Genomic DNA, 72,089 nt, shown 5'->3' with positions numbered 1-72,089 from the left:
ACAAAAAGAAATAAAATGGTATACTGAAAAGACACAATTATTAGATCAGATAGAAAGTGAAGTAAAATCATTATCTGTCAGCTGCCAGGAGCAGCTTGCTCAGTTTTCAAAAAGAGTGGATAACAAACAAACTGATTTGGTTATGTCTAAATTCAGTGGGACATCCACACCTAATGTATGTACCAATAGGAATAAATCCATGGAAGGTAGGAGTTCTTTCAAAATTGCCCCTATATCTTGTAAAGTAACAAAAAAAAAAGCTTCTAATCAAGTTGGAGCCTTTCCAGTTGTAGCCATCGAACATTCTCAGTCATCTAAAACAAAGCATTATGTACAGAGATGCTGTACAACTTTAGATAAGATAAAATGTTATGCATGTGGACTATTTGGCCACAGAGCTCGATTCTGTCTTTCAAGTCCCATTGAAAAAGTAGTGAAACAAATCCATATAGGACGAGACGTGATTTTGAAGTGTACTCCACACACTTTGCAACGTGGCCTAGATGTAACAGCCTAGTACGAACAGCCTAGATCATGGGTCCCATTACAAAATCCTAAACTAAAGAATGCGTCCATACAGGCTGAGAATGAGGAAATAGTAGTGATATAATAGTAATGGTAGTATTAATTAATTATTACTATAATGCAAGTTATTCTTGCAACAACCCAGTTCTCCCAGAGAGATGCATTTATTGAGACTTCACACAGACAACAGAGGTACATACAAGACGGATGACAGGACATTTCTTTCACCTTCAGAGAACCCAGCTTCTCCTGCCATAACTTAGCCAAAAACAACCCAATTCGAATACACTTTTTTTTTCTCATTGGTGACCAGGATAAGCAATTTGATTGGCAAGTTTTATTAGGCCTTTGATCTACTTTTGACTTTCTGGGTGGTTAATGCCCCTTTTGGCTATGGACAACTGCAGTCATAAAACCCTTCAGGAAATGTCCTAATTTGCTTTCTTTGACTACTAATTAGGTTGGCTCTTAAATGCTGAGGTGGTCTTTTATTAAAATTAACATAGCACAGGGTCATTATCTGCCCCTTCGATATGTAAAGGTCAACCTGGCTTGGTCAGTCTCTGTTCTGGTCAACAAGTCCCCTTTGAAATGCCCAATTAGATAAATATCTATTCCCAAATGCCAATGTGGCCTTACCTTACTTACTTTTTGATGTGTTAAATAGACTTGTCACTGGCCTGTCCCATATGAACCCATCACACACTATATATATGCACATATAATATATACACACATGCACATATATATTTTATATATATATATACACACACACACACACACACACAACCCCCTGTTAAAGCGGAGTTCCGGCCACAAAATTTTTTTTTCAATAAAAATACATCCGGGCTAGTACATTCCACAATGGATAGCCTCTATACTGTCCAGAGTCACACTTACCTTTTAGAAGAAATACTTACCTTGAAAATTTCTTCTCCAGCGCTCCCATCTCGAATGTGGGCAGCTGAAGCCAGCGCGTCCTCTTCTCCCAGAATGCGCCTGCACCGGTCCCGCTCGTCACTTCCGATGCGGGCGCGTCATCCCTCCACAGCTTCTGGGCATGCCCAGAAGCTGTTTAGCAGGGAATGAGGCGCCGCACCGGAAGTGAAGTGCGGGGCTGGTGCAGGCGCATTGATTCCTGGGAGCGTTGACGTTCAGCTCCCAGGAATCAATGCAAAGAGGAAGTGACGGCACGGGCCGCGGAGGGAGGAAGTGGAAGAAAGGTGAGTATATTTTTCTTCAATAACAAGGTAAGTAAATAAAAAATCGTAACTATCCCTTTATTTTTCAGGTGACCAATAGCAAGCAGATGGCCCAAACTCGATTATGTCGATTTTGTGGCCGGAACTCCGCTTTAATTCAATTAGCCACACACCCAGCCACTCCTGTCTTTTCAAACTTCGCTCGTTGCCTCAGTGCGTTGGACTAAAGTGACTTTGTTCCTAACAATCTCTCTGTGTGTCCCCAAGTGTATTTCAAGCCTCATTTCCTGCCCAGTGACACTGTGCAACTATCTGCTCTTAAAGTTTCCTATCTGTCTGTTTTTACGTGGCTATTTGTTATTGGCCATCTGTGCCCAGTAGCAGAAGTTCCTTGAGCTAGAAACACACTATGCAATTTTTGTTGTTCAATTTCCTTTGGATTTTCCTTCAGATATGTAGTACAAGAGCCTGCCTGATTGCATACAATTTGAAGGTGTTTAGGTCTAACTTCGTATTATATGGTTTTGGTGAATCTGAAGAAGCATAGTACAGCAAATTTGTATATAAATTTTATGGTGTGTAGCCAGCTTTGGAATCTGTGACTTTGCCTTTCCAAGGGTCCTCACTTTCGTTATACGGGTGGGCCTGCTGTATTCTCCTCAGTTGATGCCTATAGGTGCCCTTCCTGTCCTAGACTCCTAGTGTACCTTTACTAGTATTCTGTGCCCTGCATGCCAGTAAGACCAGCACCCCAGTGCTGTACTATGCTCCTGCCATCCTTGTGAGGCTATTCGGATAGAATAGTGCAGGCAGTTGTATGTTGTATGGGTGAAGGATAACATTGTCTAATTACCGGATTGATAAATGGGTTATAAGGTGTGCAGCCTTTGTAAAGAATCAGGTGTACATGTTGAAAGGTTCATTTCAATCCGGGTATTCAGACTATTCCTATAGTTAGATTAACCACTTAAGCCCCGGAAGATTTGGCTGCTCAAAGACCAGGGCCTATTTTGCGATTCGGCACTGCGTAAATTTAACGGAAAATTGCACGGTCGTGCGAAGCTGTACCCAAACACAATTGACGTCCTTTTTTTCCCCACAAACAGAGCTTTCTTTTGGTGGTATTTGATCACCTGTGCGATTTTTATTTTTTGCGCTATAAACAAAAAAAAGAGCGACAATTTTGAAAAAAATAACAGTATTTTTCTAATTTTTTTATATGAAATTCTCAAAAAAATAAATAAATCGCAATACGCGTATTTTGATTGGTTTGCGCAAAAGTTATTGCATTTACTAACTACGGGAAAGATGTCATTTTTATTGTTTTTTTTTTTTTTACTAGTAATGGCGGCGATCTGCAATTTTTTTTTTGCGGGACTGCGACATTGCGGCGGACAGATCGGACCCCTGACTGACATTTTTGACACTTTGGGGAGTACCAGTGACATTACTACAGTAATCAGTGCTATAAATATGCATTGTTACTGTAAAAATGACACTGGCAGGGAAGGGGTTAACTTTATTGGTGAACAAGGGGTTAAGTGTGTCCCTAGGGGCGTGATTCTAACTGTGGGGGGCGTGGCTTGTGATGTAACCACAGAGACATACGATCCTACATAGCAGGATCGTATAGTCTCTGTACTTACATCAGGGAGAATGAGAGACGGCTGTGTTTACATTAGTCGTCTGCCTTTCTCCCTCTCCTACGGGAGATTGCGAGTGACCAGCGGACATCGGAGCCAACGGTTGCTCACGTGGGGGTGCCTGTGAACAAGCGGGGGTGGGAGTGCGCCTTCGGCGGCGCGCGCTCGCCCCCCCTACAGGCAGCTGAGCGAGTGACGCACCCCTACGTCACTTTGCCCAGCAGCGGCTGCCTGCCGCAGTATATCTGCGGTGGGCGCTCGTTATGTGGTTAGAGAGAGGTTTAATGGAGACTGCAGGCGCTGGGGGCATGGCACTGGGTGCTTTAAACACTATCGACCTGAAGGTACTCAGGAACACACTGGAAAGTCTTGCGATGCATGTTGGTGAAGGGGTTAGGAAATCCCACTTACTCTGTCCAGCGGCCAGGTACAGAGAGGTGTTCCAGGACCCAGGAGAGGTGATTGCCTTGTTCTCAGTGGGCCAATTTCTACTTTGCAATGACAGGCAGATGGGGGTAGTATCCAAGTTTACTATGAGTCATATGGATTGGTGGAGGACTCAGTTCCATGGCTGTCAAAACCAGATTTGCACTGTTCTCATCCCTGATTGCAGGGACTGAACATCATGCGTATACCTTGGTCAATAAGTGTACTATCCTATCAGACTCTACAGTGTTATAATCCATAAGGACATAATGGACTCTGGGGTTGTGAGTCCGGACAACCTCAGATGATTGATGCTGATGGGTGCTGGAGAAAGGAAGGTGTTGTGCTATGTCAAAAGGGAACAGGACAGAATCATGAGTCAGCAATGCTGGCACAGTAGGGGTCATGTCTAATGGATGCCGAGGTATTGTCCCAATCTGTCCTAAGCAAAGTTAAAAAGACTTGAGACCAGGGCACTGGTGCTGCTATCAAATGTCTAGTGGTGCACTATGTTCAACATCAGGTTAAATTGTACTCAGCGCGGTGCACTACCTCAGATCTATTGTACATCTTCTCGTGCCCTTGGCATGGATATAGCAGGCACGGCAGGACGTACCCCTAGAACCCCAGAGAAAAGGCTTTACATCAAACCTGACAACCCCTTACACCTACAGAAACTTCCTCTGGGATTTGGGGCAGAGTTAAAAGTTTGGTGCTTAGACCTTGGGCAACAGGATTGGGATAGCGCCAACAGTTTCTGCCATGCGTTATTAGAATTGAATAGAGGACCCAAAAACAATATAAAGTTACAGGGAAAAACAAGTTACGTTTTTTAATTTTTCTTTTGTTTTTAGGGAGAAGCCTCTAAATTGGAGTGATAAAGTGCAGTGGGGTTTGACTAAATTCTAAAAGTTTTTTTGGTAACAGTGGTTTTATTCTCTTCTTTTTAATATTACATTTTTTTTTTTGTACCTGGACTTGCAAACTTATAGTAACAGTGATCCTGTTCACCTGTTAATCACTAGTGCTGGAGAGGAGTTGCCCTTTTTGTGCAGTAATTACTGCAGTGTTTTAGTTTTTTTCCCCTTTTTCAGTGCAGTCAACAATAGTTTTCAGGGCAACTATGCATTAGTGTTTTTCTTTTTTTTTTTTCTTTTAATACAGATTTAGTGCTCTAACTATTCAAAATTAAATGTGTTAAATAAAAATCTAGTTGGAGCAGCATTAGATCTGTAGTTTTTTAAAAAACACTTTTTTTTATATTTTTTTATTTGTATAAACATTCTTGTTCATTTTCATTACTTACCTATCTTTTTCTTACCTTTCCTAATTTAATATTATGCTCGCTAAGTTGTTCTTTTGATTTATCTCTTCTATTTTCTTAGATAATGTAATTAAGATAACTAAGACACCAGTCATATTTTTTTGTTGTGAATTATGATATTCTTCCCGACTCTGCTTCAAGAGTCAGGAGGGGACCCACAGAACAACCACCATTAAAACCAGGGTATCCCTGTAAATCCAGGTCTTATGTTATTATATTTTACATCCCTCAGTCGGCCTACTGCTTTAACTTGAACTTTACCTGTCAAATATTATAACTCTTATAAGTAATAATTCTTACTGACCACACAACTGCATCAATCTTGACCCCAATAACTACTGTGACTTTCTCCCTTTTCTTTTTGTATTCATGCACGACGGTCCGGAGACCTTCCCTTCCACCACCTGAAGAAGCAACAATGACCACCATGCCATAGCTTTAGCCAAAGGTGCAAGACTGGACTTTCCTTAACCATGTTGAAAAGTGCCATGTCACAGTCTGCTCCAATCTTTGCAAACTTCGCACAGCATTCCATTGTTACGGGGCTAAAAGATGCCAGGATCCCATCATCGATGTTGGCGTTCCACTCTTCCAAGGCAGAGGAGTGAGTAAACATCAATGCACATGCACTCATGGTCCAAATGCAAGTTCTCAGACACCAGGATTTCTATGGCTTCTCAGTCTCAAGTCTATGTTGAGTTTCGTCATGTTCAAGAAAAGTGGAGGGGGCAGTGGTGGTGGAAGGGGGGGCGGGGGGGGTTGGACCTTCTAGGCTGTTGTGGGTGGGTACCAAAATCATAAGTTCAAGAATGAACTTAAAGGGGAAATGTAATAGAAATATTGAAGTCTAATATTTTTTAGAACCTGAAATGAACATTATTCTGAACTTTTTTGTGACTTACAGTGAAATAACCGTACACAGCTGTGTACATTTCTCTTCTCTGAAAGACCATATGGTTGCACACTCTGTGGGGGGGGATGTGAGGTTGATTTAAATAGAAGTGTTAAAAGGAACCTAGGTGGTGGGGGGGGGGGGGTGAGGAACAGGAAGTACTTGACCATAAATGGTAGTGTGTCAGATGTGAGGTGGGGGGGGGGTTAAGGAACAGGAAGTACTGGAAAAATTGGATTTTTGACTTACCGTAAAATCCTTTTCTCTTAAGCTCATTGACAGACGCAGACTTCTTGATTAATATCAGTAGGGATATACTGCCCCCTACAGGAGTAGGACACTAGGCAGGAAAAAAGTTCTGGCCACACCTTATGGGCAGTCCCAGGGGGTATATCCTCTCTCCCTGCTACAGGATGTCAGTTATGTAACAAAGCAGTGTCAGAGAATTCAACTCAAACCAACTCAAAAATAGAGGGGCGGGTCCTGCGTCTGTCAATGAGCTTAAGAGAAAAGGATTTTACGGTAAGTCAAAAATCCAATTTTCTCTGTCGCTCATTGACAGATGCAGACTTCTTGATTAATATCAGTAGGGACGTCCCAAAGCAGTGCCACAAATGAGGGGTGGGATAACAGAAATAAAAATCCAATCCAGAAGGCCCAACCGGAGCCAACCAGAAGCATCAAGGACTCATCGAACAAAAGGATGAGACCCAACTGAAAAAAACAAAAGACCCCCCAGGTAGACCAAACGGTCCCCTCAAACAGCAGCCTGCAGAACCTTGCAGCCAAAAGGAGGCATCCGCCGATGCCAGCACATCAACTTTATAAAATTTTGTAAAGGTATGAACCGACTACCAGGTAGCCGCCTTGCAAACCTGAAGCACCGACACCTGATGGCGGAAGGCCCAGGAAGAGCCCGAGTAGAGTGTGCCTTAACAGGGAACGGAGGAACCCGACCCTTAATAGAATAAGCCTGGACCACCGTCTGTCTGATCCATCTGGAGATAGTCGCGGCAGACACAGGCAACCCCTTTCTAGGGCCATTCATGATCACAAAAAGTGAATCGGCCTTACGAAAAGAGTCAGTAGTAGCCAAGTACATCCTGATCGCCCGAACCACATCCAGGGAGTGTAATGCAAACTCCCGAGGATGACTGGGCTTAGGACACAGGGAAGGTAACACAATATCCTCATTCAAATGAAACTCTGAAACCACCTTAGGAAGGAAGGATGGATTCGGACAAAGAACCACCAGATATGGGGAACGACAGGACAATGCGGCCAATTCCGACACCCTGCGTGCAGAAGTGATAGCCACCAAAAAGGCTACCTTCTGGGATAAGGTAAGCAAGGGAATCTCCCTAATGTTTTCAAAAGGGAGGTTTCTGGAGAACCGACAACACCAAATTAAGATCCAAGGGCGCGCGCACCAGAGGAGCCAGGAGCCGCACCCCCTGGATGAAACTCAGCACCAAGGAATGAGTAGCCAGTGGCCTCTGGAAGAAGATTGCCAATGCTGAGACCTGACCCTTGATAGTGCTCAAGGCCAGTTTCTGCTCAACCCCCCGTTGCAGAAAAGCCAATATCTGAGCCACCGAGTAAGAATGTGGAGGAAACCCAAGGGATTCACACCACGTGATACAAGACTTCCATGTGCAATGATAGACCTTTCTGGAAGTCGCTTTCCTCGCTTTAATCAGAGTAAGGATAACTGAAGCAGACAAACCCCTGTCCTTCAGCACCTGGTTCTCAACAGCCAAGCCGTCAAAGCCAGCGATCGTAAAGCAGGATGGACGATCGGTCCCTGAGACGGCAGATCCTCCCTGAGAGGAAGTCGCCAAGGAGCATCTGCGACCAGCTTGACCACGTCGGCATATCAGGCCCGATGAGGCCAATCCGGAGTCACAAGGATGACTGGAATTCCCTCCGCCTCTATCCTGTGAAGAAGTTTCGGTGACAACTTGAGAGGAGGAAAGGCATACAGCAGCTGGTACTGCCCCCACAGAGTATTCAGTGCGTCTGCGGCGTCCACCAGAGGATCGCGGGCTACAACCCTCTGCACCTTTCTGTTGCGCCGAGATGCCAACAGATCCACGTCCGGGGTGCCCCAATGAAGGCACAACTGGTGAAACAACTCTGTCTGAGGAGGCCATTCCCCTTGATCCAGGGTCTGACAGCTGAGAATGTCCGCCTGTCAATTTTCCACACCCAGAACGTAAACTGCAGAAAGAGCCGTAACAAACTGTTCCGCCGAAAACCTGCCGGCCACTTCCACGGCCGCCAGAACACTCTTGGTGTCCCCTTGATTGACATAGGCCACGGCCGTGGCATTGTCCGACTGAAAGCCCTGAAAATGCTCGGTCCGGTGAACCAGGCAAAACCTGATCGCTTTCAGTTCCAACACATTTATCGATAACCTGGATACTTTCGGAAAAAAGGGCTTCCCCTGACTGAGCATCGGAGACCGAGGCCCCCAAACCAGAAACTACCTGGTCCGCTCGCTCAGCCGGATCCGATTGTCCAGGATATCGGATTTCCAGTTCCATTTGAGAAGAATCTCCTTTTGGAGAGTCCGCGTATGACACTGAGCCTGCGGAGACTCCACACAGAAGAGGAGGTCATCCAGGTAGCCCAGGACCGATATGCCCCGCTGCCGCAACAACGCCAGGACTGGGGCCCAAACTTTTGTGAAGACCCGGAAAGCAGAGGCGAGACCAAAGGGTAACGCCACAAACTGATAATGGTCCGCTCCCACCGCAAAGCGCAGATACCGCTGGTGTCCTGCGTAAATGGGAACGTGAAGATAGGCACCCTCTATGGGCGCCCTTTGCATCCAGTGCTGCACTGCCCCCAACAGAGCCATTAGGCGATTCGGGGACAGTCGCATATTGGAAGGGAAGAACCGCACCGGTAGAAGCGATCGCAACTCGATCTTGTGTTCCGACCGTATGACCTCGTGAACCCATTTGTCTTGAATACTGTAGAGCCACGGGTCCAGGAACCGGCGAAGACATCCCCCCCCCCCACCCTTGATCTGGGTGGGGGCGCACCTTCAGGCTGAAGCGGTCTTATCCTCAGGTCTGGAAGGACCGGATTTTTGCTTACCAGACCAGGGTCTCTTGAAACCCCCCGGGGGGGGGGGGGGGGCTTTGGAGGACTTTGCCTTATCGCCCGCCCCGGAGGAGCGAAAAAATTTCTTGTGAGCTGTAAAGGAAGGTCCCTGTCTGCGACGAGGTTCCTTACCTTTATTAGCCTGTGGTAGAAAGGTGCTCTTGCCCCCAGTGAGATCCTTAATAATCTCATCCAAAGTAGCACCAAACAAACAGGCGATCCCCCTGAAAGGGGAGATCAGTGAATGCTTTTTTGGAAGCCTGATCCTCCGACCAGCACTTTAACCATAGCATGCGCCGGAGGACCACCGCCGAGATCGACACACGGCCCAGCAATGGGGCAGCATCCAGTGCGGCATCACAAACAAACTGTAGCCCCTGCACTATTTGCTCCAGCAACTCTGGCACGGCAGGAGGGAGACTTCTCCCCTCCAGGTCATGGCGTAATACCTTGGCCCATTCCATCAATGGATGTGAAACCAGAGCAATGGTAAACACTGGCCTTAGGGCCGATCCTGCCAGGGAGAATATGGAACGGGACACAGATTCCGCCCTACGGTCAACTGGATCCCGAGAGGACGGGGAATCCTCCACCGGGATAACTGTGGCTTTAGTCTGGAAACCGGTGGATCCACCATAGGTGGCAGCGTCCATTTTTTAAGGAGGGACTCTTCAAACGGGTATCGCCTAGAAATCCGTTTAGGGATCCCAGGGGGTCGTTTTGGATGAGCCCACTCGTCTTTAATAATATCATCAAAGCATTTGGGAAAGGGAAAACTGAATTTTTGTAAAATCCTTTTCTCTGAGTCCTCCGACAGTCGCCGCCACTTCATATTCATCACTAATGGGGGTGATTGACCTTTGCTCCGCAGGAGTAGCTAGGCAACAAAATTTGTTAATATCAAAGCTTTTAGCATATCCCACCCCTAGGGGGTGGTCCCCTCAGTCAATACCTCCCTGCTTCCTGCATTCCCAACTCAGTTTCAGTAGCATAGCAGTAGAGTACATAAACCAACCCCAAAAGAGGGGCGGGGCGGCGACTGTCGGAGGACTCAGAGAAAGGAATTTTACAGGTAAGATTTTACAAAAATTCAGTTTTCTCTTACGTCCTCCGACAGTCGCCGCCACTTCATATTCATCACTAATGGGGACGTCCCATAGCAGTGCAGACATGAGGGGTGGGAAAAACGCAGCCGCACCTAAAGCAACGCAGTACCCACATCAGAGAAAAAGGAACCTTACCAAAGTAAGAAAACCAACTGGGCAACAGGAAAAAAATGTGCTCAACAGGAGCAACAACCCAGGAAAACAAGTAACCTAGGGATAAAGACATCCCAACAGCCGAGGACCCAAAACAAGGGACCCTAAGGCACTGCCGCACTAAGAACTTTGCAGCCAAAGGAAGCATCCGCCGATGCCTGAACATCCACCTTGTAGAATTTGGAGAAGGTGTGAACTGACGACCAAGTCGCCGCCTTACACACCTGGGCCACAAAGGACGGATGATGACAGGCCCAAGACGTACTCGGAGATCTGGTAGAGTGCGCCTTCACAGGTACGGGAGGAACCTTCCCCTTCAAAGCATAGGCCTGCTCAATGGTCTGCCTGATCCATTTGGCGATGGAAGAAGCCGACGCCGCCATGCCCTTCCGAGGTCCCTCAGGAAGGACGAATAGGGAATCCGACTTGCGAAAGGATTTAGTCGACAACAGGTAAACCCTGATCGCCCGAACAACATCCAAGGAATGTAAAGCCACCTCCTTCGGATGTTTTGGCCTCACGCAAAGCGAAGGAAAGACAATGTCCTCATTGAGGTGAAATTCCGAGATCCTCTTCGGAAGAAAAGACGGGTTAGGTCGCAAGACCACCTTATCCAAGTGAATCACCAAATATGGAGAGTTGCAGGACAAGGCTGCCAGCTCCGACACTCTGCGAGCTGAAGTGATCGCCACCAAAAACGCAACCTTCTTGGACAACAGAGGTAACGAGATCTCCCTGATCTTTTCAAAAGGAGCATGTTGCAACATGGACAGAACAAGGTTCAAGTCCCATGGAGGCAAAGGCTCCCTCCTAGGGAGGGACCAGGTGTCGCACCCCTTGAAGAAAAGGAGCTAACCAAAGAATTAGACGCCACAGGGCGTTGAAAGAGAACGGCCAGCAAAGAAATCTGACCCTTAATCGTGGCCAACGCCAAACGCTGGTCCACGCCCGTTTGAAGGAAAGCCAACACTCTCGATACCGAGTATGAGCGAGGAGAATACTCCCTGGACTCACACCAGGCAAAATACGCCTTCCAAGTACGATAGTAAAACCTTCCCCGAAGAGGCTTTCCTAGCCTTGATCAAAGTGGGAATGACCTCAGGGGAGAGACCCCTATCTGTCAACACCTGGTTTTCAACAGCCAGGCCGTCAAAGCCAGCGACTAAAGCAGGATGGAATATCGGCCCTTGAGACAGGAGATCTTCTCGAAGAGGTAGACGCCACAGAGCGTCGACCGCCAGATTCACGAGGTCTGCGTACCAAGACCGGCGAGGCAAGTCTGGCGCCACCAGAATCACAGTGTGCGGTTCCACGGCCAACCTGCGAAGAAACCTGGACAGCAGCTGAATCGGTGGAAAGGCATACATCAGACGATACTGATGCCAGGACGCCACTAACGCGTCTGCCCGAGGATCGCGCGTCCTTGCCACGTTGTTTAGACGAGCCGCGAACAGGTCCACATCTGGCGAACCCCACTTCGCACACAACACCTGGAAGACATCCGGGTGGAGGGACCATTCCCCCTGGTCCAAGGTCTGGCGACTCAGATAATCCGCCCGCCAGTTCTCCACCCCGGAATGTGAACTGCCGTTATCACCGGGATGTGTGCCTCGGCCCAAGACAGAATGTCAGCCACTTCCCGAGCCGCGCGGGCACTCCTGGTGCCCCCTTGGTGGTTGATGTAGGCCACCGCTGTGGCATTGTCCGTCTTCCCCCAAACCGGACGGCCCTGTAGCCTGTCCGTCCAACGCAGAAGGCAGAGAGCTATCGCTCGCAATTCCAGAATGTTGATGGGAAGGGAGGATTCCTCCTCCGACCAAGTTCCCTGGGCGGACAGAACGCCCAGAACACCACCCCAGCCCAACAGGCTGGCATCCGTGGTGATCACAGTCCACGAGAAAGGGCGAAAAGACTTGCCCCCGACACCGCCGGAGACCGGAGCCACCACAGAAGATCCCTTCTGGTATGATGACTCAATGAGATCCGTAGATCCAGAGATTGCGGTCGCTCGTCCCACTCGGCCAGAATCTCCGCCTGGAGACCACGCGTGTGAAACTGGGCAAAAGGGATCGCCTCGAAGGCCGAGACCATCAATCCCAGACACCTCATACACGTCCGGAGGGACGAGTACTGATTGTCCCTGAGGGACTTGACTGTGTCCTGAAGCGTCCGGAGCTTGTCTTCCGGCAGGAAGACCATCGCTTGAACAGAGTCCAGGATCATCCCCAGGTAGGGAAGATGAACCGACGGACACAGAGTTGACTTTGGAAAATTTATCGTCCACCCGAACTCCTGCAGAGTCTGCATCGTGATGGACAGGTCGTCCACCAGGCCCTGACTGGTCGCAGACCGAATCAGGATATCGTCCAGATACCCCAGGACAGAAATGCCCTGGGCTCTCAATAAAGCCAGAACCGGCGCAAGCACCTTGGTGAAAACCCGCGGAGCCGAAGCGAGACCAAAGGGTAACGCCACGAATTGGTAATGATCCTCCGCAATGGCGAATCGAAGGTACCTCTGGTGACCCTCGAAAATGGGAATGTGAAGATACGCATCCTTCAAATCGATGGAGGCCATGAATTCCCCCGGAACCAGGGCAGCCACCACTGAGCGCAGGGATTCCATGCGGAACTTGCGAACCCGCACAAAGTGGTTCAGAGCTTTCAAGTCCAGAATCGGACGTACCCTGCCCTCCTTTCTGGGCACAGTGAACAGATTGGAATAGAACCCCCGAAATCTGTCCCGATGAGGCACCGGAACCACCACTCCCTGGGCCCGCAGGTCCCGCACCGCCAGGTGCACATCCTGCAAGCGCTCTGGAGATAGCTGAAGGTTTGAGGGGAAAAATCTGCTCGCCGGCCGAGAGAGAAACTCGATCTTGTATCCAGATCGAACGATTTCCTGAACCCACCTGTCCCGAATGCGGTCCAGCCAGGGTTGAAGAGAACCGAGCAAACGTTCCCCCACCCCAGAACTGGGTGAGGGCGTCCCTTCAGGCCGTATTGTTATGGGCAGCGGACCCGGACTGGCCGGACTTCTGCTTACCTGTCCACGGCTTCTTCTGGGAGCCTTGGCCCTTGAAGGGCTTGCCCTTATAGTGCGATCGAAAGGCACGAAAGGACCCCTGAGAGGGCCTAAACGAGGTATTCTTCTTACCACGAACAAACTTATTCTTGTGAGTTTGGGGCAAGAGAGTGCTCTTACCCCCAGAAATTCCCTTTATCAGAGTATCCAAAGATTCGCCAAAAAGGCGAGATCCCGCGCAGGGCAAATTAGCTAAAGTCTTGCGAGAAGATTGGTCAACAGACCAACATTTCAGCCATATCAGGCGACGGTTCAATACCGCCACACTTGAAAGACGCGCAGCCAAAGGGACTAAATCTAAGTCCGCATCACACAAATACATGACACCCTGATGGATTTGATCCACCATAGCCAAAGTTGTCGGCGGGGCAGAGTCAGCCACCAGGGTGCGCCTGAGCACCTGCGTCCCAATCCGCAATAGCCTGGGCTGCCATAATGGAAGCAAAAATAGGCTTCAGCATAGAACCAGCAACCGTATAAGCATGACGGGCCAGAGACCGGGGTATCCTCAGCAGGGATCGCAGTGGATTTATTCAAAACCGCCACCGCGTGATCCACCTGAGGCAGCACACACAAACGCTTATCAGTGGTGGGTGTAAATGGATAACGCAGCTTGAACCTACTCGGCACAGCAAAAGGCTTCTTTAAATTGCGCCATTGCACATCAACCGCGCGCTGAAATTCCACAGAGCAAGGAAAAACCTGCGACGTTTTGCGTTTCCTTTACGTCCCATAAGAGGCCATCAAAGCAGGAGGACATGGTTCATCCTGCAAATGCAGCGTTTGCTTGATAGAAGCAACCAACTCATCCATGATTTCAAGCTCTTCAGACGAGCCAGGGGGAGAATTATCAACCCCTTCTACCTCAGCCTCCCCCTCAGACCCCACAAGGTCTAGAGATGAGTGAGACCCTGAGAAGGGCACTCCAGCCATAGCAGCCCCATCGCCCTCTGAATCAGAGGAAATAGACACTCTGGGCCGTTTGGTGGATCGATCAGCCACCAGCATCTGCACCTGAGCAGCCAAGTTCGCCACAATAGTAGCCAGATCAGCCACCTCGGGGGATGCAGCAGCCCCTTGGCCCCCCACCAAGGTGGGAGGAAACTTGCAATCCTGAGAATCCATGCCCCAGCAAAAGTAGAAAAAAAAGGAGTACCGCCCCTTTAAGACCACGGCGAGCGTAGCCCACCGCACCCTACTGAATACACCGACCCCCACAGGGATAAGAACACTGGGCAAGGAATACAGGAAAAGGAAAGGTAAAACCTGAAGAGATCACACAGGCTGCTGCCACCGATCGCTGTCCCAGAGCAAAAGGAAGTGATGCAATGACTGACCGCCCTATAAAGCCTATGTAAGGCTACACAAACATGGCCGCTCGGCTGAGGATTCCTTAGGCAAAGAGAAAATGGCGCCGACATGTGGCCTGATCGATCGCCGCCAAAATGCCGCGCCATACCACACAGGACCGGTCACCATAAATTTGCCGCAAAAAAATGGCGGGCCGCAGTAGCGATCGCCGCACAGACTGCTTCATGCATTCACACAGCAGAGCGGGAGAGCCCCCCCCCCCCTCGCAGCCCACAGACAGGCAGCTATTCCACACAGGAATCTGACAGGGAGCTCAGCATTTACACAGACATGCAGGGTCACACAGTACCAGACTGACACCCAAATAGACAGGTCCCCACATAGATTTACACTTACCAGTCCGGATGGCGTGGGGAGCCTTCTCCAGCGAACAAACCGCTGCACTGAGGACAGGGAGTGTCGCAGCCAGGACGCAGTGGAACTGCGGTGCGAAACCGCAATGGCGTCCAGTGAGGTAGCCACCTCACAGATAGCATCCCTGCAGCGAACAGGGATGGGTCGTTCAATATGCCAGGGAAACCTGCGCTGAACACTCGATGGCAGGCTGGGAAGCCCCTGGCCCTGAACCCTGGGATCCAGGGTGGCCAGTCCGAGACCCAGCTCCGCATGATCATCTTCATCCGAAGAAGCTAACTAATGCTGAAAAATAACAGCTAAGTAAAAGAAAGAGAAAAAGACTCAAAATAAAATCAAAAAGAGAATAGAATAGAGGCTGAGACAGAGCCCCAGCACAGGATCAGCCTGCTACTCCTAAGCTAGGCATTAGAAACTGAGTTGGGAATGCAGGAAGCAGGGAGGTATTGACTGAGGGGACCACCCCCTAGGGGTGGGATATGCTAAAAGCTTTGATATTAACAAATTGTTGCCTAGCTACTCCTGTGGAGCAAAGGTCAATAACCCCCATTAGTGATGAATATGAAGTGGTGGCGACTGTCGGAGGACGTAAGAGAAACACCTTTTCCATCTTAGAGGGCTTGCGAGTGCCAAAGGCAACTTCCGTCCGAACTGCCTCCACTGGTGCAACCTCCAGTTTTAGGGTCTCCCGGACTGACATAATCAGTGCGTCCACCAGTGCTTTGTCCTGCGCTATGGCAGAGGCAGGAAGATCATCCTCACTGTCAGAGGGACGCGGGACATCAACCCTAAAGGAGGAACCCGCGGCAGCAGCAGCGACCAGCTCAGGATCAGAGTCTGAGGTATCGGACGAGACAGGGGTGGGCGGGGGTCGTTTTTTAGCCCCCCGTCCCTGACAGGCCACCTCCACCCGGGACACAAATGCCTCCAGGACCGCTGAAAGCGAATCAATGGTGAGTGGAGAATCGGAGGGCCCTGCGGCCACCTTGAGGGGGATCAGATGGGGACTCATGTGCAGCAGGGTCCATGGCAATGCCAGGGAAAACCTGTCAGCAAAAAATGACAAAATGAAAAAAAAAAAAAAACACTTTTTCTTGAAAAGAATCCCCCAGCGCTAAAGCGCCCCCAGTGGTCACGTGCTCGAGACCCCCGCAGAGAGAGAGAGAAGAGAGACCCCCCAAAAGGCTCACCACTTGATGCACCAGAGTTCAAACCAGGGCTGCTTTCAGCGCTGTCTGACAGGAAGTCTTTTGTGGAGTGATTTTCCCAGGTCTAGGGAGGGGCCACGCCCTTGGTGATTACTACAGCTGCTCAGCTCTCAAGCAGGACGAGCTGGGTGTACCAAGATGGCCGCCACCATGCAGGCTACAACAAAATGGCGGCCCGTGGGAAAATGGCGGCCTTGTGCGGTCCGCAGTGTCAACAGGGGACCCCCGTGAGCCTACCCTACGGATCGATCATAGATGAGCCTGAAAGCACAGGTATTAACCCCCCCTGATCGTTTTTAGGGTAACACCGGCGGCGCCCCCCCACCGCCTCCATATGTGGCCTGTACCCACTAGTGAGGGGGGCAGATAGGTGGGGGTGCGTAATAGGACAGAGGGGAACCCGGAATCATGAGGGTCCGACCATCCCGGGGAAAGGCCCACGTCCACCCCAAAACCCGTCAGGGGGAGAGGGGGAACATTCTACTCACTATACCGGAACAGGCGGGCACCAACTCCTGACAGAACCCCTCTCCACCGAGGTGGGGGGGGGGGCTGTCGGCCAATACGGACGCCGCGACTCAGATTCCAACTGTTCGTAGGCGACCTGGCGAGACGTTTAACTCGCGGGGCCAGTCCCCGTCCAGTGGGACTATGTCGCGGCTGACCCAGCGCGGAGCTAGGGCCTGCACGCGCTCGTAGGTCGGCTGGGGTGACCACCGGATCTCAACATCCAGCCCGTCGCCCAGATCCAGCATAATTGCTTGAAGATCTCACAAGAACAAACTGGAGAAAAAAAGCTAACTAAAAAAGATTTATCTAAAAAAAGCTTGCCAGGACCAGAGATCCCAGCAAGGAACTTAGGTCCTTACTCCTGACTAGGCAGAAAAAAAAACTGACATCCTGTAGCAGGGAGAGAGAGGATATACCCCCTGGGACTGCCCATAAGGTGTGGCCAGAACTTTTTTCCTGCCTAGTGTCCTACTCCTGTAGGGGGCAGTATATCCCTACTGATATTAAGAAGTCTGCGTCTGTCAATGAGCGACAGAGAAAGGAACTTTCTATGGAAACCCCCCCACCACCACTTGTTGATATACTTGTTGAAAAGGGAGTGTCCCCTACCTGAGTGGGTGGATGTGATACAATAAAAAGGCTAGCCAGACTCTCATACTCCCACTTTGACTCTCTGGCTGGACACACTATGGTAACGTAGAACATTTCTGTGTGAGGGAACGCTTTGTCTTATGTATCCCTATTGCTTTGCGAGACCCTTTGTCCATTTGCAACACTGTATTTGTAAAGATCACTGTTTTTCAGATTTTATCATCTACGTTATATTTGATTATTGATGATTAAAAGTTTATTTTCTGTAAAATTAGATTTTTATTTTAACAGTTATTCATTATTGATTCTATTAGTAATAGCCTCAACAGCATTGGCTAGATTATTTTATAGACAAAAGGCTGTAATCACTTAGTAATAGCTGTAATCACTTAGTAATAAATCTAATAAGTGAAGTGGTAGAAAAACTGCCACAACACAAGTGGCTGAGGAATTGGTGTAAGGAAAGAGGGTCACTGGAGAACTGGACTGACTTCTAGAAGGGACTGCACCTTACTGGAAATGATGCAGCTCTGTGGGGGTGATAAAGCTGGAGAAGCTTTTAAACGTGGTTGGGGGGGGTAAAATCAGAGAAAGCAATAGCCAGCAGTGCCGCACGGCTGTCTTAGCCAATCAAGAGGAAGGGTCTCAGGCAGCCCAGACACTCCTGCAACAATCGCAGGATAGAGATGGGGCTCCGGGGATTAGGGGGGACTGCTGCACACAGATGGCTTTTTATCTTATTGCATAGGATAAAATTAACCCCATAGCGCCAAGAGAACACAAAATACGCGGCCTTGGCTTAGTAATGCCTGTAGGTAGAGGCATCACCCCGACTGCTTTCTTGCAATGACAACCGTTGCGGCTCAGCAGCCACTCAGCTAGCATTACAAAGAGTGGTTCTCCCGTCACCACGTCTGCCGGCTGGCCGAAGACCTAAATTTGGCTCAGATCAGGTCTCTGGTGTAAAAACCAGGAAGTGATGTCATGACATCACATTCGGGTACTGGCGCCTTAACCACAACCACTTTAGCCCCGGAGGATTTGGCTGCTCAATGAGCAGGCCCTATTTTGCGATTCGGCACTGTGTGACTTTAAACGGACAATTGCGCGGTCGTGCGAAGCTGTACCCAAATGAAATTAACATCCTTTTTTCCCCACAAACAGAGCCTTCTTTTGGTGGTATTTGATCACCTGTGCGATTATTTTTTGCGCTATAAACAAGAGCGACAATTTTGGAAAAACAACCTTTTATTTCAAATTTTTTTTATATGAAATTCTCAAAAAAAAAAAAAAAAAAAAAAAAAAATCAAAATTTAACATTTTAGGCCAATTTGTTTTCTGCTACATATTTTTGGTAAAAAAAAAAAAAAAAAATATCACAATAAGTGTATTTTGATTGGTTTGCACAAAAGTTATTGCGTTTACTAACTACGGGAAAGATTTGTCATTTTTATTTTTTTTACTAGTAATGGCTGCAATCTGCGATTTTTTTTGCGGGACTGCGACACTGCGGCGGACAGATCGGACCCCTGACAATTGACACTTTTGGGGGTACCAGTGACATTACTACAGTAATCAGTGCTATAAATATGCAGTTACTGTAAAAATGACACTGGCAGGGAAGGGGTTAACTTAACTGGTGAGCAAGGGGTTAAGTGTTCCTAGGGGCATGGCTTGTGAGATCATCACAGAGACATGCGATCCTATATAGCAGGATCGCATAGCCTCTGTGATAATCTAAGGGAGAATGAGAGAAGACTGTTTACATCAGCCGTCTGTCTTTCTCCCTCTGCTGAGGGAGATAGTGAGTGACCGGCGGCCATCGGAGCTGCCGGTCACATGCGCTGGTTCCCCAGGGAACGAGCGGGGGTGGGAGCGTGCCGCTGGCAGCGCACACTCGCCCCCCACAGACGCCTGAGCGAGTGACGTAGGGCTACATCGCTTTGCCCAGCAGCGGCAGAGTGATGCAGTAAATGTACGGTGGGCGGGGCTGAAGTGGTTAAAGGTGCCAGATAGATATAGATAGATATATATATATATATAAAAAATAAAAAAAAGGCAGCATTCAAAAAACAGCCAAACTTGTGCAGAGGGATTTCTCCATAAAGGGTACCTGTCACTGCCTATTACGGTCACAAGGGATGTTTACAATCCTTGTGACAGCAATAAAAAAAAGTGATCAAATTTTTTTTAATGAATAGTGAAAAAATAAAAAAAAAATTAAGTGCCGCACACCTCCGTGCTCGCGCAGGAGGGAACGCATACGCAAGTCCCGCCTGAATATGAAAACAGTGTTCAAACCACAAGTGAGGTATCGCCGCGACCGTTAGAGCGAGAGAAATAATTCTAGCAAAGACCTCCTCTAAATCAAAAATCTCCATAGGCAACGCTTTAAAAAATGTTAGTTACCTGTTTAAAGTACCCGGGTTTGTCGCCATTTCACGCGTGCAAAATTTGAAAGCATGACATGTTGGGTATCAATTTACTTGGCGTAACATCTTTTACATTATACAAAAAAAAAATTTGGCTAACTTTACGTTTTTTTTTTTTAATTCATGAAAGTGTATTTATTCCCAAAAAATTGCAATTGAAAGACTGCTGCGCAAATACCATGTGACAAAATATTGCAATGATCGCCCTTCTCTACCACACACCTCATATATATATATATATATATATATACACATACACAAAGAAATATGTTTGGGGGTTCTAGGTAATTTTCTAGCAAAAAATACTGGATTTTTGTAAGCAGCATATGTCAAAAGAAGGCTTAGGCTCCAAGGGGTTAAGAAAAAAAAAAAACACCTTCTGACTTTACAACCACTAACTCTGGTGTACAAGAATTAGACTGTATAAACACTGCAAAAATCAAAGCGAAATGCCACGATTTGTTCTAATAATTGGATTTGAATAACCAACATGATCTACAATGGTGGCAACCGTACAAGTTAAAATTTATTCAGCTGTTTGTAGACTCAAGGTTATATCTTAGTTACACATTTTCATGAAAGTAAGCACATTTGGGAAATTTGTACAAATGTTTTAATATTTATGCATGAAAAAAAAAAAAAAACATGGTGCAAGTAGCACCACAACACAGTAAATATCACCAAAAAAAAAAAAAAAAAAAAAATGTATATACTACACACTCACTATTGTTTTTCATTAAACATTTTATATACATTGAACATTAACTCTGCCTATGCGGCAGAATACAGATGACAATCGCCTGCTCCCTATTTACATTTTTTGAAAATTCCAGTACAAATATTTCCATGCAGTAGTTTGTAAATTGAGGAACAACTGCATCTTGACTCCACATGTGGCGGCCAATGTGTTAAAATGCTCAATATACTGCATTTGTCCTAAGCTGAAGTGTAACGTACACAAATATTGTTGACTCCCCAATCAACATGCAAATGCAATCAAAATTTTTCAAAGGATTTGGTTTTCAAGAAGTACCTCTTTTAGGACTCTGAAGTCATCACTGAATCTGTATGCTGGTCTTTGTTTAGAGTTTGGTGGGAGGGGCTGGCAGGCTTGTCTAAATTTTTCCACGTTCCAAGTCAGCGTTCTATGAAAGAACACATGCCCCTTAAAAAGAATATGCGCTTTCCTGCTGGCCACTTAAAGATGCAGACTTTACATAGAACTTTAAATTTGCAATTCCTTAATTTCCTGTCCTGGACTTGATCCTATTGATTTCTAATCAAACAACTGATCAGCAGATTGCACAGCTAAAGTCTGCATGTATAAAGATAGCCAGAGAGGTTTTCTTTCAAATAATGATTAGGAACAAAAGGTCTGATGTCAGAGTAATTAAGAGTAACCTGTTTTAGCACAGGAAAGGACTAGTTACAACAGTGGGGGAAAAAAAAAAGGCAAGACTGAAACTTCAACTTTAAAAATCTTGTAACCCATTTTACAAGGACATATTTGAGATCTGTATGAAGAGGTCGCATCATCTAGTCTATGAAATCTACCTAGTAGCACCGTTTTGTGCCCTCTATTCAAAATAAAGGTTCACAATTCTGAGGACTCAGACTACAACTTGCAAGTAATCTGCTGATCAAATATCTCCATTGTAAGGAAGTGGACCTCTTAAGAGTTAGTCAACAGCTTATCAAAACATTTATATTTTTGTAAATTTTATGTATCATGGTAAGATGCAACACATACATCCTAATGACATTTCCAGAATGATCTAATCAATAATCGCAAAATATTTAAAGACACTACTGTGATATTTCGTAGAATCTCAAACCATCACTAATCGTACCATTTGCATTAAAGCAAACTAAGCAATAAGATTGTGAAAATTGTCTCCTCCATGACAACTAGAAAACTCATTGTCCATGTCCTTTAACATATTAGCAAAATCAGTTATGCCAATTAGAAAACAACTTTTTAAAGGACATACAAAAAATTCTACCAAGTTTGCGTGAATTGTATTTAAAGAAACTGTTTTTTAAAAAAAAAAAAAAAAAAAAAAAAAAAAAAAAAAAAAACACAAACAAAAACCACATAAAAGTGGCAAAAGATACCGCACGTCAAACCTTGTCTGTTTCCTCTTCATTCCTACTAGCTCAGTACTCTGAAGGACTGCTTTCTTTGTCAATACAAATCTGTGCAAGTCCAGAGGAAGCAGGCAAGCTCCGTCACTACCAGAAGTGCCACAGTTTTACCTGCTCAGAATGGCCCAACATTCTGCCACAGAAGGCGGCAATGACCGCTTTTTTTTTTATTTTTCCCTAAAGTGACAGTCACTGCAAAAAAAAAAACTTAATTTGCGCCATTACTATAGAATGAAAAAAGGGAATGTTTATCTTCACACACAAAAAAAAAAAAAAAAAAAAAAGCTTTAATAAATATTTAAATTGTGTCTGCATGAAAATCAAGATTTTTCACACCAAAAGTCAACATGTGAGGGCACAAATATGGAAACCGCCATACCAGATTTACTGACCTCGTGGCTGTAAGCTTGTTCTAGGTATTGAGAAAAGATCTGGGGACAACAGCCCTGGAGCTTTCACTTTTATAACAATGGTGGTTACCATATTTCAATACTCACAGGTTAATTTCAGTAAAAGGTGGCAAGCCTTAAAGTAGAAATTTTCCCATATTTGTTTTGCCATGAACGCTTATCAGAACAAGTCTGCTGAAAGGACCTAGAAGAAATAGGCAACGAAGGCTGCCTTACAAATGTTTTGCATGCAGTACTGTTTGAACCACAGAAGAATGCAAAAGCAGGTTGAAAAAAAAATAGGTCCCAGGTCTTATTGCAATATTTAAGCAATGCAGTTTTATACATCTTCTGCAACTTGTCCTCTGGAATCGTCATCCTCCTCTTCATCATCTAGATCTTTTTCCAAGGGGGGACCCACATCTTTCGAAATTTCATCTACATGAGCCAGCATATCTGCCATAAGAGCCTCTTCCAGCTTTTTTCTCACTTGCTGCACAAGTTCTTCTTGTTTCCTAAAAATAAAAAACAAGCCATTAACAGAGCTTTTCAAAAGTTTAGTGCTCGCACTTGATTGACATATGGTACACCACCAAAAGTACAAGAGCTAGCATCTTTCTAGAAGTACCCAAACTTGCTTAATAGGCACTTGTGCAGTCCCACTTGGCTCAACCTCGAGATAAAAAATCTGACATTTACCAGAACAGAAAATGAAAGCCATTAGGTGTAGTTGTTGGGCCACTTTACAAGACATGAAACATTCAATCCGGACTTTATGAAAACTAGAATACACAATTTCACTGCAAATCCTGTAACAAGTATTCCTACTTAACCCTTCTGCCCTTTTAAGGGGAACTTTATGCCAGTAGGCAAGCCCCCAATTATGTGATCACTGATTGGCTGTAAGGACCATGTAATTTTAAGCACGCCCCACAGGGGTCTCCAATACAACCGCTCGATCGCAATGCAGGGGGCACCAAGTGAGCACGCTCCTAGGACAAAACAGGGGCACTGGCTGTACGCATCTATGTGGCAGTCCAACACTAAAGCTCACCACTGTGCTGCCACAAGTATGCATATGGCTGGCAGGAAGGTGTTTAGACAGAAAAACTGCAAGGAAAAAAAAAAAAAAAAAAAAAAAAAAAAGTCTTGCATTGGTAATTTCACCTTCACTCTCGAACACAGCCTTATTACTCTTATTTTCTGGCCATTTTAGCATTGTACCTTATGTCTTCATCTGTCACCATGAAAGCTTTACAGAGAGGCTGTGAAGTATTGAGCCAGACTCCAGGATTCTTCTCCACTGCAGCAGACAGTTGTCCAGTTATTGGCATAGTACTTGTATGTAGAGCACTAGCAATGGCAGACAAGAGCGTTTCATCGGTGCATCCAGGACCAACACCTAAGAACAAAACCAACAAAGTTGCATTACTGGAGGGGATTAGGTAGCAAGTGTTGAAGTCACAAACTAAATATGGACTTCTACAGACGTGAACCAAACTATCCAGTCTAATAGGTTTCCAACTTGGCAGCAGAATAATGGGCTAGTAAAAAAAAAAAAAAAAAAAGTTTTTAAGGTATTTTCTGTTTACTTTGAACAGTCTTCCTCACTGAGGGAATATATGTCACAAAAGTGCAGGTAGTGTATGTAAATCTTAAAAAAAAAAAAAATGACCCGTTTTCACAGTGAACATTTATTGGAAGCTATAAAAAAAAAAAAAAGACAATGAGGTGAAAAATGTTGCATACTCACAAGCTAGAAAGAACTGCCCAGTGCTTAGATATTCATATTCCTTGGATCTAAGCGAATACCAGATGTAGGTTTTCTGCAATTATTCCCATACAGTGCTTTAAGCTGACAAATGAACATTCAGCTTTAAAAATTGTATTCCTTATCAGGACAGTATCTTCCTCTAACACATTTTTGGGATACACTGTATTTGAAGGCATCATTAAGTCAGTTTTCTTTCAGTATTCCAAACGAGTTGACAATTACACTTCAGATTTGACCCCCTATTGTTGGAATGCACTTGGGACTTAATCCATGTGGGGAAAAAAAACCCCCACAACATTCTGGATTTAACCAGAGACTCTGAACCAGGAAAGAATTTAGTACAGACAGCCAAGTTTAACCACTCCATACCGGGCGAACTTCGACATTCCTCTCCTACATGTAAAAATTGATTTTTTTTGATAGAAAATTACTCAGAACCCCAAAAACATTATATATATTTTTTTAAATGGAGACCCTTGGGGATGAAATGGCGGGCAACGCTATTTTTTATTTCACATGGTATTTGTGCAGCAATTTTCAAATGCCTTTTTTTTTTTTTTTTTTAAACAAAACCGTGAAGTTAGCCCTTTTTTTTTTTGTAGTATGTGAAAGATGATGTTATGGTGACTAAATAGATACCCAACATGTCATGCTTTAAAACTGCGCACACTCATGGAATGGCACCAAACATAGGTAATTGTTTTTACAGGTTACCAGTTTAGAGTTAGAGGATGGCTTGCACTTAAATTATTGCTCTCGCTCCAACGTTCGCTGCGATACCTCACATGTGTGGTTTGAACGTTGTTTACATATGTGGACGCGACCTACGTATGTATTCACTTCTGCGCGCGAGCACAAAGGGAAGGGGCACTTTAATTTTTTTTTTTATTATTTAAAATTTTTACACTTTTCCCTTTAAATTTTTTTGATCACTTTTATTCATATAAATACACACAACACAATCTCAGGCTATGATTGTTTTTATGGTGCAATGGCTGGCGGAAAAATAAATGGATATCTGAATATGTCTGTAGCTACACTCCTTCAGATATTCGCACTGAAAGCCCAGGACGTCATATGACATTCAGCAGTATGGAAGTGGTTAATTGGATTGTTGGAGTGGTTATCACTTCAGTATTATATTTTATCATAAGAATTTTTGGTCACGGATGTGTTATATGGTTTATGAACTTCAGTAACCATTTCATCTGGTTTGCTTTTTTTTCTCTTCAGTCTCATCATACACAATTATTTTATGTACACTAGCTGTGTTTAATGCACTTTAGGCTTTCCCATTTCTTACTTTTTTTATGTGGTTAGCACTGCACATCACATATGGTAACGGACACTTACCCTGCAGTCCCTTTGGCAACTCCATAGTTTTCACCAGCTCTTCTGCTATGTCGAAAGCATTTAAACCAGCGAGTTTTTTTTCCCAAAAAAGCTGCAGTTGTAAAAAGAGAAATGTAATTACTGAACGCATTGGAGTGGGGAAAGTGCAAAGTGTGAAATACTAAGTACTACTGCCTGTTTACTGAACTTAAACAACCCCCTTATACTATGCCTCATTTATAAATCTTTCAACACTTGATCTCCAAAATGACCACTATAGAATTTGGAAAGCAACAATGCACAATGTTTTTCTTCAAAATACAACTTATAAAGAGTACTAGAATACTATGGCTACACTGATATTTTTAACCACACAATGAAATCTATATTCAGCATCCCCTGAAGTTGTAGGGAAACTGGAGGAAGTTAAGTATGTGCTGCTGGTAAACTAGTTTGCTTTGCCCTGCAAGTGTAAAGAAATAGCACACCTTTAAAAACCAGTGCCTCAAAAAATACCCCACCCCTGACAAAATTTAGAAAAAGAAAAAAAAAAAAAGCAGTTGTAATATTTAAGGATAGTATGGAGATTTATCTTAGTAAGAACTACACATCTGGTGAAGAGGAAATACTGCATATGAACAGTTTGTATTTTAATATCCAGCCATTAAGATGTACAGTGTACAGTAGTTCTTTGCAGCTTTTGGCATGTTTTACAAGCATCTGCTTTGGTGAACAATGCCATTTATTCTCAGTAAGCCAAGTTAAACACTTCATCATAAATATCAGTCAGACAAACAAAACCACTTCTGCTGTGATCTCTTATTAGAAAACATAGTGATGTGTGTGATTTAACTGGCACGTTTGCCAGGCTATCTGAAAACCTAAAGTAATATTTTCCCCAAAGCATTACAGTTTTTTACTTTACTATAACAGAGGAGTGTCAATGATCCTGAATACCCCTATAATAGACTATATGGCCCTTCCAAATAAAAAAAACAAACAAATAGTCAACGATGTACACAAAATCTCTTTACAGCACAGAATATTGATCTACCATTTTATGAAATACCATTTCTGAATGTTAAGACATTTCATTTTTTCTTTTTAACAAGCCCTCACCTGACGTGGCTGGTCAACTGCTTTTTGTGGGTCACTTTTCACTTTGTTGGTAGGATGGTTTGTCACTTTAGTGACTGGTTGCTTGAAGATGGACGCAGTCTGCCGGACTGGGAGTGCAGTGTTCAAATCAGGTTTGCCCTGAAAACAGAAATAGGTATACTATTCAACTCTGTTTAAAGCCCATTTAATGTATTGCAGTTTACAAGTCCTTAGGAGGTTATCGCTGGAATATTTGGGACAGGGTTCTCTAGTCCTATTACCAGTAACAAAGGGGTATGGTACTGCATGCTGCAGATAATGTGAATAGTCAGCACAGAAAAGTTTCACCTCACTGTTGAAAAGCTTGTTGTAAGGGTTTACATATAGTTAAGGTTCTTTGCATACCACACCGGGCTCGTCTAGCTGCTGTGCATCCCTCCTGGCGTTTAAATGTGCCTGGGAGAAAAACAGACACAGTGTCCAGTCCCACTGCCTGAAGCCTGTCACTATCAGCCTTCAGCTTGGTTGAGCACTGCAACGAGTGGTGCAAGAACATGTAGGACCCTAAAACCGGTTGCCACGAAGTACAGCATTCAGCCCTGCTGTAGCCTGCAAGGCTGGATGCTGCACTTGTCCCTCTCCTGGGCCCACTAAACCGCCAGAAAAGATGAACTGCTAGATAAACCATGACCTGCTATGGTATGGGTATTAGGAGGAGTTCAGTAACCCTTTTTTTTTTAGCCATCCTGACACAGAAAGGTGAGGAAGGTTTGACATCCTGGGACTTTTAGGGATACAAACTGTAGGCATCCAGGGGTGCACATCTGTCCCTTTATGCATGTGAACACTCAGGTGTGTGGTGACCAACATACAGCTACAGACTATCAGATTTGTACAGGCGGTTTGTGTACACCTGACACTTCTGTGCAAGAAATGCACTGGTTTCAATGTGCCCACATCCTTAAAAGGAGTTGTAAAGTCAGGTTTTTTATCTTTATGCATTTTTTGCATGAAGATAAAAAACCTGAGTGTAGCAGCCCCCTAATACTTACCGGAGGTCCTTCTCTGTCCACGAATCCCTCGGCCATCCGGGACTTTCCCTCCTAATTGGCTGACTGACACCCAAGGGAGCCAAATCAGGAGAGAGAGAGGGGACGGGACCGAACGGCATCTCCGTGTATGAATGTACACACGGAACTGCAGCTCTGCTTCCTGTGGGGGCACTCGATTGGAGGGGCTAGGGGCAGCAACGAGGAACCCGAGAAGAGGAGGATCCAGGTTGCCCTGTGCAAAATCAACTGCACAGAGGAAGTATAATATTTTTCTTTTTAAAAAAAACAAGATTTTACAATCACTTAACCACTTCCATACCACTGGACGTTCGACATTCTGGGCTTTGAGTGGAGGATATCTAACATGATGCTTGCAGCTGCAGCCATCATTCAGATATAATTTTTTAGCCGGGGAAGAGTTATTCAGCCTCTTGATTGTGCTTACAGGCGGCAGGAGGGAGATGTACCCCCCCCCCCCGCCACTTCTACCAGCGAGCCGGAGAAGTACACCATAGAGAATACCAAAGACCAGAGGGTCCTGGACAGTCTGAGGCCCGGGAGCGACGTTATGATATGCCCGGCCTGGCAATTGTAAAATACTGCTGTGACCTCGGCTGGATAGCCAATTTTTTTTCCCTTGATTTTAGGCTTTCCAGCCTGCAGGACCAAAGATCTCTCCATAAAAGAAAAAACAGTCATGCACTATTCCTATTACAAAGGATGCTTACATTCCTAGTAATAGGAATAAAAGTGATAAAAAAAAAAAAAATTAAAAAAGTATAAAACTGCCCCCGCACGCAGAAGTGAACGAATACTTACGTCACTTCCACATACGTAAATGCCGTCCAATCCACACGTGAGGTATTGCCACGAACGTTAGAACGAGAGCAACAATTCTAGCCCAAGACTTCCTCTAACTCTAAACCTGTAAAGAATTTTAAAGCGTTGCCTATGGAGATTTTTTAAAGTAGAGAAGTTTGGTGCCATTCCACGAGTGTGCGCAATTTCAAAGCATGACATGTTCGGTATCTATTTACTCGGCGTAACATCTTTCACATTTATAGAAAATTTGTGAAAAATTGTGCTAACTTTAGTGGGTTTTTTTTTTTCCACAAAAAATTTTGTGAAAAATAGGATTTTTACATGTAGGAGCAGAGTGCCAGAATTGGCCAGGTATGGAAGTGGTTAAAGGTTGACTCAACAAAATTTGTGCGAGACTGAGCACCAACAGCAACTTTTTCACTCAATGGCAAGATTTCATGAATCAAAATTAGTGGTGAATCTCCAGCTCTATGACATAGTTACATAGTAGGTAAGGTTGAATAGAGACAATAGACCATCCAGCTCAACCTGTGTAGGTGTGTGTGTCAGTAAATATTTCCCATATCTCTAAATTGTGTTCTTTAAAATGCGTGTCCAATACTCCTCGCTGCCACCACCAATTGTGGAAGAGTGAGCTACACATCCTTCTCTTCCTGACAGTGAAAACCTCACTGTGCAGTTTAAAGTTAAACTACTCCTTTAATCTCATTGTGTGGCCTGTATCCTCTTACACTCAGTCTGAATAACTGGATTTTTGTCTTACAGTAAAAATAAGATTTTTGTAAGATCTTACCGTAAAATCTTTTTCTCTGATGTCCATCGACAGGCGCAACCACATCTCCATGAGCCGAGTGGGTTATGCTGCCACCTGCAGGATTAGTCTAGGCATTACGTCTCCAGGCATTACCCCCACTGCCACAGCCCAGCACATCAGTTTAGTTGAAAGCAGTGAAGACAAAAAGAACCATCCCCATACAGAGGGGCGGGTGCTGCGTCTGTCGATGGACATTAGAGAAAATTATTTTACAGAAGATCTTACAAAAATCTTAATTTCTCTATCGTCCATAGACAGACGCAGCCTTACTCCATGAGCTGAGTGGGACGTCCCAAAGCAGTATAGGCATGAGGGGTGGGAAAACCGCATCCAGACAGTAACGTCAACTCCAAGAGGCTAAATCTAGCCAACCGGGCAACATGGAGCTCAACCAAAGAGGAGCTGACCCAGGCAAAACACTCGAGAACAAAACCATTCTCTTATGAAACAGCAGCTTGCAAAACCTTGCAAAATTTGGTAAAAGGTGTACACAGACAACCAAGTTGCTGCCTTACAAACTTGTACAACAGAGGCCTGATGGCAAAAAGCCCAAGAGGCAATCAGCGCTCTAGTAGAATGCGCCTTTACAGGGAAAAGGAGGAACCTGACCCTTGATTGAATAAGCCTGAACAACCGTCTGCATGATCCATCTCAAAATGGTAGCAGCAGACGCAGCCAAACCTTTGCGAGGACTGTCTGTAAGGACAAAGGAGTTTGACTTCCTGAAGGAACCGTCAGATAAACCCTTAGCGCCCGAACCACATCCAGAGAGTTGCAAGGCAACTTCTTTGGGACGTTCAGGCTTAAGACATAAAGGAAGGGAACAGAATGTCTTCATTCAGGTGAAAATCCGACACCACCTTAGGAATAAAGGACGGATTAGGTCGGAGGACCACCAAATTAAGGCGAACGAGAGGACAGCGCCACCAACTCAGAGACTGCGGGCAGAAGTGAGCCACTAGGAAAGAAACCTTCTGCGACAAAGAAAGCAGAGAAATCTCCCCAATATTCTCAAAAGGAAGCTTTTGAAGAACAAACAAAACCAGATTAAGATCCCACGGCGGTAACGGGGATCTCCGGAGGAGCCAGATGACGCACCCCCTGAATGAAAGTGTGAATCAAACTATTAGCAGCCAACGGACATTGGAAGTAAATAGCCAAGGCTGACACCTGGCCCTTGATGGTGCCCGCCAGGCGCTGCTCAACCCCTTTTTGCAAAACGGCCAAAACCCTAGCTCTAGAGAACAGGCGAGGGTGCAGCTGCAGCGATTTACACCATGAAATGTACGATTTCCACGTACGATGATAGATCTTCCTATATGTGTGTATTTCAACAGCCAAGCCCTTAAAGCCAGCGAGCATACAGCAGGATGGAAGATCGGTCCTTGAGATAGTAGATCTCCCCGCAGAGGAAGACACCATGGATGATCCACGACAATTCCCAGTTCTGCGTACCAGGACCGCCAAGGTCAGTCCGGTGCCACCAGAATGACTTCCATCGCCACCCGGTGAAGAAACCTCGGCAGGAGAACAAGATGAGGGAAGGCATAGATCAGGGGATACTGACTCCAAGCAGCCACCAGAGCGCCTGTGGCGTCGGCCAGAGGATCCCGAGACCAGGCCACAAACACTGAACTTTCCTGTTGAGGCGAGACGCGAACTGATCCACCCCTGGAGTCCCCCATCGGGCACACAGGAGACGAAACACCTCCGGATGAAGGGACCATTCCCCTTGATCCAACACCTGACAACTCAGGAAATCCACCTTCCAATTCACCACACACCAGATCTGGACTTCGGAGAGAGCCGAGACATTGTGTTCCGCCCACACCAGAATCTAGGCCACCTCCTTGGACTCCTGGTGCCCCCTTGGTGATTGAGGTAAGCCACGGCCGTGGCATTGTCTGACTGGACCCGAACAGGAGAGCTGCATAGCTGACTCGTCCAGTGAAGCAGGCAGAGCTTGATTGCTCTCAGCTCCAGAATATTGATCGACAAGGAAGACTCTTACGTCATCCAAGTTCCCTGGGCACAGAGCTTCCCCAGCCTAACAGGCTGGCATCTGTGGTGACCCCCATCCAAAACACTGGCAGGAAAGGACTTTCCTTGGCACAGGACAGGTGACTGGAGCCACCAAGAGAGCAGACTTCGTGAGATGGCTCAACCGAATATTCAGGTCCAAAAAAGGACCGAGGATCTCTGTTCCATTTTGACAATCTCTTTCTGCAACTGTCTCGTGTGAGACTGAGCAAACAGAACAGCTTTGAAGGTCGAGACCATCAGAACCAGGGCCCTCATGCAAGCCCGCAATGAGGACTGATCGGTCTCCCATCAGCAACCGGACCGCCCTTTGCACCTTCTGAAGCTTGTCGAAGAGAAGGCAGACCCTCGCCAGAGCAGAGTCGACGATCAGCCCCAGATAAGTGACCCACACGGACGGTGTCAGGGCAGATTTGTAGAAAATGATCGTCTACCCGAATTCCTGAAGGGTCTGAATGGTGATGGAGACGTTGTCCAGCAGATCCAAATGGGAGACTGCACACAACAGTAGATCGTCCAGATATCCCACAAATTAAAAGTGCTCCTCTGCCACCGCAAAGCGGAGGAATCGCTGGTGTCCCTCGAATATGGGGACGTGGTGATACGCATCGGAGATCGATGGAAGCCATAAAATCCCCCTGATTCAAAGATGCCACCACCGACCGAATGGACTCTATTTGAAACTTTTGCACCTGCACAAAGCGGTTCAGAGCCTTGAGGTGCAGGATTGGACGCACTTTGCCCTCCTTTCTGGGCACCGTAAACAGGTTTGAATAGAAACCTTGAGATGGTTCCTGCAGGGGAACCGGCACAATCACCCCTTGAGCCACGAGATCTCGCACAGCCTCCCCCAGATCCATTAAACGCTCCAGGGAACCCAATCGTCCTGAATGAAGGAAGTCCAGGGTTCCTGGAAGAAGCGCAGACGTCCCCCCTACCCCTGAGACAGGTGAGGGCGCCCCTTCATGCTGAAGAGGACTTAGCAGCACCAGACTGACCAGCCTTGGGCTTGCCCCAATGCTTTTTAGCTCCTCCAGAAGCTCTGAACGGCTTACCTTTTTCTTGCGCCCTGGAGGCACGAAAGAAAAAAAAACAAAAAAAAAAAAAAAAAACATTTATGAGCAGAAGAGGAGGGACCCCCACTTCGTACTGGGAGTCTTACCTTTGGAGGATTGAGAAAGAAGAGTACTCTTGCCGCCAGTCAGGCCCTTGGTTAACTCATCCAATGAGTCACCAAACAACCGGTCTCCAATAAAGGGGAGATCAGCTAGGGCTCTCTTAGAAGCTTGGTCAGCCGACCAGCTTTTCAACCAAACCATGCGTCTTAAAACAATGCCCACGCCCAAAACCCTGGCCACCAGGGGAGCCGCATCCCTAGACGCATCACACAGGATCTCCAGAGCCTGGATCACCTGGTCCAAAAGTTCCAGCTGTTCCAGTGGGGGGGGGGATTGGGGGGGGGGGGGGGGGGAACAGTCTCCGGGTCCAAAGACTCCCGCAAACCCCTAATCCATTCCGTCACCGTCTGCGAGACTACCACAGACACAAAAAACGGCTTCAAAATGGAACCCGCCAGCACGTGAAGATGGCGGGAAAGGGATTCCACCAGCCTGTCCACTGGCTCTGTGAAAACTGGGGAATCCTCCACAGGCATAAGTAGATTTGTTTAATCTGGAAACAGGATGGTCCACTTTAGGTGGCATCGTCCAACGGTTTCAGCAAAAGGATACCAGCATTTAAATCGTTTTGGCACCACTTACTGCTTAATGCACCGCCATTGGTCATTCACAATATCATGAAAAGTGTCGGGACAAGGGAAAACCCTGTCAGCTTTGAGACTTCCGAGAGCCAAAAGCCACCCACGTCCCTGCCGGTGTCGGCTCAGCCAATTTTAAAGTATCCGGTACTGAAAAAAATCAGGGCTTCCACTAAGGCGCGTTCACGCGCTGCAGCTAAGACCGGTCCTCTTCACCATCTGACTGCAAGGACAGCGATCTCTCAGGTAGGGGGGCATCTGGGGCAACCCCACCAGCCTCTGAATCAGAGGACACCTCCATAGATGGAGAAGGCAGCGGCCATTTTCGGCTATCAACCTTTTTCATGACTAAATGAACTTTAACTGATACGGACTGTTCAGGAGTCGCACAGAGTGGGTCTGAGGGTGATTTCAGTTTGGGACGCAATACTGCAATTTGCAAAAAAAGTAGTACTGTCGCTTTAAGAGCGCCGATCGCAGCGGTCTGCAAGGAACCCCTTTAAACTAAATTGACAGCAGAAAGTGCAGTAATATGCCCGCAGGGACCCCAAGTACGGTACTACCTCAGACAAACCATCCTCCTGATTCTTCCAACAGCATGGAGAGAAAGAACGGAAGTGACCTTGGCCAGCAGCAGGAAATGAATGCACAGGAAGTGATGTCGCCTAAGGAAGGTCCTACAGCTCAGCATAGCACAAGGGCTACACAAAGATGGATGCCCATACATATCAATAGGAAGCTACAGGGAAAAATGGTTGCCCCATACAAGTCTATAGGAAAAAATTCACATTGCCCACACTTAACATGGCGGCGTTCACGGCGAACCATGCGGCCAGGGCCCGACACAAAGGCCTCAGGAACCACAACAGGGACCAGCAAGCCCAAGGTACCATGTCACCCCCCCCCCAGGGCGCCAGGCACTCCCGACACACAGTCACCTGCAGGGGCAGTGAAGGGGAGAGGGTAGGACACAGACCGGACGCCAGGGGGATCTTTTGGGAGGTACAAATCCCATTATCCCCAGGACAGGACCCACATCCACCCAAAGCCAGCAGGGGCAAATTTACTAAGCATACCATGGACCAGGTGGGCTCCGCTCTAAGCAGATTGCCTCCCACCCGAAGTGGGCATGCTGCCAGCCAAGGGGTACGCTGCGACTCAGGGTATTCCATGTCGTCGCGTCCTGGCGAGGCATCTGCTCACAGGCTCGTCCCCATCAGGAAAAGGGGCATTGTCCTAGGCCAAGGTCGGGACTATAACCTACTCACGCTTGTAGGCCAGACGTGGGTGGGGTGCGGAACCACAAGGATCTAGATTATCCAGTGCGAAGCCCCAGCCGGCATCGTTGCTTGTAGATCACCAGGAAAATTCTTCCCTGAACAATAGCTAGCAAGTGAGCAAAGAGAAATAAAAAGAAAATATTCTGAAAAGAAAAAAAAAAAAAAAAAAACTGAGACCCCGAAGGGCCACTACTTAGCGCACCATGGGACCAGGTAGGCACCATTGCAGACAGATCACCCCACCATGTTGGCATGGGAGTGCTACGGGCCAGAGGTATGCTGAGACTCAGGTCATGACTAGGATCGTGACAAGAGCTATTTACGAGCCGTTTAACTCGCTGGCCGTCCCCCGTCCAGTGGGGCTATGTCGCTGCCAACCCAGCGCGGAGCTAAAGTCGGGTCGCGCTCGCTGACCAGACCGCAAGGATCTAGGATATTCAGTTCGTCGCCCAGTCCGGCAGTTGATTATAGTTCTCACAGGAACAGAAAATAAAAAAGGAAAAAAGTTGTTTGTTTAAAAAAGGTTAAAAATGCTAGGACCAGAGATCCCAGCAAGGAACTAGGTTCTTACTTCTGACTAGACCAAAAAAAAAAAGTCCTATAGCAAGAAGTGGGAGTATACCCCCACCCCCTTGGACTGCCCTATAGGCGTGGTCACATTTTTTTTCCACCTAGTGTCCTTCTCCTATTGAGAGCAGCATAAACCAAGAAGATATGGAGCTCTGTCCGTCAATGAACTAGAGAGTTTTTCCTATGTTGGAATCACCATTGAGACATTTGTAAATTGCCATCATGTCCCCTCTCAAGCATCGCTTCTCCATGAGAACAAATGTAGTAGTGCCTGTAGTCATTCTCTTGCAATCAGCTGGTACAATTCTTGTCAGTATGCTCTTTGCAAAGATTAGGAAAAATGGTCTAGCTATAACCTGACCGAGTTCTTTGAGGACTCTCGGGTGTAAGCTAGGGATACCGATATTCTGTACATTTAGTTTTTAAAAAAATAAAGACAATTTTTTTTTTTTTTTTTTTTTTTTTTTTTTTTTTACACAAATCTGGTACTGAACATGTTTTTGTTTAATGCTTAACCACTTAAGCCCCGGAAGATTTTACCCCCTTCCTGATCAGGACCTATTTTGCAATTCGGGAATGTGTGACTTAACGGACAATTGCGTGGTCGTGCGACGCTGTACCCAAATGAAATTGGTGTCCATTTTTTCCCACAAACAGAGCTTTCTTTTGGTGGTATTTGATCACCTGTGTGATTTTTTGATCATGCGCTATAAACAAAAAAAAAAAAAGAGCGACAATTTTGCACAAACAACAATATTTTTCACATTTGGATTTATATGAAATCTCCCCCAAAAAATGTAAAAATCAAAATTTAACATTTTAGGCCAATTTGTTTCCTGCTACATATGTTTGGTAAAAGAGTATTTTGATTGGTTTGCGCAAAAGTTATTGCGTTTACTAAGGGAAAGATTTGTCATTTTTGTTTTTTTTAATGGCAGCGATCTGCGATTTTTTTTGTGGGACTGCGACATTGCGGCGGACAGATCGGACCCTTGACTGACTTGACACTTTTGGGGGTACCAGTGACATTACTACAGTAATCAGTGCTATACATATGCACTGTTACTGTAAAAATTACACTGGGAGGGAAGGGGGTAACTTTATTGGAGAGGGAGGGGTTAAGTGTGTCCCTAGGGGCGTGCTTCTAACTGTGATTGGATGTGGCTGTGTGTGTGTGTAACAGCAGAGATCAACAGTCCTACATAGCAGGACCGTATGATCTGTGCTGTTACACAGGGGAGAAAGACAGATGGCTTTGTTTACATTAGCCGCCTGCCTTTCTCCAGCTGTATCCGACAATCGCGAGTGACCGGCGAACATCGGGTCCGCCGGTCACACGCGCGGGCTGCTTAGGAACGAGTGGGAGCTCGCCCCCTTTTGGCTCACAGGCTAGTGACGTACCGGTACGTCAGTTTGCCTGTGAGGGGCTGACCGCCGCCGTATATAGTCGTGCGGCGGTTGGCAAGTGGTTAATGGCTGGCTGGCACAGGGCCTGTGGGCGGCTGGCACAGGGCCTGTGGATGTGGGTGGCTTGCACCAGGCTGCTGTGGGTGGTGTATGGCTGTGATACACTCCATCGAGACTAGTCCCAACTCCAGACCAGGCTGTCCAAGGCGAGGGAGGCGGCCCAAGAAGGCAGAATGACATCACAAAAATATCAGCAATATCGGCAAGTTCAGGGGCCGATACATCGGGGAAAGTACACGTCAGCCCCCCCCGATATAAATCGGCCTTACCGATAGTCTATCCCTAGTGTAAGCCATGTGGTCCTGGCGATTTGTGTTAAGCTTAACTAGTCCTTTGACTCCGGCCTCGGTAAGCTACAAGGGTACATCCTGTGATGCGTTGCCAATACCTGTGTGGTCGGTATACCCCCTCTTTCTGGTGTAAAAAAAAAAAAAAAAAAAAAGCATTTAGTACAGTTGCCTTTGTGTCATCTGTACCCATCCTCTTTGTGGGCAATGATCAGATCAGAGATAGAATAGATAGAACGCAGGTACCCTCATACTAATTTTGACACCTTATAATCTATTACCAACGGTATACCTGCCAAGGCAATATCTGAAAAATGAAATCTTATACTGCAATCAATTTAAATAGGTTAGATTGTTTTTTTTTTACAAATTATATCTATAAGATTATAGCCCATTAGTATGAAATCCTATTAACCCCTTCCCGCCCACCATATAGCAGAATGATGGCCGCAAGGTTGTTATGTTTGGAAATTGAGCTTTTAAGGGGGGGGGGGGGGGGGGGAAGCAGGTACCCGCTCTCACTTCAGTTCCACTCACCTTAGGCGATCAGCAGCGAAAGTTTTCCTACCCCACCCACCCCCCTCCCTGAAGTCTTCTGGGACACGACAGGTCCTAGAAGGATTTCAGGACTGGAGTCACAGAGCGCAGCGCCGCTCGTGCATGCACAGTGGGGACCCGGCTGGGAAGCCACAAGCGGTCACAGCAGGGTGCCCATAGTAAAGATGCCGGCGCCGCCGAGTTACCACACAGGGTGAAAACGGCTGGGGTAAGTGTACATCTGGATCATGGAACAGGTGAGTGTGCGTTTATTAAAAGTCAGCAGCTACAGTTTTTGTAACTGCTGACTTAACACAAAAATGACGAACTTTTTCACCTTAATCCATTCTATGCGAGGTGGGCTGAACCCAGAAACAAGCCCTCTCAGGTGTCCCCATAGAAAACCGCTTTCTGTGGGGACACGTGATTTAGAGGGGCCTGGAACATGGGCAAGGTTTTTTTCCCCCTAAAAACAAACATTTACAACCACTTTAATACATATGCATAGCAAAACTTCCCAGTCCACCCATTCAAATTTCCCAGCAACACTAATTTAAAAGGTCTTAAAAGTTTTGCCTTTCGAGCAAAGACATCAATTAGCGTGAAAAAAAAAAATTATCTTGTGTTATTTGTAAGAAACAAAGGGAATAGGGGAAAAAATATAATCAGCCCTATTGAATGGCTCGATTGGTGGGACAACTCAGTCTGAAGGAGTATTGGGCCCTAAATACCTTGTGGGATAGTCATGTAGCCAATTTGGAATTTGAGCTCAAAGATACAGGGAGTGCAGAATTATTAGGCAAATGAGTATTTTTGAGGATTAATTTTATTATTGAAAAACAACCTTGTTCTCAATGAACCCAAAAAACTCAATATCAAAGCTGACTATTTTTGGAAGTAGTTTTTAGTTTGTTTTTAGTTTTAGCTATTTTAGGGGGATATCTGTGTGTGCAGGTGACTATTACTGTGCATAATTATTAGGCAACTTAACAAAAATCAAAGATACAGTATACCCATTTCAATTATTTTTTTACCAGTGAAACCAATATAACATTTCAACATTCACAAATATACATTTCTGACATTCAAAAACAAATCAGTGACCAATATAGCCACCTTTCTTTGCAAGGACACTCAAAAGCCTGCCATCCATGGATTCTGTCAGTGTTTTGATCTGTTCACCATCAACATTGCGTGCAGCAGCAACCACAGCCTCCCAGACACTGTTCAGAGAGGTATACTGTTTTCCCTCCTTGTAAATCTCACATTTGATGATGGACCACAGGTTCTCAATGGGGTTCAGATCAGGTGAACAAGGAGGCCATGTCATTAGCTTTTCTTTTATACCCTTTCTTGCCAGCCACGCTGTGGAGTACTTGGACGAGTGTGATGGAGCATTGTCCTGCATGAAAATCATGTTTTTCTTGAAGGATGCAGACTTCTTCCTGTACCACTGCTTGAAGGAGTCTTCCAGAAACTGGCAGTAGGACTGGGAGTTGAGCTTGACTCCATCCTCAACCCGAAAAGGCCCCACAAGCTCATCTTTGATGATACCAGCCCAAACCAGTACTCCACCTCCACCTTGCTGGCGTCTGAGTCGGACTAGAGCTCTCTGCCCTTTACCAATCCAGCCACGGGCCCATCCATCCGGCCCATCAAGACTCGCTCTCATTTCATTAGTCCATAAAACCTTTGAAAAATCAGTCTTGAGATATTTTTTTGGCCCAGTCTTGACGTTTCAGCTTGTGTGTCTTGTTCAGTGGTGGTCGTCTTTCAGCCTCTCTTACCTTGGCCATGTCTCTGAGTATTGCACACCTTGTGCTTTTGGGCACTCCAGTGATGTTGCAGCTCTGAAATATGGCCAAACTGGTGGCAAGTGGCATCTTGGCAGCTGCACGCTTGACTTTTCTCAGTTCATGGGCTGTTATTTTGCGCCTTGGTTTTTCCACGCGCTTCTTGCGACCCTGTTGACTATTTTGAATGAAATGCTTGATTGTTCGATGATCATGCTTCAGAAGCTTTGCAATTTTAAGAGTGCTGCATCCCTCTGCAAGATATCTCACTATTTTTGACTTTTCTGAGCCTGTCAAGTCCTTCTTTTGACCCATTTTGCCCAAGGAAAGGAAGTTGCCTAATAATTATGCACACCTGATATAGGGTGTTGATGTCATTAGACCACACCCCTTCTCATTACAGAGATGCACATCACCTAATATGCTTAATTGGTAGTAGGCTTTCGAGCCTATACAGCTTGGAGTAAGACAACATGCATAAAGAGGATGATGTGGTCAAAATACTCATTTGCCTAATAATTCTGCACTCCCTGTATGTCACCATCCCAAGAGAAAGTGGTTGTAGACTTCGCCCTTTCACTACGAGCGTTGATTTTGCCTCTTGTCAGTAGTGCAACTACATTGTCCATTTATTTGTTTATAACTGCCGAAAAGGTAAATTTAATGATTAAGCAATTTTGCATACCTTATCCAGTTGTGATTCTATTGAAATTAACTCGGCTGACAAGGGTGGCAATGTTGTCAAAATGGACAAGGCCAACTATGTGAAAGGAATCTTAAAACTAAAGAATAGTTTATACCCGCCAAGGGCAGTGGTCTCCAAACGACGGGTCGTGGGCAGGGTGTGGCCCTTTGCGCACACTCTGCTACAGATATGAGGCCCACTTACACCAGTGATGGGGTAGTATTCTTTCTACTGGCACCGACAATGGGGCACTGTTCCTTCGAATGACCTCAATGATGGGTTTCCATTCCTTCCACCATTACCAGTGATGGGGCACAATTCCTCTTCCTACTGACCACAGGCAATATGTAATTTTTTCTACCCTCACTTAGCCAGTAGTTAAATGTTTCTCTTAGGCTGCACAAAGATGGATTGAAATTCGGTCAGTTTAGAAGGAGCTGGCCAAATTCCAATACATGTGGTGCCCTGCTGGAAACTTTCCTCTCAATCAGTGCTGCAGTCTATAGTGCTGATCACTGTATTCAGATGGCGGGAAAGCCTTCCTGTTATCAGAAGGCAACATAGCGGGTGGATTGGTTTAACCCACTTGGAGAGGAAAAAAAAAAAAAAAAATGTACTCATATATGGCCAGTTTTAAACAGCATGCAACCACATTGCCTTTGTATGTCTAAGATACTTCACATTTTACGTGAAGTGGTGGTTCCCCCCTGAAATTATTTTAGTCACCGTGGCCATTGAGGCTCACATGAACATTCCTCATAACAGAGGTCTAATTTTACAAATTTTACAAGCATGACATTTCCCAGAAGAAAGTTAAGATTTCTTTTACAACCAATTAGAGAAATGTGAACTATCACACAATTACAAACTCACATTAACGGTTTTATGTGTAACTGTACTTTGATTCTATATTGTAGTCTCATGTTATCACCTGTAATGTAAAAAAAAAAAAAAAAAAAAATTACCTTGGCTTGATTAAGACCATCATAACGCATGCGCTGCCGATTCTTATTTATTTTGCTCATCAACATTTTTCCTGTTCGAAAGTCAAAAGTGCTGAGATCCATCGAGTTGCCAAGGTATCGTGCCAGTTGAGGTTTACTGCGGAACTTCTTCCCACTGGGGCTGAAAAACAAAACTGCATGAGACCACATACTGACCAACTGTACGAATAAATAACTGCAAACATCATGTTAGGTAATCACAGGAAAAAAAATTAAAATCAGCCTAGGCATCGTGTTTAATGGTCAACAATATGGCAGAAAGTGGTCTTAAGCTTTTGATGTGCTTAGTGCCAAGACCATGGAGACAGTTCTTCAAAATGGTGACAAAGGCATTGAATTTGGAAATACTCAACTTCTTCATAACCAGAAACAATTGACGTTTAAATGCCCAGAAAAAAAAATGAACAGATTCAGTATTAAAACTTAACAATAAGAGTGCTGACTAATTGAACATTCATTTTGAAAAGGCTTTTTTGTAAAATGTCTTGATAGGTACCATGAAAATGGTTGAATCACTTTAGATTTAAGGAATATAAAGAATAATTTAATTTTTGTTTTGATAAATGCAAACAATCTGAAATCGCAAGTTAAAAAAGGTAGTGCATACATTCTTGCAAAGGCTACGCATCTTGATTTTTTCAAGGCCATAGCTTACTTGATTTTCTTTCCTTTCATCTTCGGTAGAAGGCAAGGAAAAAAAAAATATATATATTATCTATCTATCTATCTCCTCCCCATCAAGACATTCAGTGTTAATTGGGGGGGAATGCCTCTGGCAGTATTATTGATTTCTGCGAGAGGGGGACACAGGGAGCCTGCCCGGCTGGCTGAATACAGTGGTTACTGCTAGTGGCTGTGGTCGATGGCTGTAACTGGATGTAGAAAAATCCAACAGGCTGGTTGTACCAAATTTAATCAATGGATCGACTTTGGTACAATCAGCCTGCCCATAAAAAGGATTGAAAGAACTCATCACGTGATCCTGACATTGCACGGGTTGAGCAGCCGCAGCTTTTCGCACATTCCTTTCAATTCAATATGCAAGAATTCGCAGAGTCTTGCAGCTGGAAAATGTAGGGCGTGCTTAATTGCCTGTGTGAATGTAGCTTTGTAAAACTGGTTTCTGGCAAAGAAAAAAAAAAAAAAAAAAAAAATCTGTCCTACAGAGCACTTCCTGTGAGGCAACGATCACCATTTCTGATTGTACTAACCCTTCTTTCTCCCACCAATGCCGATCAGCAGACTCTACAAGTTGGCATTTGGATGAAATCTGGATAATGCAAAAGCAACACATATTTGCAAGTATGCATGCAGGCATACTTTTTAACTGGAATTTTAGAGTGTTTGAATATGGCAGAACAAAGCGTGTGGGTTTTTTTTTATTGCAAATAGAGAAGTATAGCCAAGGCTCGTTTGGCTGTACTTCTATGGATCCCAGGAGTGCAATTTGTTTTGCACTCTTGTAACCCGTTTCAGGCACAGAGCAGACTGAAGTCTGCTCTCTGCTGGTTCAGGCACCACGTCATTGCGATAATGGCAATAGAGTTTGAATTCGCCAGGTGCCTGGACAGACACCTGGCTCAACCTGCCGCTGAGAGCATGAGCCAGGCGGCTCCCACCCCTCCACAGCTCAGTCCTCCAATGTGCGAGGAGGGAGCAGAGAACTGCTGACTGACAGTCAGCAGCTCTCTGCTCTGGGAGCTGTCAGAATAGAGCGATCGGCGGTGTTCAATTGCTTGGTTCTCAGTGTAGAGGCGGCAGGGGACAGATGCAGCATCGGAGCGATGCTGCATCCACCTAGGCAAGTATTATTCTAACAAAAAAATAAAATAAGGCTAAACCTATACATCTCCTTTAAGGTATAACTAAAGGCAACTTAAGGTATTGCGGTCCAAGTCCTTATGGAGTTTCACTATTTGTCATGTTTAAAAAGGAAGAAAATCTGAAATTTTGGGGTGTCCTAAAAACTTTAGAGATAGGGAATCTTCCAATAGGACACTAGTTCTGGTGACAACCTGGGGTTTCCCTCACTTCGGAAGGATTTCATTTGAAAAAATAATCAGTTTTGCCTTTAGTTCTACGTTAAGATTGGCAGCCATGGCAATTTAATCAATGGAACCACACCAATAGATGCCTGATGGTTTGCAATCTGTAGCTATCAATGACAGTTTATAAAGCGTGCAAAGATGCAGACCAATTTTCAGTTGTAGGATTTCATTAACATTCTACTATAGGACTTGCCTAAATGCAGCCCAGCCGCTGCAATGACTTTTTTCATTCATTCTGACAAGAGGCACATTTTATCAGAAGGAGATCAGAGGTGGCCTGGCCAATCAGCAAGTAAGCAGTCTCCAGCCAATACACCTATCACCACAAATGATAGCCCCTCAGGGTACACAGAGCACCAAAAGAAAATAGAAACGTACCAGTCGGGCACAGCCATAGCATTTGCCATACAGCAAAGTTCTGATGTGTGAAAGTCTGGAGAGGTTAATGTGAAAAGTTATAAAGAAGAATAAGCATTAGAATAGCGGGGGGGTCATTGTGCAAACCTTAAAAGCTTAACCTAGCGCACAGCAGGTGCACACCGTCACCCTTTACCAGAAATAAAAGTCAGTGAGGAAGATTGCAATAAAGGAGAAGGAGTAGCAGTTACTCATGTGTCAAAAGAAATGGAGAGGAAGGGTTGGACATGCATATCCAAAAAGGAGCCACAAATCAAAAACTTCATCTCCACCATAGTAAGCAGCTTAGACAGGTAGGAGATCCTTTAGGGTGGGACTACAGCCAATATCATTAGGAAAAGTCTTGATTGGCCAACAAATCCAAGCGAAAAAAAAAAAAAAAGCTTGGAAAAAAGAAGGAGGTATGATGGCTGGATAGTGCTTTGTGTTTGATTAAACCTCAAAGATGGAGCTTTACAAACATTAAGTATATGCAACACAAATAGAAAAATAAACTTTCCACTAGAAATACCTTTTTTATCCTTTATGATGGTTAAGCGACATTCATTCTGCTCTTAAAGCTTTATTTTTCACTCTGTTTATGACAAAATCTGTCCTTCCTATAACTAAAATTTAACAGGAAATTATTTTTTGTTTCAGAGCGCAAAATACCTTAATTATTCCATGTCCCCCTGTACTTCTTCCTTTGTTCACCTAGGAAATGGACGTAGCTTTAGTCCCATTGACCCCCTGGGATATCATCGTCACATATCCCAAGAGTCTTTGGGCAATGAAACAGAGCAATGAGTCATCAAAGCAGTGTGCCTTCACAGGAAGGTGAAGGGAGGAAGAGTCAGCCAGCTTCCACTGTGCACAGTCCTAGTTTCTGCCAGCTGGTGCAGGCAGGATTGGAGCAGTTTACCATGTGTAGCGGTGGCTGCTGCGGGAAGGATAAAAGCAGGTTACTCTGTAGCGTTGGCGGCTGCTGCTGCAGGGAGGGAAAAAGCAGGTTACGCTGTGTAGCAGTGGCTGCTGCGGGGAGGTTAAAAGCAGGTTACGGTGTGTAGCGGTGGCTGCTGCTGCGGGGAGGATAAAAGCAGGTTACTCTGTAGCTACAGTTGCTGCTGCGGGGGGGAGGATAAAAGCAGGTTACTCTGTAGAGACGGTGTCTGCTGCGGGGGAGGATAAAAGTAGGTTACTCTGGAGCGGTGGCTACTGCTGCAGGGAGGAGCAGAGACTGTATGTGTACCTGTGTGTTTATAGCTGTTCCAGGAAGAGACTGGCCATGGTCTTTACTTGGCCCTTACTACAAATGGCCACCATCACAATATAGTACAGCACTGTACAAATAACAGATTCACTTCATATTAATCCCCCAATTCTAATTCATATAGTTGGATGCTATGGTTCCCCCCCCCCCCCCAAGCTGTATTACATGCACTTTTTTTTTTTTACAGTTAAATGACAGCGAGGCTCCATTCAGGAGCCACTTTTAATCATTCCGCCTGCAATGGCAACAGGTTGACAGCCAGTATAGCTGTATGGATAGAGTCAACAAAAATACTGGCAGGAACAGGTATGAAGAATTGGAATAAAAAAAATAAATGATTGGCACTATAAAATAAAATATAGGATAGAAAACCTGCATTTATTTTGCATTTCAAATCCCATGCAGGAGTCACAAAGCTGAAAACTAGCCCCTATTGGCTAGAGCCCCTCCTCTAAACACCCTCAATTGCAGCAAGCAGCACAAAAACACCAAGACAAAAATATCTAATACAAGAGGGGAGGGGAGCTGTGCCCCCCAGTTTCCCGAAATTGCCAGTGTAAAATGTGGCATGATACACTTGCAGGGGGGCTTGCTTACAGTCTGGATCACCAGATGAAAATAAGATATTAGAACAAAAAACACGACAACTAGTGCAGCCACCACATCTAAGAATTGGTAAACTGCAACATATTAAAGATTTGCATTTGGGTTTAAAACCACATTAGTCTGTGGCGTTAGGCAAATGGGGTTTTAGAAATAATTTAACCCAAGTTTAACCATTTATTAGCATCCACTATATATAATGGATTTGATTATGTTTTCCCCAATAGACAAGGCACAAATCAGGAGTGCCCCAACTTACCCACGCTATATATCTTAAGAATGCTAAAGGCAAATTTAAAGCAAAAAATGAGGTGGCATATACCATAACCTAAAACTGATAACGGACTCTAAGCAACTCAAGGATGGGGTACAGAACCAACTATTGCAAATAGCAATTGCACGGATGGCCCTATCACAGGTTCAGAAAGTAACAGCTCTTTGGGGTAAAATATGATAAGGAAGACTGTCACCTAACCTCTTCATTTACTTCGATGAAAATCCACAACAAATGGTATGGAAGAAAAATAACTTCAAAAGCATTTACTAACCGCTTTTCATGCAAGTTAAAAAACTTGTCCACAATTCTAAGAATCACTTGACATACCTTTGAGAGTTTGATATACTGTACACACTTAGGCTCCATTCACACTAGAGTGACTTGTCAGCCTGACAAGTCGCGGTCCATTGACTGCTACAGGACCCGTTCTAATAGGAGCGACACAAGTCGCTCCGACTTAGAAAAAGGGTCCTGTACTACTTTTCGGCATCCTCCATAAACATTCATTATATGAAGTCCGTGCAAGTCGCGGTACATGGGACTTCACAAGTCGCCCCCCGAAGTAGTACAGTCGTGCCGCTGCAGTGAGAATGGGCTCTTATGGTGCTACACAAACTCTTCTAACCAAAATAATCAAGGATCCATCATGAATGCTCAAACCCTTTAAAAATAGAGGTCAGGAAGACGAGACAACTTGTGGGTCAGATCTGCTTTTCCTGCCCTTATGCAAAACATTGTAATGGATTATGGAACAGGACCTCATTAATGCAGCTCTTTTCTGCAATCTAAGGAAAACAAAGACACTTGGCAAGCATTGCTGAACAAACCTATCCCTAAATTTACTTATGTTGATAACACATCTTCAAAGCCAAAAACAGAAAGACCCTGGAAAACCTCTAGTAATAGTTTAAGAGAAGTTAGGAAAAGAAAAAATTACAGCCGTCTTAAAATGACAGAACAAAACTACAATTACTGTACATTCAAAACCTCAAACAGGAAAACCCAACTGACTGGCAACCTAAAGAACACATCCATATACCACACCTCCAGGACTGCACCCACTCTACAGCCCCACCTTCCTTTCTTTTATTTTTCACCCTTCTCTCCAAGATACCCTGCTGAAGGATAAAGTGAATTTAGGGTGGAACATTAAAAACTCGAATGGCTATGCAGAGCTTCATCCACACCATCTTTGAATGAATAAACAAAGTCCCAGCTGCTGCAGAAGACTTGCAGTTCTCAATTAACTACATGGTCGCTGATGGGCACCCTTTTAGTCTATTGACACTTCCTGCAGCTTTCAGGTGGAGGATGTCTGCAGGAGACTGACGTTGAACCCTTGAGCCACAGATTGCAGGCTCCTGGGGAGGGGGGGGGGGGGGTATTGCACTGTTTTTAACCTTAAAAATATTCACATTTATCATTTTTTCCCTAAAAGTGAGCTTAGCCTGTAAAAAACACAACACATCTATACCTAAAGCTGAACTCTGGGAAAAGCAAAACGTTCTCCCTTGCAGGGGGCTGTACCCCATGCACTGTAGCTATAGGAGAATGGGATGGGGTACCTTGTAACTCAGAGAGGGTGCACTATAATAAGCATCTGTCTTTGCAAGAGACCAGGATATCACTGACCACCATTTTGTATTGACAAGCTGCAGTAAAGCACGGTGAAAATTATTTTCTGATGGTTAAATGTAGGATCTTAAAGTGGATCTTTTAATTTATTTACGCTACTCACAGTATGCCTAATATTATATCACTAAAACATCAACTATTTTTTACCCCTCAGAAATCTTTTATCTTGTAACAATGTTACACACTAGATATGTTCTTTTTTTCTGGCCTATTTTTACCTGGCAATTGTGCCTGCAACACACCTGCTGTCGCTAAGCGGCTTTGCTCACTTCTCTACTGTATCTATAGAGGAAGCCATGGTTGCCACCAAAACTAGACTTTAAACAGGTCTGTCCTTTATCATCTTTATTGCATGGTGGCTGAGGTTAGGATTTTACAAAAGAAAAAGACATTTGTGCTTCTCGCTCAGTTCCCAGGAAGAAAGAAAGGTAGGTATCAAAAAGAAAACTATTGCACAAACACATCTACACACTTCTATGCTGCAATAAATCAATAAATTACAATTTTGTTTTAGATACACTTTCACACCAATACAATTACATTTTCCTACATCTGCAGCCCCCAGCGGATAAAAAAAAAAAAAAAAAACACCACACACCACAACAGGTGTGACATTTTCTAAAAAGTGAGCCTATCTTTAAAGTAGAACTATCCTTCAGAGTCAAGAAGCTGCTATTTTAGCCTCCATTCGATCTGTAGTTGCAATGGTACTGCACATTTGATCAGTTATACTAGCCATTTGATGGCTTGACAGTTCAGTTGAGAGCCCAAGCAACTGGCAGTTATTCACAGAATACCTCGCATATAAGTTTGGAGAAAAATTTAAATTGATAGGTTTAGTCCCACTTTAAGATAGGGGAGTGGTCACCCTCCCACAAGTCTGATGTAGGAGTCGACCATGAAAGCAGAACATCTGTTAATGCAGGCTGACTTGCTCAACTAGTTTCAGGCCTGGCTGTCCGCTCTGAGTTCTAGCCAGTGTAAGTAGGGCAATGTAAAGGGGTGAGCAGTACAGGAAGGTAAAGAGGGTTCACCACAAGGCGGTCAGGAGGGCCCACCACAGGGTCTCACAGAGGGACAGAAGCACAACGTGCTGGTTAAGTTGAAAGAAAGGGTTTTTTTCTTGCGGGGATAAAATAGTTTTGCAAGTGACATTTTTTAGAAAGTTGCCGCTCCTGAATGGTCAGTAAGGACTGTTGCAGATTCCTTGGACACACATTTAGTCCATTCCCCTAAAGTCTGACAAATTAATGACAGCTATAGCAGGTTGCGATGCGATGAAGGGTCTGTTAAGAAGAACAAAGATTTGGTAAGAACCTCCAGACATTTGATAATTTAAATAAGGAAATGCACTGCAAAAGTTTGCCATAGACATTGCATTAAGAAGAACTAATATGGTATCCAAGTCTAGGACCTCTACCGACAGACTGATAAGAAAAAAAAAATCAATAAAGATGAGTTTGAGAGACTGCTCATTAAAGAGAGCATTCACAGCCGAGTACTCCGATGTTGCCACAGTAGCAGGAATGTCATATTAGGTGTGGAAATACACATCTGGCCCCTGTGCCATCAACTATCAAGGCAGCAATTTTGTTCATAAAATCTAGCAAAGGCTAGGTTGTCAAAATGTCAAGTTCTCTAAAGATCCTTCAGAAGGGGCACAGTATGTTGCCCCAAAGCTGTCAGATCTGGACAGGACCACATCCTTTGTGTTTAGGATCTCACACATTTCACTGAAAAATTAAAAATTATATGACTGGAGGTAACTAGGTTACCATAGGCAGCAGCAAGGATGAACCAAGATAAAATTGCAAACTGCATGACCCATGCAAGCAGTGCAATAGTGGAAGACCAAGGCAGGAAGAGATAAGGTAGAATGTGAATGCCATGCCAGCAATAGTTACTAATGCAGAACTTCTCTCCAGCAGGTTACCCTTTTGTCTGAACAGGGAAAACCAACAGTAGGAGAAAATTTCATTTTGCCATACTCCTAGAGACTTGTCAGAGTGTAGAGTGTTGTATACAGAGCCCAGTTTTTAGTGTCACATTCAGTGCCTTTTTTGGCCCCACCCTTGAGCATACTAAGGGAGACATCAGGGACTGGGTCACAACAGCATGTGCCATAGTGCTGGACTGTAAAGCACTTTGCGGCTAACAAACCAATTTACTAGATATCTGGGGAGTGCCACAGGCAGAGCCCATGTGCCCAAAGGTCACATTATAGGTAAGCTGCGCCATCTCCAGCCCGAATACAGCCTTTAAAGCCACGCCAAGGATTAGCGGATCTTGATAGATGTGTGCAGCAGTGGAATGATGAAGTCTTTGACGGAAGAATAAAAGTTACAATTTTCCTTAAATTTCTAGTAAAAACAACTTATTCTCCAAAAATAAAAAAGTACATCCTTCTGGGACACTGAAAAAACGGAAGCATTAAGTTATACCTGTCTAGCAACCATTTTTTTTTTTTTTTTTTGCCTTTGCCAGTGTCCAATTCCTTCTTTAGACAGTAGTACAACCCAACTGTCTGGTTCTGTGTTCCTTAATCATAAGCCAAATTACTTTTGTGTTCAAAATACGGAAGCACACATCTTCTTACATGAAAGAGGTAGCACTCATAGTTATTAGCTGAATTACAAAAAAGTAAGGTAAAAAAAAAATTGGAAAAAATTAGGTGTGTTCCTGGACACCACACCAGTCTTCGCTTCCCTTTCTGACCAATCCATGTTTTTTTCTGTCGCAAATCCATATTTTGTGCCTGGGTTTGCACCCCAAAAAAAAAAAAAAAAAAATCTTTGTACCCTCTCTTAATAGGAAAGGGCTTTTCGATCTGCCAAATTATCCAAAACTGCTTCTGTATCTGACCAAAGAGGGTATCCCCCGAAAAGGCACTTCACAAAAAGGTAGCTTTTATGCCACACTCGGTTGTAAATCATTACTTCCACTGAGGATCTGGAAGATATCCTTACGAAATCAACTGAGCAGTTCTCTACACAGCGAAAATCTAGAACCTTTTTGGTGTGCTATTTTGCAGATAGTCCAGAATGAATGCCAACCAATAATCTAGGTTTCTAGTCAAACAGATCCGAGAGAATGCTGGCTTTAGGTTAGTCAGCACAGATTCCCCAAGTACGCTTTAGCAGCACATCCATTACCCCACTGAGTCTTTAAAGGTCTTCTATCCTTAAATGACAAAGTTTGTGCACTTAAGAGACTTAAAATGTTATATTTAATCTAGGTTTCTTATTGCATATCCTGCAATATCCTGCAAGATCCTCAAATGACAAAGTTCGTGCACTTAAGAGACTTAAAACGTTATATTTAATCTAGGTTTTTTGTTGCATAGAAGGTGGCTTCTCCTTTAGTTCAAAACTGACCAAGAATTTTGTGGACTGGAGAAAAAAAAAAAAAAAAAAAAATTTCCCCTTCAGGTCCTGATGCATCAGATTGTGTAAAGATATTTGTCACCTTACCTTCTTTGACATCATGTGTCTATAGATTGATTATAAAAAGGTCAACATGCTTATTAATCTATATATAGGACATCATATCACGCCTTTCTTCTAGCGGAGAATTGAAATGGGTATTACTAGGCTCAAAGGTATTGTCATCTTCCTCAATCTTCTCAAACCGTGGCCACAAAAAGGTAGGAGAGAAGGGCACATTATGTGAAGGGACTAGTGAAGCACAAGGACCGAGGGAAAAATCACAAAGGTGTCTTGAAGTTTGGAAGTAGACAGCAAACACCTGCTGCATTAGTAACGCACGCGAGTATAGACTTATAAAAAGTCAGATCTGAACATTCATGCATACAATCGATAATCTACAAATCCTGTGTGTCACAAAATGATGAATTCCAGAAAGTGTTGGTGTTTGGATGCAAAAGACTGAATTGGAGAAGAGTTGAGCCATACAGCACTAGAGGACTAACAAGGTTTAATAGATAAGGAACTGATACTGTAGCTGGTAGAAATCAAAATGTTACACCCACACAGTGTAGTTATATGTTGGAGATTATGTGGTTGGCTGAGGGGTTTAGGATCAGAAAGCAAAACATCTAAGTGATTAAAAAGTTGAAAATAACTTTTCACACAAAACATTTTTGCAGGTTGTGGCAGACTCTTCTTACAAAAGATTAAGACATTTCTGAAATTGTGGAAATTACAAGAGACATTTCCCATTAGGAATTGGAGGACTTGGTTCTTCTGAAGCTTTAGTCTGCAACGAAAAAAAAAAAAAAAAAACCACACAAAAAGCTTGAGGCAACTGCTAACCTACTAAAAAGGAAAAATACATCCGGGTGCCACAACAGCAAAGTCAATCGCACCAATAAAAAGGAGTAACAGTTACACAAGCCCAATTGCCCACGTTAGTTCCAGGACCACTCAGGATTTAAAAAAAAAAAAAAAAAAAAAAGAAGGTCAAAGCTGAACTCTAGTCAAAGATAAAAAGACACAAATGAATGCAGCTCTGTAATCATTAAGGACTTTTAAACATGGGCTCCAGGGCCTATGCAATGCATAAAACAAGTATATTGTATAGGCATATTCAATTTTCTATATGCTTGCATGTTTTGTTTGCTAAGTAGCACCATGCACAGCTATTCATGTCTACAGGTGGCTGTACGCATTTACAATGCAGGGGCTCAGGTTCCCATGTGCAAGAACCCTAAATATATTTAAGTGTTTTTTTTTAAAGAAAAAAAAAAAGTGCGGAAACTTTTTGAAGAGCCCTCATATAGATTGGGCTGGAGTGAGAGAGGAAGTAGCAGCACAAAGAGCCAATCAGTTAATTTCCAAACAAGGAGCATGGTGATGGGAGGAGAGGATACAGTGACAAAGCTCACCACTGTGCTACTGTTTTCACTATCCAGTCACAGGTTGTGGCAAGGCCAGAACAACCAGTGCTCAGATGAAGTTGGTTGACAACTATCAGACTGAGCACCATTAGCAGCAGTAAATTACTGCAGGGGAAATCTCTGGATTGAAAGAATACTGCAGCAAAAGCTGGTAATATTTTTTAAAAAAGCTGCTCATTTTTATCTTGTTATTTTTGGCTGCGGTTCTGCTTGAAGAAAGACTATTTTGTCTCTGCTTACCTGAGGTGCCACTAGTACCTGTGGCACATGGCACCTCCAATCATTACCAACGGCCACAGGAAACACACACCTTTGGTCCTGAAACTCAAAGCAGTTCTGGCTCTCCCTGAGCATGGAGCCCCAGGAGTCAGCTTAGATAGCAAGAACTGTGGCCCAGGGGGCAAAGGAATCAAACCTGAAGTACCTGCAAGGGGAAACACCAAGGCCCCAAGTCCAGTAAGCAAAAACCAAACATGGGCAGGACAGCAACCCCTGAGTGCCTGGCCTCACTCACCCGAGCTTCAGAGGAATGTTTCTGTCTGGAGGAGAAAACACAATAACTGGCTTCATGGAGGAGCCTCCTTTTAAACCTGCGGTGGTTTGTGTCTCCTGTCTCTGGTGGGTGTTGTCTTGCTCTCTCAAATGCTGTCCTGTAAAGACGACTTTTGGGGAGGGGGTACCTTTCTGCAACTGCTCAAGCACTCCTGTCACTGGACAGCTTGATCTGTATGTAAATGTGGTGGAAAACATAAAGGCAAGTAAAATAAAAAAGAAGGATTTTACTTACCAAATATGATCACTTCATGTAATAAAAACATACATTTATCAGAATACAATATTGTTCACATAAACCCTCAACCTTTTTCTGCCAGATCCCTTTGTTTTAGATTTTAGCACACATGCTAAAATGTGATTTTTTTTTTTTAACATGAAAATACCTAAAAACATTTTCTGAAAGAAGACAATTGCATTTTTTTTATGCCGCATGACATTAGTGCAACAGTTTACAATCCAGATTTTCAGAAAAAAAAGACATTCAAATCAATCTGAGTGCACACAAATCAAAATCAATTTTCCAAATTTTTTGCAAATTGAGAAGTTAATTAGTGTGGGTATGAGTTTGTCAAAATGGTAACAAACTGACACCCAGAATTATCCATAAAAACTCAAACGCTTTACAGCCCATCATAAATAACAGTTCTAGAATTATTCCTCATTACAATGTGTGCGGCGATACCAAATATGTATGGCGAAATCTTGATGTACCCATTCAAGCACTTTTGCCTTTATGTGCATGACTTGTATTGTACTTTCCCCTGCCGCATCTCAGTAGGTATATAAATGCTGATGCTTGCTCTGTAAAAAAGTAAACAACCTGGCAACTTCTAGCAAGTTTTACATTTCAAAACTGTTGTGCCAGTGTATGGCTAGGCATTTTTTTTTCTTGTATATTGATAAGGTTTTTTTATCTTCTATTAGGTATTTATAGCCAAGATCCCATTGCAGATATACACCACTGTATTTGTACTGGTGACCAATGAAACCAAAATAGGAGTGAAATTTTAAAGTTGTTCCCAAAACAAGAGGCTAGGAGGAATTTGTATGAGGAGGTTTTAAATTCTCTACTCAAAAATTAAGCCCAAAAAAGTTCTGCCTATAAATACACTGTAAAGCTGAACAAAATAAAAATAAAAAATGAATTCTATTACTTGGAGCAGGGCTGCGCTCACACTGTAGGGGTTAGTGGCTTGTTTTGTCTAGGAGAGAGAAGAAACCATTTTACTTGCCTAATCCCCTGCTCTCCTGGCAGGTTGAGTTTCCCTACGATCCTGTGGCAGACTGTCCCTCAGCATCCTCACATCCGGTGCAGGGCTAGGGGCCCTACTCTGATCTTGATAATGTCAGGACCCTAGACGGGTATAGCATGGAGGTGTAGATGCTGTGGGAACCGGTCTAGCTGCAGGGAGGAGCAGAGGATCAGGTAAGTAAATCTTCCCCATAGACTTAATGAACATTAACAAGGGTTCATTTTTTTATTTGCCAGGAGTTGGGTTTTAATGCAATTTTACTGGCGTTCAGTATAGTGTATCAAAACAAAAGCAACTAAAAGTACAATACTTTCTAGTCTAAACAGTGAATGGAATCTTTCCCGTTTTGCAAAGCTATACTAGTCACTAGGAACTTCGACTGTTCAACATTTCTGGTGTGATGGCTTTTTGCATCTCTCTGCTGTGTACTGTGGTGCCAACAGTTTATTGTCACTAGTGTGTCTTCTCAGAGATGCAGTAGCAACCTAAGAACCTAGGAGCCAGCAGATAGAAAGCACAGCACATGGCAGCGAGATGCAGGTAGCCAACAAACATGGAGGTGTCAGGTGCTGAAGGTTCCAGCAGTGGTACACCCCTGCAAGAGAGCAAAAATTACATTCACTGACAGGACTGGCAGCTTTTACAGGCATCTATTTCAACCTCCACTACACCAATCCCAAAGACCCTGCAGGTGACAGGGACAACAGCTTTCCATATACAGAGCAGATTCCTGATGAATCAGCCAAAATATTTTCTATGGCCTAATCTGCACCACCTGGCTCAACCAAAGTTAATTTTCATTTGACTTTTCTCAATAGAGTAGAGGCAGAAAATTATGCAAGCAATGTTTGGGTTTTCTGATGGATAGATCAGAATACAATACCCAGCACTGCAGATCCATTCACTCGTATAGACTTCGTATAGACAAGGGAATTGAGTCTTTTCACTCGTTCAGCCCCTGGGGCTGGCAAGAGAAAATTTTGTGTATGGCCAGCCTAAGAAAAGCTTTGAGCAGCAGGATTTTGTAAATAGTTCACATTTATAATGTGCGGAGGCTGAAAGTTGGGAAAAAAAATAAAAATTAGCCCCTATGTAAAAAGGATCTTGTACGATGCCCTAGTAGATTTTTTTTTTAACACTCAAAATGTGCTCTTGCACATGGGCCAGCTGAGCTTGTTCAGCATAATTCCAGGCATATTTCCCTAATTTGGCCTGCCCAGGTGCAGTGTACAGCCTGTGCCTTACTGTACAGTTGTATATAGTATTGCTATTGTAAAACACGAGTACAGCGTATTTGGCGTAAGCAAAAAATAGGCGATCATACACTATACACACTTGTACAATCTCCTTTAGATCTACAATTAACTATGTAGTGCATAGGACCTGCCTGGGCTGATATAAATTAAATTGTTTAAGTTTGCCCACACAGTACACTGCTTTGGTAAATCTAAAAGGAGACAGTACAGAGATTGCATAGTGCATGCTCAGCTTTAGACTTAATGGAAAGAATATCTGTACAATCTTAATGGCAAAACCCAAACATGCATTTAATCTGTACAGTGCTGCAGAAGTTGGCACATCAAAAAACAACTTGCCTTGTACAGCAACCAAAAAGACCTCAGTTTGCAAAAGTCAATCACGTGAAAGGAGATCTATGGCCACAGCATGCACGGTCATTTCACAACATCAGAATTGTATAAACAATACAAATAGTTTGATTTGACAATTCAATATAAGCTTACTTGAAAAATCTCTTTTCACGTTATGAGTTCTGCCTATCTGCTGGCCATCTCTTTCTGCAACTTCCTAGATTCCCTGCATGCTTTGCAGCTTTTCTTCTACTGTTTACTTTCAATTTCTAAATACTACATATCCCATGGTACCTTGCTGCCTGCAAGCAGTGGTTCCTGTACTGACTCCACCTCCTGAAACTCCTCCTCTCATCACCTCTGCAGTTCAGAAGGCAGGCTCTGTGAAATGTGTGACACCATAATGCCTACTTACAGGGCATAGTGAATGTGTGTCACAGAAATCAAGAAATAAACGAGATCTTCACAAAGTATACAAGCTTCAAGATCATTTATAATAATTGGATAAAAAGAGTTAAAAATAACGTGGAAATTCATTTGTGGAGTTCTGGCCTTATACTAACCAATCTTTAAGCGACTAAATGCATTATCTCTGCATTAAGGGGGAAGAAAAAAAAAAAAAAAAGCTTCTGATCAGTTCCCCCTAAATACTTACCCGAGCCCTATTAAGGACTGTGCCCAAGAGCAGCGGAGCTGCTCTCTTCCTCCTCACAGGACTCCGAGGGCAGCAAAAGCCATTGGCTCCTGCCAAATCCAGTGTCAATAGGCACAATACCTGGCTTAGGATTGAGCCCATGTGTGCCACTAATAGTAGTGGATTCCTAAAGTGGCACACAGTGCCAGCAGGGGACCCCAGAAGAGGAGGTTTGGGGCCACTCTGTACAATACCATTCCACAGCACATGTAAAGGTTTGTTAAAAAAAAAAAAAAACACACACACAAAAGAACCTTTACCTGTGAAAGATCGATCTTTATATTCTACCTATTCTTGGGCCTCTCTGGTCACATAATCAGCTCTCCCCTATCAGCAGCAGCTTTAGGGAAGAAGAGAGGGCACCAATGGATGACCCATAGTAAGCCTATGGGTGACGCCACCGCTCAGGCATTCCAGCCTTTGTTGGAGCACTCTTTCACCCTTTAGTAAAAACATTATTGAACTGGAGCAGCCTGAGAATAGGCAAACATGCATCTTTCTGCCACAGGTAGTATAGGTATGAGCCCCGGTTCACACTTCTGCGTGTGCGGGGTTCGCATGTAATGTCGGAGCGCACTGCTCCGACATTACATGCGATCAGCTGTGCGGTGCGAGTTTAGCCATACAGTTTGTATGGCTAAATTCGCATCGCACCCGCAGCAAACACGCACAGGAGGCATTTTTGCTGCCGCATCAGGATCGGATCGCACAGCGGTTCACACTTGTGCGATCCGATCCTGTGCGAACTGCACGATCGCACTGCGATATGCGATCAAACTGGGGGTGTCGTTAAGATTACATTGACACCCCCCAGCGTATCGCATATGGCAGTGTGAACTGCCGGGGGTGCGTGTGCGATGCGGGAACAGGCTGCGAATTCGCAGCCTTCCCGCATCGCATATATGTGAACCGAGCCTTAGGAGTGGGAACATTTTTAAGATTAGCCAGGATAGGTCTAAAATTCCACTATAAAATGACAAGTTAAAGTTTTCACTAAAAATGAAAAAAGGTGAACATCCAAATATCCTGTTCACCCCTCTGGACCCCACTGCACATAGCATTTGCGATGCCCCATGCTGCCAATGTAGCAGCCCTTAAACTGCAATACACCACCTTGGAGTGAATATCCATCCATCAATCCATTAAGCTTGCAATGGCAAGAAGTCATTGAAAATGCTCACAATGGCAAGTCATTGGTCAGCGTAACTGACCCCACTGATCAAAGAAAATGGCTTTTTTCTCTTCTGGGACACCTTACTGAAAGAATCAGCCTCAGATGTGCTTCCCATTGGTCAGCACAGTCATATAGCTGCGCTGAGCAAAGAGCGTTATGATGGGTACTGACTCCGTGGCTACGAATTGCGTCACATGGCTGCGCTGAGCAAGGAGCATTAGGATGGTTATTGACTCTGTGGCTGCGAATTGCATCACATGGCTGCGCAAGGAGCATTATGATGGGTACTGACTCCATGGCTACGAATTGCGGTGTATGGACCAGCACAGGGACATCACAACTGCTATGTGTGGCAGGGTAACCATGATATTTAAGGCTAGTTCACTTTTTCATTTTTTGGGAAAAGAAGAATGTACCCTTTTAAATTCTGACCAGACATACTTAAAAAAAAAAAACATTTTAAGTTGATCTGAATTACCAGATTTGCATTAGGCCTCATGCACTTGGGTATGCTTCAAATATGCTGCTCTCTCATTTGCGTATGCTGTACGAAGGTCAACTCATTCTATTGGCTAGAATATTTATTCTAACCACTAGAAAAAAATTTAAACACGTTTATGTGTATGGATTATGCACATAAGCCCCTCCCAAATGCAGCTTTGGGGCATTTTGTGTCTCTGAATGCAACCATGTGCATAAATGCATACATGTGCATGGCCACATTAAATACCATGCAGCTGCATTCACAGGCATTAAAAAAAAAAAAAAAAACTGATACCTCTAACAGCAGCATTCTTTCTGCCCCTGTGCATGAGTAGTTCTCCACATCTACCAATGTCACAGGGAAAACAGCACTGCCCTGATCTAAATAGGCCCTTCTGGAATCAGCCATTGGCATGCCTTTACATGTGCAGCTTTTGGAAGGTATCTGTGAGAACCACTATGGAATACGGATATTACTTGTGTGAAAACTCATCATTGATTGTGGACCACGTTGCATCCCTGACAAATTTCAGAGACTCCCTTCATAAAAAAGGTACACAGTACCAATTTCAAGACACCTACAGTGGGTGAGGATAAACAGCTAAGGCTCAAGTCACATAGCTAAGGAACTGTATTTTAGTCATGCGATTGGTAGGCCTCATGAACACAGAGCTTAAAAACTGCCGTTGTTACAGGCGTTGAGTAGTTCTTTCAGCCTCTAAAAGCACCTCTATGTTAGACTCCGTTCACACTGGGGCGACCCGTCAGGTGACCTGGTCGCATGCCATAGAGTAGCTGTGGACCCGTTCTAATAGGAGCGACACAAGTCGATCCGACTTAGAAACAGTGTCCGGAGCTTCTTTGGGGCGACCTGGAGCGACCTGCATTGACTTCAATGAGGTTGCCCCGGCAAGTAGCGTCGCCCCAGTGTGAACGGGGTATTAGCCTGCGTGTTCATGCATACACAGATGTTTATAGGCATATTAGAAGGGGATAGTTTATAGGCTGAAGAAAACAAAACAAAAACACCACACCAAAGGAGCAATCAGGAGAGGAGGTGAAGAGCAGAAAAGGCAAAACGAGTGAACGCACCTAAATGCTAGCTGTGCCTAGCGTTTGAGCATGAATGCATTCCAATGGCCATAATAAATTAATATTCTGCCAATAGAATGCATTGACGCTCACATGCTAAACAGGTCTAAAACTAAAAGTGTGTGCAATACATGTTTTTTACCGCTTTTTTTGGGCTGGTTCACACCAAATGCAGAGAAGTAAGTTTTTAATCTGCATCGAAAAAGCAGGCAGTGTTTTCCAACGGCCCTAGTTCACACCAGTGCACTCAAATGTGCTACATTTTTTTCTGCAGGGAATACAGCACAATGCATGTAAACGGACCAAAAACACTCTGGAACACACAATGTCTGTGTGAGGAACACAAAAATGCACTTTAACATCAAAAACATGTGTAAACACATATGCAAAAATACATCAAGAAAGCAGAAATTGTGCTGTAAACAAGCAATTAAGCAGCTTTTTTCCTGCCAGAAATTCTGGCATTCAGGTGGGCTTAAAGTGGTATTAAACCCATAATCAAAAATCAAATATATTGCAGCTTACCAATACCAACAGTTCAATGTTTTGGCTATATTCAGGTTTTTTTTTTTTTAGGCTTTTCTTCCTGTTTTCACCTGGTAATCTGGCCTGTAACACTTCCTTTATTAGGTACATGTACACTACAGCTCTTAAACTGGATACACACACTATACAATTTTCTTTAGATTTACCAAAACCATATGGAGGTCACACCTAAACACTTTCAATCTGTATGCTGATAATCAGGCAGGCCCTTGTACTACATAGTCGAAGGTAAATCTAAAGGAAATCTACCAACAAAAGTTGTATAGTGTGTATACAGCTTTAGACTTTATACTTGAGTTTAGGAGCTTTTGGCTCCATAAAAGCCTGCGTTCATGTACATCGTTTAGGAGCTGCTGCAGTTGTGAATGGTTCAACCTTCCTCTTCTGAACGCGGAAGAATCGCGTTCAGGATAGGGAAGTTTTTCAACTGCCGATCATGGGAAACAGGGTGCGATTTTGCATTTCTCCGTGGCCAATGACGGCCAAGTGTACATGAAGACTAGGCAGCTTTCAGACTGATCCACTGCAAAAATACATTGTGGTGTGGATTTGCCAAATTTTCAATTGCGTCCTTTTTCAATTAGGTCCTTTTTTTTTTTTAAACTCCCCAAACATGCCCCAAAAATGCTGCAAGCAGGATTTATTTTCATTGCAATGGAAGCACACCGCCCCATGTGAACAGTTTTTTATTTAGTGTTTCAGGAACTTGAAAAATTCCTTAGTACGAAAGCAGCCTTAGAGTGCCCTCACACTGGATGAAGGAGCACAGGGGGCACATTTGGACAGAAGCATTGTCAGTCTAGGGGGAAGGAGTGTTAAATATTTACACTAATCAGTTACAGCAGTTTTTTTTCCTTTTGGCATAAAGGTTTTACCTAAAAGCCGATCATTTTAACCTCTTGGCGCCGATGGCACACAAAAATGCGGCCTCTCGCGGGTGGTATTTGCGTACCAAACACAGATGTGCCAAGAACTCACAATCTGCACGCTCCTGGCACAGTTACCAGTGGCTAACGGGATCGCTGCTTGCGATTGGGAGCTTTCCTATCATGGAAAGTCACATGATCATAAACACCACTGCCCGGCATCTGAAACCCCTCAAAGAATCGGGAGGCACCGCCACCACCAAGAGGTTAAGCACTACTGCAAATGGTTGGTCCCATCACGGTAACTGCAAGAGAGCGTTTCTTTTGAAAAGAAGCAGACTTACTAGCTGGATCACCATGTGAAAAAAACCCCATTAGACCTACCGGTAACAGTATTTTCATGAATCTTCCAGGACAACTAAGAGAGATGATTCTACAGGAAAAACAGACAAAAAAAAAAGCCCTCGCCTTCCCTCTGACCCTCAGTTATTTTGAAGATAAAGTAAACCTTCAACAATGTGAAAGTAAAAATGTGTACCGCGCTATGGATAAATACAATGTGCAAAAACCTAGATGCTGCTGTTCAAAAATTAGGCGGTAACCCCATTTCTCAGTAAAAAGTGGCAAAATACAGCGCAAAAAGGTTAATATAAAGTGACTAGTAATGAGTGATCACATCAACTAATAGAAAACAATCTTAAAGTGCCACGTGCAAAAAATGAATAAATATGATTTCATAAATAATTAAGTACTTTGACGTGGTGATGCAATAAATATATAAATATGGTGCCAATCCAATATATATGGAAAGTATAGTGATAGCCCAATAAATGTATCAAAGTGTCCAAAGAAGTCCCAAAGGTGCTAAAGTGCCAGGAGAAAGGTGCAAAATAATGCCATCAATCCAGTGCTGTGAAGTGTGCCGATCCTCCCCCTTTGGATGTTCAACTTACCGGACTAAGATGACCCCTAGGCTGTATAGCTGAAAGGGTCAAAAAGGCTTGTGTCCCAGTAAGGAACCTGGTTTGGAAATCCTTAGAGATAAGGTATCTGTAGCTTTCAGTGGCTCTCAATAGCCCGGTATGCATAAATGGAGAAAAGAAGCTCATAATAGTGTAACTCCGATATAACCTTTAATTTGTATAAACAAAGAGTAAAACTCACATTTGGTAGAAATAATTCAGGCAGACAATAAGTAAAGGCGGGTCTGTAGTTCCTTCCTGGCCGTGGTGTGCGCTCGGGATGTCTCCTTGGTCCCAGCGTGCGTTCCACCGTACCGGAAGTGATGAGCCGATGACTGTAAACCGGAAATTGCGTCAACGCGTTTCGCCCTCCCCTTTGGGCGTTATCAAAGACGTATACGGGACAGAGGAGACATCCCGAGCGCACAACACGGCCAGGAAGGAACTACAGACCTGTCTACTTATTGTCTGCCTGAATTTATTCTACCAAATGTGAGTTTTACTCTTTGTTTATACAAATTAAAAGTTATATCGGAGTTACACTATTGTGAGCTTCTTTTCTCCATTTATGCATACCGGGCTATTGAGAGCCACTGAAAGCTACAGATACCTCATCTGTAAGGATTTCCAAACCATGTTCCTTACTGGGACACAAGCCTTTTTGATCCTTTCAGCTATACAGCCTAGGTGTCATCTTAGTCCGGTAAGTTGAACATCCAAAGGGGGAGGATTGGCACACTTCAGAGCACTGGATTGATGGCATGATTTTGCACCTTTCTCCTGGCACTTAAGCACCTTTGGGACTTCTTTGGACACTTTGTTGATACATTTATTGGACTATCACTATACTTTCCATATATATTGGATTGGCACCATATTTATATATTTATTGCATCACCACGTCAAAGTACTTATTTATGAAATCATATTTATTCATTTTTTGCACATGATTTGCTCGTGGCACTTTAAGATTGTTTACTATTAGTTGATGCGATCACTCATTACTAGTCACTTTATATTTATTAACCTTTTTGCGCTGTATTTTGGCACTTTAAACCTTCAACAATGTACACAAGGCAGAGGGGAATGAGAGAAAAAACACTCAGTAACCACCACCAAGCTATACATCAGAAATGGTATCCAAAAAGGATAGAGTGGGAATCCGGTTGCCATCCTGGAAGATTCATGGAAATACCATTACCAATAAGTCTAACAGGGGTCTCCCCCCCCCCTTCATCTTCCAGGACAGCTACTTAGAAAGGATAAGCAAGATTCTATACCTTAGGGAGGGACGACAGCCTGTAGCACTTTCCTTCCAAAGGAGAGGTCCTAGCTGGAGAGCATTTGTACTAAATGCCTGATGAAAGAATAAGATCAAACCGCAGCCCTGGAAATTTCTTCCCACAATGCTCCTGCTCTTTCTGCCCAAGATGTGGACACATATCTGGTAGAATGCGCCCTAATCCTGTTAGGAGGGGCCTGACCTGAAGAACTGCAAGCTTCACAAATTGTTTCCCTGATCCACTGAGCAATGGAGCTCCTGGAGACCCTAGACCCCCCTCCTGCATCCACCAAACGAAACTAGAAGCTGGGAGGATTAAAATGACTGGTGACTAGTCATTTCTAAATAACCAAGAAGGCATCTTCTAACGTCAAGGCAACAATCTTTCCTCCTCCAAATTTCTGGGGGAGGTACAAAAACTAGGAAGGATTACCTCTTGGGACCTGTGAAACCTGGAGGAAACCTTAGGTAAATACAGAAGGTCTGGTTTAATAACCACCCTATCGTCCGAAATTCTCAAAAAGGGGCTCTAAATCTAAAATCCTTCTGCCTGAAGTGACGGCTAACAGGAAAGCTATCTTCATAGATATTGACTTTAAAGAGGAAGTAAACCCTCCTCAGGAAGTTGTACCTATAGGTAAGCCTTAATATAGGCTTACCTATAGGTACTGTAAATATCTCCTAAACATGTACCGTTTAGGAGATATTTACCTTTAATGCAGCCAGTGACGTCACTGGCGCATGCGCTCTGAAGGAACGGCAGATTGTGCCGTTCCTTCAGAGCCCCGTGCCGTGACCGTCGGCTCCCGCGCGCGTGAGTGACGTCACCGCGGCTCCGGCCAATCAGATGGCCGGATGCCGCGATCCCGGAAGACGGGCGACTATACATGTCGCCCGTCATACAGGTAAGCGGACGGCACGGCGGGGGCTCGTTCTAAGGTAAGTATTTCATAATGAGCTAGTATGCGATGCATACTAGCTCATTATGGGTTTCTCTTTTAGGATGTAAAGAAGAGAAAAAATGTTTTTCTCGGTGTACAACCTCTTTAAGGAAATATCACTCAAGAGCTCAAAGGGAGCTTTGGTGAGCGCATTCAGCACTAAAGACAGATCCAAAGGAGGAAGCTATACAACTAATCTAGGAGTATTTCTGGCTCTAGATAAGAAAAATTTTAATCACTATATTCTCGGCTAGCCTGACATCTAGGAAAACTGACAGGGCAGAAATCTGTACTTTTAGGGTACTAACAGAAAGACCCTTTTCATCTCCTTTCTGTAAAAATTCAGGATACAGGGAATAGAAAAGGAATCAATTCCAGCCTTATTCTGCCAGGTTACAAATGTATTCCAGACTTTGCCTTAAATTTTTCTTGTGACCAATTTACGGCTGTCTAGAATATTACTAATAACCCTTTCTGAACATCCCTTTAGGCAAGGATAGGAGACTGTTCGAGCCTCCCCGTTTGTTGAGGTATGCTACCACTATGGCGTGGTCTGAAAAAAACCAACAGCTCGCCTACCTGGATTCTTGGTTCGAGAGCCAACAATGCTCTCTCCACTGCAAGGAGCTCTCTGAAATTAGACGACTGAGTCGCCTCCTCTGGCAACCAGGGTCCTTGAGCTTGCCATTCTTCTGAGGGAGCACCCCAAAGACTGGCATCTGTGGTAACTTTCACAAGTGACTTCTGTGTCCAAAACATTCCCCTTCGCAGATGTTCTGGATTTTCCCCACCAGGAAAGACCCAGAGAATTTATATCGGAAAGCTGAATCATTCGATTCAAGGATCCCTTCCTGCGATCCCAACATCTGAAGAAAAGACTGAAGGGGTCTGCAGTGCAATTGAGCCGATGGAACTCCTGGGAATGCTGCTGTCATGATACATAACTGCATTATCTGGGGCAGCAACTTGAAATTCTGTACCAGAACGGTTTTTGATATTTTTTCTTCTGGAAGAGATCTTTTGCTTTACTGTGTCTTTTGCTTTACTGTGTCTATTTGGTAACCTAAGACGGAGTGAACTTGAGAGGGTACCAGACACGATTTGTCTAGATTTATCTTTCAGTCCAGAATCTGAAGGGTTTGTGAGTTAAATTCTAGATCTTTTGTTAGCTTCTCTTTTTCTTTTGCAAAAGACCAAGAAATCTTCTAGATAAGAAACGATTGATATCTTTCGTAAACGAAAATAAGCCATGACCTTGGCCATGATTTTCATACAAAATTCTCAGGGCCGCCAAAAGTCCGAATGGAAGGTCTTTGAACTGCCACTAAAGCAGCCCCTTTTTGGTGAAAATTGCAAACCTTAATTTTTGGTGACTGACAAATTGGGACATGAATATAAGCCTCCTGCAGATCGAGCGTTATGAACGCCTCTGGCAACAGATTTCTGACAGAATAGATGCTTTCCATTCAGAATCGTCTTTAAACTAGAAATCTGTTGAGGACGCTTAAGTTGATAAGGGCCTTTTTACCAAAAATACATGGGAATAAAACCCCCCAAATTTATAGCTCGCTGGCACAACAGATTATATTCTCTGCCTCCCAAATAGAGAGCAGTTCTAACATGCCTTGCTTCCTCTCCAGGTCCAGGGGGGAGTTTGAATTCTAACCTGTAACCATCTCTTAAAATCTGGAGAACAAAGGCCTTTTTCTGGATTTCTGCCCAATGGTTGACAAACATTGTCAAACTCCCACCCCTATTCTGGCGTCACCGGGAACTCTTGGCAGGGGCTGAAGGAGCAAAGAGAGTCCCCCCCCCCCCCCTTTTGATTTATCTGTATTGAATTACCACTTTTTAGTCTGGAAACCACCTGACTTAAATTTAGATCTTTTCTCAAAAGGAGGAAAAGGTTTCTTGCCCCATGGTTTGCTTTTCCATGCTGGAAACCGCTTACTTTTTTTTCTGCAGAACGTGCGAGTACATCCTCTAAAGTGGAACCAAAGAGTTTCCCCTCAAAGGGAATACCACACAATTTATTTTTGGAAGTTAAATCCCCCTCCCAACATTTTTGCCAGATAGCACGCCTACTGGAATTAATAAGTGCTGATGTTCTGGCTACAGACATAACAGAATCATCTGCAGCGTCAGCTAGGAATGCCAACCGACTTATCCACCCAGGGGGAGGGATTCTCTTATCTCCTCAACCAGAGTATCAAAGGAGAGCAAGTCATCCAATGTTTGAATCCATATGTCCAAATTTCCAACCACACAGGTGGAAGCTAGGGCTGGACCTAGGGAGAGGGCTGAAGCACCAGGCTTTATGCAGCAGTGCATCTGCTTTCCTGTCCATTTGGTCTTTTAGAATGCCTAAGACCTCAAAGGAAAAATCAGACACCTGGGATAGAGGTACGTCTAATCTAGGACACTTAAAAAATACATCTTCCACTTCAGAATGAAAGGGGAACCGTCTCTTAGGACCTTTTGATTAGAACAATCTTCTTTCAGGTTCTTTCCATTCAGAAAGGATCATGTCCTTTACGGACTGATGGACTGGAAAAGTCTGAAAGCTACGACCCTGCAGACCCCTGTACATTTTATCCTGCACTGACTGAACCAGCTGAGGTAATTCAATTTGTTTGGAACTATAGATAGCTTTTAAAAACTCATCTATGTCTTCGACTGGAAAAAAAAAAAAAAAAAAAAAAAGATACTTAGACAAGCTAACAGTTTCCTCAACCTCTGAAACAGAATCCTCAATGAAAGTAGAAATGGAATTCTTTCCTTCCTCTAAATCAGGCATTCCTAGAACTAAACTGTTTCTAATTCTAGGACAGCCAGGGATCTAGCCAAAACTGTGGCTAGGGGCTCCTGAACTACTGTAACAGGCTTAGAGGTGCAAGGCTATCACTAAAGGACTGAAAGGAGGAAACTATCTCCTTCATTGAAGAAATTAATTCCTTTAGAGAGGCAGCTGACTCTGAACCCACTACAGAAGAAACATTTGTCACATAATAGTTTCTTCTAATTATCAGGGAGCCTAGACCTACAATTCCCACATTTTTTCTTAGGCGTTTTGATGGTCTGGAAAAAAGAAAAAAGCTCAAAAGAAAAACTTCTACTGATTGAAGATTAGTCTCCACACTGGCCTTAATGGCCCCATCTCAAGAAGACACTTACCTTTTGGACAGTGTTGGAGGGGAAGAGGCCGTCGCTGGGTCAGTCTGAGGGGGTGCTCTTTCCACCTTTCCACACTCTGTTCGAATCTCTGCTCCATTACAAGAGAACACCCCCCCCCGTGTGCACTGCTGGTACAGGGTCTCGTCAGCCAGGACATGCTCTGCTGCCTGAGGACTCACTGCAGCCAGAAAATCAGCCACCGTCCCCCTGGGCTATTGGGGAGAGCAGAATCTCCGTGTCCAGAAGTGTGCTTTGCTACTTCTGGTTCCATGCCATCTTGCCAGAAAAGCATCATCAGACGCCATCTTGGTACACCCGGAGCAAAGGAAAACATGCAGAGATGCCCACACCTGATCCTCTCCCATCTCAGAGCTGAAAAGTGAGAGTTGCCCTACCACATTAAGGCAAGCATCACTACAAGGGAAAAACCTTCTTAGAAATAGTGCGATTACAGTAGGCAAGCCACAAGTGGTCTAATACCCGTAACCTAGAGAGGGCAGGGTCCGCCAACCACAGTAACAGTAATATCAAATGTTATGGTGCGTTTACTCCTGGAAGGTCTGGAAACACAAAGAAAAAAAACACTGAGGCCCCGTTCACACTGGGGCGATCCGAATTGCCGGGGCGACCTCATAGGTCGTGGTGCGCTGCTCGCACCGCGACCTCGGAGCGGCCGGCACAGACTTCATAACATTGAAGTCTATGCAGGTCGCTCCAGGTCACCCCAAAGAAGCTCCGGACCCTTTTTCTAAGTCGGAGCGACTTGTGTCGCTCCTATTAGAACGGGTCCACAGCTTCTCTATGGCAGGTGACCTACGGCGACCTGTCAGGCGACCAGGTCGCCTGACAGGTCTCCCCAGTGTGAACGGGGGCTGAGGGCCAGATGAAGGGGAGGGCTTTTCAAATTGTGGGATTTGAGCTTCATCTCTCTAATGGCACTTTTCCACTGCAAGTACCGGCTCGGCTCTGCTGGCTTTTCCACTGCTGGTACCGCATGGTACGGTGTTGGAACGGTTCGCTTTTCCACTAAAGTTAAGTGGGTGGGATAACAACGGGGTGGGTGGGATTCTCTGACCAATCAGTGGCTAGTAGTAACTGCATGCAAAGGATTGTGGGATATGGTACCGGGTATGGTACCTGTTGGAACCACAATCGAGTAGGTACTGTTTTTGAGAGCCGTACCGTTCGGTTCCATGCAGTGGAAAAGCACAAAAGCGAGCCAAACCGTTTGTTTCCATGCAGTGGAAAAGCGCCATAAGTAGCTGTCCTGGAAGATGAAGGGGGAAATAGAAGCAAGCCTAAAGCCCCTTTCACACTTGTACAACCTGAAAGCCACGCAACTTGATGCAATTCCTATGTAATCTTGAGGTTGCATCAAAGTAGTGCAGGGACTACTTTGAACACACAGATATGAACGGTGCTCATTGGAAATCATGGCGTACGACTTGTCATGCAACTTTTCAGTCCCAAGTCGCACAAGTGTGAAAGGGGCCTAATGCAGCCATCACAGCTAAGAATTACATAGTCTGGTTGAAAAACCATCTAGTTCAACCAACAGGATAAATGACCCCCCCCCCCCCCCCCAATACACAATCCTATACACACACAGTTGATTCTGAGGAAAGGTAATAGGTAAGCTGCAATATAATAAATGCTTGCTTAAACAGATGCTCTATGTACATGGAGCCTGATTATCAGGTCCCATAGGAATCCAGATGAAAATAACTCACCCTCACTCTCCTTATTGCACAATAGCAGTATAGGAATAGCACAGGTGACAGTTATTTTCAGTTGGACTTGATACTAGCAGTCACATGGCTAATATAAGGACATTTAGCTTTGTGATTTGAGCCGTTTATCCTCAACCACCTTACTATAGAAGTTAGTAGCATGTTTCTATAGAGCGCCTATTCAACCTACCCGCGTGCAGCTCTTCTACTATTCAGATGTGCTCAGCCCCCTCTTTATGAATCCGTCCTCAATAAGACCCCCCCTCCCTCTGGTCTGCCTCCACCTTGCCTGCCCATTCACACACACACCATCCTGAGCCCTTCTCCTCCATCCCCCCCTGGGATTCGTCAATCTCTCCTAACATGTGTCCTGCAGCCCACACTAGTTAGGAAGTAAAAGAATAAACACCTATAGTAATAGACATCGCTCTTCCCCGCGGACAGCCCTGATCTACGGGTCACCTCTTCCTTCTTCCAGCCCTGCGGCAGCGCCGAACATTCCCAACGTTTCCTCTCCATTCCGCTCCCGCCGGTCACTTTCTGGACCTCAGGCGGCCGTATCACTCCGCCGAGATTGGACGGTGCTGATTGGCTGCCGGCTCCACGTGCTGGGACGCACTCATTGGAAAACATGGCGGAAGGAGAAAGCCGTGAGGTGTACTATTGTTGTCGGCGCCGCGACATTGTAGCCGTAGCGGCAGCGACGCAATTATCGCGATACCCGCGGCCATGTTGACCTTTCGGGAGCGCTTTTGTTCTGAACTGTGGTTATACCTAGATGCTGGAGGCTTAAGGGACGAAATCCTAGAGTAGTATATGATTTTCTGTGTGTTTTTGAAAGAAATGTAGGCTGGTGAGTGAAGTTAGGCCTTTCCAGTCATAGAGGAAGTGCAACTGTGGCCAGACTGTGGGCTTTGAAAATTCTAAGTCTTGAGAAGCGGTTAATTAGCTATAAAACATGCATATGCTGGCATTCTATACTGCTCTAAGGAATGGAATTAACTATTTTTAGTCAGAGTATAGCATCAAGTCAGTTAAACTCCTGGGATATTGATTTGGTCAGTTCAGTAGCAGAAGGGGTTGGTAATCAGTTTCATCTGCTTTGGTGATAATGAAATTAACAACAGGGGCACTAATTGGGTAATAACTTCCAAAACAGGAATGGTTTTACACAGGGCCGGCCCTACCGTGGGACCATGGGACCCAGGCGGCACTAGAGAGGGACGGCCCCCGGCCGCCTCTTCTCTTCTTTGGCTATCGGTAATAAAAAAAAAAAAAGATGACCCGCGGCCAGCCTGACATGCACACTGCGCATGTGCCGCCGCCGCTCGGCAAAGCCCATAAACGTTCGGCTATTTCCGGAATAGCCGAACATGTATTAACTTTCCCGAGCGGCGGCACATGTGCAGTGTGCATGTCAGGCCGGGCGGCGCCATTTTTAAATCCTAAGGCACTTTTACAAAGAGGTAAGTGAGACTTCTCCACACTGCAGCCACACTACTTGCCAATCTGCCATTATGCAGGGCTGCAGGCATACTACAGAAGATGCAGTGCTGCGGGCATGGTACATGCCCACAGCACTGCATCTCCTGTAGTATGCCCGCAGCCCCGCATTCTCCTGTACCATGCCCGCAGCACTGCATTCTCCTCTACCATACCCACAGCCCTGCCTTCTCATGCACTATGCCCGCAGACCCACATTCTCTTCTACCATACCCACAGCCCTGCATTCTCATGCACCATGCCCACAGCCCCGCATTCTCCTGTACCATGCCCGCAGCACTGCATTCTCCTCTACCATACCCACAGCCCTGCCTTCTCATGCACTATGCCCGCAGACCCACATTCTCCTCTACCATACCCACAGCCCTGCATTCTCATGCACCATGCCCGCAGCCCTGCATTCTTCTGTACCATGCCCGCAGCACTGCATTCTCCCCTGTACCATGCCCGCAGCCCTGCAGGGCACTGTGGCACTATAGACAGTAGAAAGCCTGGTGCACTCATCTGCCCAGTGTCTACTGCTCTCTCCTGCTCCTGCTGTCACTCCGTACACACTCACACCCCTCTGACTGCTTTCATAGTCCTATAGAATGTTGGGGCCTGAATTTTTTTTTTTTGGGGGGGGGGGGGGGGGGGCAGCATTTCATTCTCGGACCCAGGCAGCACAATGTCTTGGGCCAGCCCTGTTTTACAGGTTGACGCCACTGAAATTTTTCCCCACTCATCTTTTCTGACTGTTTTTCCCTAGTTTTGCATTTGGCTAGGGTCAGTGTCACTACTGGTAGCATGAGGCCATACCTGGACCCTATAGAGGTTTCACAGGTAGTCCATCTCCTCCAGAATGGCACACCAATACCTGTCATTGTCAGGAGGTTTGCTGTGTCTCCCAGCAGTCTCAAAAGCATGAACATACTTGCCAACTGTCCCTTTTTTCCTGGGACAGTCCCTGCAAGTAGGAGCCTGTTCCAGGTAATTTATATTGTCCCTGGAAGCGCCTGTTAATCAGGCTGCCCATAAATGTTACGCAGAAGTAGTGCAGCTGAATAGGAAACCTATTCCAACTCTGCTACTGTGGCCTCAAGTTTGAAATTCCCTTTTTAATTTCCTGTAATTCTCTCTATATTGGGTAGACTCTATAATCTGATAAGTAGGCAAGATTAATTATGCAGAGTGGGCGGAGCTTCAGGGAAGTGGGTGTGGTAATTGATAGCTGTGCTGCAAAGTGTCCCTGGAAATTTTTTTTAAATGTTGGCAACTATGCATGAAGGAGATTTCAGGAGACAGGCAGTTACTCTAGGAGAGCTGGACAGGGGCAAAGAAGGTCCTTAGTCCATCAGCAGGACCGGTATCTGCTCCTTTGTGCAAAAAGGAACAGGATGAGCACTGCCAGAGCCCTACAAAATGACCTCAAGCAGACCACTGGTGTGAATGTCTCTGACCCCGAACAATCAGAAACAACCTTTATGAGGGTGGCCTGAGGGCCCAACATCCTCTAGTGGGCCCTGTGCTCACTGTCCAGCACCGTGGAACTCTATTGGCATTTTCCATTGAACACCAGACATGGCAGGTCTGCAGATGTTCACAGATGAGAACAGGTTCACCCTGAGCACATGTGACAGACGTAAAAGGGTCTGGAGAAGCTGTGGAAAATGTTGTGCTGCCTGTAACATCGTTCAGCATGACTGGTTTGGTGGGGGGTCAGTGATGGTCTAGGGAGGCATATCCATGGAGGGATGCACAGACCTCTACAGGCTAGACAATGGCACCCTGACTGCCATTAGTTATTGGGACGAAATCTTTGGACCCATTGTCAGACCCTACGCTAGTGCAGTGGGTCCTTGGTTCCTTCCGGTGCACGACAATGCCCGGTCTCAAGTGGTGAGAGTATGCAGCCAGTTCCTGGAGCATGAGAGAATTCATACAATTGAACAATGTGGCATCCTTTTGTTCCTTTACACATTACCCAGTCCATATCAGTACACAGTACTCAGTAACACATCAGAACTCAATGGGGAAAACTATCATGCTGGATATCTATCAAGCATGATATTTTCCTCATTGAGATCTGATGTGTTTTCTAAGTGTTCCTTTATTTCTTTTGGGCAGTGTGTGTATGTGTATATATATATTACATTACATCACATAACTTTTGAAGTTGTATTCTGTTGTACAAGCATTTTCGTGACTTTAGTAACCTATTGAATTTCGATATGAGACTAGCCTGCCCAAAAAAAATTGATCTTTCGTCTGATATTCTTATCGTGTGTACTAAGCATTAAAGAAGAACACCTCTGAGACATTATGTTTTGGTCCATCTGACACCACCGGGTTGCACCTCAGTCTGTTCAGGAGCTCAGTGATGGCCTGGTCCAGATCTGGGAGGA

At 44.7% G+C, this 72,089-nt stretch overlaps 1 protein-coding gene across 3 annotated transcripts; it reads right to left on the bottom strand.

The window, feature by feature from the left end:
• Positions 1-22,548: 22,548 nt before the first annotated feature.
• MBD3 (methyl-CpG binding domain protein 3) lies at positions 22,549-68,792 on the bottom strand. Of its 3 annotated transcripts, XM_082270945.1 has the most exons (7): positions 68,612-68,792; positions 52,376-52,585; positions 40,739-40,898; positions 26,692-26,829; positions 25,594-25,684; positions 23,691-23,868; positions 22,549-22,981 (listed from the first exon to the last, which is right to left on the bottom strand). In XM_082270945.1, exons 1-7 carry the CDS (start codon positions 68,719-68,721, stop codon positions 22,807-22,809), a joined length of 1,062 nt encoding a protein of 353 aa, XP_082127071.1. In that variant the 5' UTR covers positions 68,722-68,792; the 3' UTR covers positions 22,549-22,806. The 3 variants fall into 3 exon arrangements, with proteins under 3 accessions (XP_082127071.1, XP_082127073.1, XP_082127072.1); XM_082270947.1 differs by lacking the exon at positions 52,376-52,585 and having other exon boundaries at positions 40,739-40,911; positions 68,612-68,762; XM_082270946.1 differs by lacking the exon at positions 52,376-52,585 and having other exon boundaries at positions 22,553-22,981; positions 68,612-68,786.
• Between the last annotated feature and the right edge of the window lie 3,297 nt (positions 68,793-72,089).

Source organism: Pelophylax lessonae (assembly GCF_965119305.1).
Source record: "Pelophylax lessonae genome assembly, chromosome: 1".
In the NCBI taxonomy this organism is placed as follows: Eukaryota; Metazoa; Chordata; class Amphibia; order Anura; family Ranidae; genus Pelophylax; species Pelophylax lessonae.
The sequence above is the reverse complement of the archived record's forward strand: the minus strand, read 5'-3'. Positions and strand labels throughout refer to the sequence as shown.

Coding starts and splice junctions, on each gene's coding strand:
- MBD3 (XM_082270945.1), bottom strand. CDS start 68,721: ATGGAGAGGAAACGTTGGGAATGTTCGGCGCTGCCGCAGGGCTGGAAG. Junction 40,899..52,375: donor AACATTCCTCTGAAGCTCGG/GTGAGTGAGGCC, acceptor TTTGTTTTTCAG/CCCCAGTGGGAAGAAGTTCC. Junction 22,982..23,690: donor GTGACAGATGAAGACATAAG/GTACAATGCTAA, acceptor TTTTATTTTTAG/GAAACAAGAAGAACTTGTGC.